The sequence below is a fragment of the Canis lupus genome, chromosome 15 (genome assembly GCF_011100685.1).
Source record: "Canis lupus familiaris isolate Mischka breed German Shepherd chromosome 15, alternate assembly UU_Cfam_GSD_1.0, whole genome shotgun sequence".
Taxonomy (NCBI): Eukaryota; Metazoa; Chordata; class Mammalia; order Carnivora; family Canidae; genus Canis; species Canis lupus.
In genome coordinates, this window is record NC_049236.1 from 61,064,968 (window position 1) to 61,137,056 (window position 72,089).

The window sequence follows — 72,089 nt, forward strand, 5'->3', positions numbered from 1 at the left end:
ACAGCATTTGGTCAAGCTAAGAATGACTAGAAATGTTTGGGAAATTCTGTGCAGTTTCCATATTCTCCTTGGTTTAATTCATTTGGTACATTAAATAGCTAACCTTTATCTGTAGCAGGATTAATTTTTTTTTCCTATTGAGAAGAGAAAGAGAGCAATGACAAGAGCATTTGCAATTTCACATGAGCTAGTATCTTGGCCCAGGCAAAGGGGAGATGGCTTAGAATGTGGGTCTTCTTGCAGTTGGCCTGACAGGTTTCACCACCAACCTACCAGTGCCTCTAAAATAAGGAACCAACTGCATGTCCTCCTTATCTCATACATGAGCCAGTATCCATCGTAACTCAACCTATATAAAACCCACTTAGATCTAGGAAAAAGCTAATTGACACTTTGCAGAAGGTATATGCAAAATAAAATCAAATTCCATTCTAACATTTTAAACATGAAAAATCCATTATTAAGATTCTGAGAGTTTAACAAATTGAATAAAATTATTCCCAGTGCAAAACCACTCTCAACTCTCATTAGGTCAGTTTCCACTTTAAGATAATTTGTGACTGAGGGAACATTTAAATCCAGGTGATACAAAAGGAAAAGTTTCCCAGTTGACACATTAGCATGGAAATGGAGGCTTACAGTTTTGATTGTTGTAGTGCCAACTAAGGATTTCATGAATTACATGAACCATAATAAAAATAAAAATGAAATTAGGAGTGAAAAAAGGCAGAAATATTTATTTTTTATTTATTATTTTTATTTTTATTATTTTTTTATTGGAGTTCAATTTGCCAACATATAGCATAACACCCAGTGCTCATCCCGCCAAGTGCCCCCCTCAGTGCCCATCACCCAGTCGCCCCAACCCTCTCCACCTCCCTTTCCACTACCCCTTGTTTGTTTCCCAGAGTTAGGTGTCTCTCATGTTTTGTCACCCTCACTGATATTTTCACTCATTTTCTCTCAAAAGGTAGAAATATTTCACTAAAATAAAAGGAATGAAAGTGTTTTGCTGGATTTACTTTCCTTCTTACTGCACCTATAATTTGCATCTCTCCATGTTTCCAATTCTCTCCAGGAGCAAGTTGAAACTCTTAGATATGCTGCTTTATGAAGAAATCTGATCAGTCAGATGAGAATGTTCTACTTGGTATTTTTTTCCCCAGTCCAATTCATTTTTAGTCCTTATTTCCCCAGGAGAACGACAATAGGAGTTTCTTCCTTTCATCCTTAGCTAGAATCTCACGGCTGGTGCTGCCAATATTTTTGCGATGAAGATTTGTAACAAAGATGAATTAACTCCAACCCTGCTCTCCTTGATTTTTTCTCTCATTATTTGCTTCTTTGCTAAGCCTGGAATCCTTCTGACCATTGATCTGAAAGAGAGTGCATGATTCACAAAGTGCTGTGTATTTGCCTTTAGTATACATAATGAGACTTAGTTTCTAGAACAGCTGGTGGCAGGATGAAAACTCTCTGGTTCATCTGATCCGTTTAATACATAGTCACTGAAGCAATGAAGTCACGTAAGCAATGACTGGAGTTGTATACCTAAGTGTACAGCAGACATGGCATCAGACATGGCAGGCATGTCAGGAGTTTGCATTCTGTCATTAACCAAAGTGGGGCCGGGCGGAGATGAAGTATAACTACGAAATGTTGATGAGGAAAAGGCTAAATACGTGTTCTTTCAGAGCCAAAATTCCACTGGCAGCCTACCACAGAAAAGAAGATTTCCCCCTGTTTTTGAATTAGATTTTCAATTTGTTATTACAACTGTTGTAATAAGGAAGGCGACTAAGTATTGTAAGGCGTATTTGTACTGAACATACGTGAATAGCATCCTTATATGAGATAAAAAGCAATGACATTTGCTATTGAGATACAATTGACATATAACATATTAGCTTTAGATGTACAATATAATGATTCAATATTTCTACGTATTGCAAAATGATCACCATGATAATGCTAGTTAACATGTGTCACTATATATAGACACACATTTTTTTTCCTTTTGATGAAAACTTTTAAGATCTACTCCCTTAGCACCTTTCAGGTATGCAATACAGTATTATTAACTATAGTCCTCATATGGGTAGGTTACATCCTCAACACTTACTTTATAACTGGAATTTTGCACCCTTTGACCTCCCTAACTCATTTCACGCCCCGCCCCTTCCTCCTGCCCCTGGCAACCACCAGCCTATTCTCTGCATCCATAAGCTTGGATTTTGGTTTCCATTTGGTTCCAAAAACCAAAGATCTCACCATAAGTGAAATCATATGGTATTTGTTTTTCCATGTCTGACTCATTTCACTTAGCATAATGCCCTCCAGTTCCATCCATGTTGTTGCAAATGGCAAGATTTCATTCTATTTTATGCCTGACTAATATCCCATTGTATGTATATGCCACATTTTCTTTAGGCATTCACCCAGGGCTGGATACTTAAGTTGTTTCATATCTTGGCCATTGTAAATAATGCTGTAGTGAACATGAAATGTGTTTACCTTTTCAAGTTAGTGTTTTCATTTTTCCTTCAGACAAATACCCAGAAATGAAATGGCTGAATCATATGGTAATATTATTTTTTGTTTTCCATAGAAGCTATACCAATATATGCTCCCAACAATGTACGAGGGTTTTCTTTTCTTCATATCCTTACCTTGCAAATGACATTTTATATTTGTTCTATATTTTTTCCTTTTTTGGAATATTTCACATATATTATTGCCAAGGCACACCTGACCTTATTTCCACTCTTTTTGAGATATGATAAGGTTTATGACTAAGAAGTTTCTGGGTAAAAAAATAGATGGCTAAGAAATCTTGGGCCTGACTTAACACACATTTTGAGTTTGCATTGGCATGTAGCCCAGAAAGTTGAGATTCAACATAAAAATTGTCCCCAGACTAATGATAACAAGGTACCTGACAGGAGCAAACCCTGAACCTCTTCAGAGGAATTTCTTCTTGTCACGAGGGATTAACACAGAAAAAATAAATCCTAACTAAAAATGAACATATAATAAACCCCAAACAAAATTGTGAGAGTCATCAAATAAACATTAATATTATAAAAACCTTGTGATAATGGAACATAATCTGAAAGAATATAAGCATGTTTAAAGATGTAAGAAATAAACACAATCTTATGAATAGGATAAGACTTTAATGGAACTTCAAAACAAAAATTTAATATTGATGGAATGATTTTCCAGCAAATTAAATATTCATTAGAAGGAACCAATAAACTGGAAAATAAATCTGAAAAAATTACCCAAAATGCTGCAGGTAGAAATAGAATTGGGAAGCCTGGATGGCTCAGCGATTGAGTGTGTCTACCTTCAGCTCAGGGCATGATCCTGGAGTCCCGGCATCAAATCCCATACTGGGTTCCTTGCACGGAGCCTGCTTCTCTCTCTGCCTGTGTCGCTGTGTCTCTCATGACACATGAGAGAATGTGTCTCATGAATAAATAAATAAAATCTTAAAAAAAAAAAAAAAGAAATAGAGTGTGGAAGGAAAGGGCCAACTCCTATGACTAATAGGCATTTTAAAAAAATAGAATAGAGAGAAATTCGACAAATATGGTATTGGCACAAAGACCAATAGACCAATGGAACAGTAAAGAAAGTCTTGAAAAACATCCATAAAAGGACACACTATTTAGGAAAAAAGGGGAATTACAAAACAGTGGTGAAAGTCCAGTCTTCTCAAGAAATTACACTGAAAAACTTGGGAATATTTATGAGAAGAAATAATGTCAGTTCTCTACCTTACATCATGTACACAAAAACAATTTCAAGTGGTTTATGGATATAATATCAAAGGTTTAGCAATAAATCAACTCAATAGCACAGGAGAATATCTTCAAAGTCTTGAAGATGAGCACATATTTTTAAGTGGGGCACACACAAAAAAACACTAACCATAAGGAAAACTTGTTATATTGGACTGCATTAAAATTAGGAACATCTTTTCATCGAAACATACTATTTAGAGAGTAAAAAGTCAAGAATATACTTGTAATGTGTTTAACTCACAAATAACTCATCCAGAAAGGTTAAAGAATTATTACCAATCAATAAGAAAAAGGTAGAGAAATCAAAAGAAAAATGTGCAAAAGACTTGAACAGGCACTACCAAAGAGAAAATACAAAAAGGTCAACAAATAATATGAAAAAGTATTCAAGATAATTAGCAATTAGGAAAATGAAAATCAAAATCACAGTAAGACCCCACTACTCATGTTCCAGGATAGATAACATTAAAAATTCTGGGTAATTCCAACAGAAGTATTATTTGTAATTGTCCCAAACTGGAAACAACCTAATCAGTCATCAGTATTGGAGCAAATAAACAATTGGTGACATATTCATACAAAGGATGGCCACACATCAATAAAAAGGAACAAAATGTGTAAAACAACACTGGTAAATTTTACAAACAAAATCTTGAAGAAATAGAAGCCAGATCAGAAGAACATAATTACATATAAAGTTAAAAAACAGTCAAAACCCAATATATGGAGACAGAAATCAAAATTGTGATTGCCTCTGAGGAGGAGGTAAGAGTAGAGACTGAGGAAAGATCAAGGGGGAGCTTCTCAGTTGCAGTATATTCTATTTCATTGAGTATTGGTTCCAAAGTATCACTTGAGATACTTCATGAAATTATACAGGTATTATTTGACACCTTTATATATTTATATCATACTTCAGTAAAGATTTACTTAAAATAAAATATAAATAAAATAAATTCTAATTAGGATTTGTTTTTTCAGAATGTGCTTTGTGAAGACCCTTCTTCTAAAGGAAATACTTCCTTTCTAAAGGAAATACTTTCCAGTTGCTCACTGATAACATTAAGAAAGAGTACAAAACTGGAATCAGAATACCAAGGTTCTAGCTCCACTCTGATATTAGTAGTTCTTTTACTAGAACAGTCATGTAACATCCCTGGTCTTTATTTCTTCTTTGGTAACATAAGTTATTTAAGCTAATTTTTAACATTCCTTTTAATTCTGAAAGTCTCATGCTTCCAATAATTTCTCCTAATCAGATGTGTACCAGTTGCTAAGCCATACGAGGCATATTCTTTCCTTCTAACCTAGTCCCAGTAAAATCCAGATTATAGAGAGGGAAATATTGTTAAGAGCTTATTACATGGTATGTTGGGCAAAGGGCTCATTTAAAAAGCACGTGATATGTCTGAGACACATGAAATACAAAGAGGAATTTTTTCTTCCTTTTCATATGACCTTTTAAAATCAGAAATATTATTTATAGGATGCCCCCCCAGGCTATTTATGTGCAACACATTCCTGACCTTTGCAAATGCAAGGTGTGGAATTCTGAATGTGACTTTTAAAAATCAATTAATTAATAAAGACGACAAAGATACCCATGTAGTTAAAAAGAAAAGTTTCTGGAAAAACTTTTTAAAGCAGCCAGATAAACAACCTAATAAATGAAAAAGGTCATGTTGACTATAGAACAGACTCCCTTTCTAATTATTCTAAATAATCATTGCAGTCTGGCTGTTGTCTGATAAGAGAGTTAATTACCCATATTTCATTTTTAAAAGCAACCTAAGATCTCAATTAAATGCTCAAGATGGGAAAAAAGTGCCATCTTTGTTGTTTTCATCCGTTTGCTTTGTGACATGATCATGACAATTTGGTGAAAGAAAAATACTTTGGCTCCTTGTTCCCTTCTGAAGTCCATGCTCCCCGCTGGGATGTTCCTCTGAGCTCGAACTCTTGCTGTAGCCCTCACACAGTTGGAGGAGAAAGCTAATTAATTTCACTACTGTCATAAGTTTTCACAAAGGGATTATTGTCTGCCACTGCAGTGTTCTGAAGACCAGGTTATTACTCCTCACACGTACAGTGACTTGTCCTTTCAAATCTTTGAGTTAGTTTCTTGAGACCCAGTAATGGGTGTGAAATGAATTTTACACTTTGCCAACTTACCTCACACATTTCCTTTTCAGCCTAATTCCTCTAGAAATAATAATAATAAAGAGATATTCAAAGAAGATTAGACTTTCAGCAACTGGCTTCCCTCTCTTTGAGACCATGGGACACAGGACATATTCCTATAGTTCTAAATTCAAGAGATGACAGACCTTTTGTTCCTTTCTCTTCATACAAATTCTTCATTTTTTGTTCCTCCTTCTTCTTCCTAATCCCGTTTCTCTTTGCCTCATCAGCATGTCCTGTCAGAAGTGTTTTCAGTCTAAATATTGTAAACGTGAACCTGGACAGGAAACGCTTCTGCCACAGTCACTCCAATTTTCCCTTAGTGGGGTCATTCCAACACGGAGAAGGCAGTTTTGGTCATTTCAACCAATGGTGCTGGTGGTGGAGGGGGCAGGGGTCAGAATTCCAATATTTAACACTGCAGTTTTCAAAGATACTTTTTTGGGAACCTGAATAAGGTTTGAAAACTGGTGTGAACAATGTTAAGCCAACAATAGGCAAATGAAATATCCAACGAGTGTCTGAGTAGGAGTTTCTCAGGGCTTTCTATCTTATTTCTATGGGAAAAAAGACTTAGTGACACTGAATTTAAAAGAAACACTTAATACATAGGTTTTTCAGAAGTTTTATTGAAGTTCATATTGCTAAACAATAGAGAAGTATTCTGGCCAGAAGTTTAGTGCTGCTTCTAAAATATAACTTATTTACACACTACTCAAGTGACTATATCCCTGTTTTGTTCTGAGGAGGCAAATTAATACTCAGAGACTGAATTTGTCTCTGCCAACAATTTATTTATTGCAGATTCCCTGCAAGAATTTCAAAAACTAATAGCATATGGGATGGCTTAATAAGCCAATAAAGAAATAACATATTTCAAATCAATGATAGATTAATCACACTATTGTCCCAGGCAAGACGAGAGAAAAGGAACAAAGTGCAAATTTAGTCGAGGTGCACCTCTACACTAGTTGGTACTAGGAGAGAAGGCTTAGCCAATGAAGAGCTCATGCCCCGCTGCCCGTGCATAAATAAAAATCCCCTGTTGCTAGAACATGTCGCTAAGGAACATGGGCAAAAGGGCCTGGGGGCCCATTGAATGGCTTTTGTCACTGCTGGTGAGAGTTACCTTGACTGTGGCAGGAGCTAATGCCCCAAGATCTTTAGAGAGCCGTTTTAGGTCAGCAAAGTGCTACCTGGCCCAGATAGAACACTCTGGATAGTCTTCACAAACTCACAGTATTATCATCTAAATGTCCTCCTGCCATAGTTGCTTCTTCATGTTTTTATTGATAAGCTCCAGGTGGGACACTTTAGGAGCTGGGCTACTAAGTCCTTACCAGTAAGAACAGATGATATGATGACACCCTGACACAACTTACTTCGTTATTATGTCAAAACAACTTTACTTCTAAAAACAACCTCATTTTTTTGTCTTTGTCATAAATAGGTAGATTAAAACAACCTTGCTTAAGTCACAAACAAGTGGGTTTGAAATCATATCAAGCCAATACACAGCAATCCCACTCTTAATTCTCATGCTCATGAGAAGGTAAAGCAGGCTTACTTGAAATCCACAGACATCCATGATTCCATAATCAATTGTATGAATAGAACATGTTAACAAAATATAACACGAAGATAGCTATTGTCGATGTAACCAGTTGTAATAAACTGGATTTTGATGTTTTAAAAAACAAGCCAGTTTTTTGTCAGTTATACTTTTGGCAAGGACTATGACATTTACAGAAAAACAAACTCTCAGGAAGAAATGGAAAACTACTGGTAGCCTAACCTTACACAGAACAGATCATTCAAGAGTGTAAACCAATCCTTCTTTCATTGAATCATTAAATGTGAGTAAAATCCAATCTTTTTATGCTCTTGAAGTCACTAACTATATTGGTTCCTAGGATATAGTGTATCTGACAGTTTTCTACTAAATTTGAAGTTGCTTTGAGATGCCAAGTCCTAGTAAGCAGATGTGGAATGAGAATAGGTAAGTGGATCTGCACACAGACCAGGATGGGACTAAAAGGTATGTGGAGACACATCCCAACAGTCAAAGATCAAGACAATTACTCAAGCATGCTTGATGGCCTGGCTGGCTGATGGATATCACTGGAGTAATGAGTACCAATCAACTATTTCAAGAATAAAATGATTTTAAGTAGCTGGCCAGCACTGTGTGGATTACGATGAAATCAAATAGTGAGTATAATTCTGTCATTAAGATCCCCACAGCCGACCCTATGGATTTTCTTTCATCCCTGAAGGTCTGTTTTATGTTACATAGGTACTGCCTGAGTTTGAGTTTCAGCTTCTTTTATTTCCATTGCCCACCCTCTGAGAGAGGCACTAATGAGCTATAAAAATAGCTAAGAGGCAGACAAAAAAAGGGTGAAAAAATGAAGGACAAGGGTAATCTACAAACTAAAATATTAGAATAGAAAGAATTCTTTAAGGTCTTTACCGGCCAAAATTCTCGTGGTTGGTTTTTTTTTTTTTTTTTTTTTTTTTTTTTTGGTATATTTTTTATTGGAGTTAGACTTGCCAACATATACTATAACATCCACTGCTCATCCCATCAAGAGCCCCTCTCAGTGCCTGTCGCCCAGTCATCCCAACCCCCTGCCCACCTCCCCTGCCACTATCCCTTGTTCATTTCCCAGAGTTAGGAGACTCTCGAGTTTTATATAACTTTGATTTTGGTTTCTCTTATGAAGGAAACTTCTCCATGAAAGAATAGCTAAGTTGAACTTGGCTATGGGATCTTGCATCGGTGGGCTATATTTTCAGACGGATCTAAATTGCCTAAGGATTAAGATGTATAAGATATTATGTACTAGACTGGACATAGTAGTACATAATACATTACAAAGAGCTTAACTAAAGGTCAATTGGAATAAAGGAAACCTGGATAGGAAGAGTAAAAATTAGACCAGAAAAGGAAAATTATTTTCAAGACTACACTGTCTACTTAGCCAATGTTGGGCACTGTCACGTATGTTATCTAATTCAGTCTTCCAAACAATCTAATGAGCCCACTGTTGTTGTGTTATCCTTATGCATTTGACAAAATGAAACTAATTGCTTAGCATCACAATGAATAAGTATTAGAAAGAGAGATCTCTTGGGCAGCCCGGGTGGCTTGGCGGTTTAACGCTGCATTCGGCCCAGGGCGTGATCCTGGAGACCTGGGATCGAGTCCCACATCGGGCTCCCTGCATGGAGCCTGCTTCTCCCTCTGCCTGTGTCTCTGCCTCTCTCTCTCTCTGTCTCTCATGAATAAATAAATAAATCTTAAAAAAAAAAAAGAAAGAGAGATCTCACAGCAGAGCTCCTACTCCTCTTCAGATTATTCTGTCAGAATTAAGAACAAATAAAGAAAGGGGGGACAGTTGGAGAGGAGGCAGATGGCAAAAGCAAAGTGAGTTTCCCTGTACATTTAAGTTATTTTGTCTCACAAAATAAATTAGAAAAATCATTTGCACAGTGAATTAGGTTTCATTAAAATTAATTTACAAAAACTAAAAACCAGATTTACAAAATGGACTGAGGAGTTGAATAAAGATTTCTTCAAAGAAGACACAGATACACGAAAAATGCTCGATATCACTAATTAGCAGGGAATTGCAAATCAAAACCATGATGCAACACCACACTGCTAGGACGGCTATTATCAAGAACACCAAAAGTATCGGTAAGGATATGGAGAAATTTGAAGGCTTGCGCACTGTTGGTGGGAAGGAAACTGGTATCGCTGCTATGAGAAACACTATGAAATTTCCTCAAAAAATTTTATAGAATTGGGGCACTTGGGTGGCTCAGTCAGTTGGGTGTCCAACTCTTGATTTCAGCAGAGGTCATAATCTCAGAGTCATGATCTTGGGGACATGAGATTGACCCCTGTGTCAGTCTCTACTCTGATTATGGAGCCTACCTGGGATTCTCTCTCCCTCTCCCTCTGCCCTTCCCCCCTTGCTCGTGAATGCTCTCTCTCTTTCTCCCAAAAAGAAAACACACACACACACACACACACACACACACACACAGTTACCATATGAACCAGTAATCCCACCTCAGGGTATTTATCTAAAAGAACTGAAATCAAGATCTCAAAGAGTTATTAGCATTCTTACCTCATTGCAGCATTATTTACAATAGCCAAGGTTGAGAAACATCTGGGCTACAATTGACAGATGAATAAGTAAAGAAAACTTGGCATGGTCATGTAATGGAATATATGCCACTGTATACCTTTTAGCTTTAAAAAAGGTAGTTAGCATTGGGGCACCTGGGTGGCTCAGCCTATTAAGCCTCTGCCTCTTGATTTTGGCTCAGGACATGATCTCTGGGTCATTGGTGCCCTGCTTCAGGATCCACTTTTAGCAGGGGATCTTCTCGAGATTCTCTCCCTCTCCCTCTGCTCCTCCCTGCCATTTGTGCTTTTTCTCTCTGTCTATAATAAACAAATAAATCTTTAAAAAAAAAAAAGAAAAGAGAAAAAGAGTACTTACCCTTAAAAAAGAAGAAAATTTTCCAATATGGGACAGCATGACAGAACCCTAGACCTTATCCCGAGTTCAGTTAGCCGCAGAAAGACAAATCCTGCAGGATTCCACTTACATGAGGTATGCCAATTAGTCAAATTCATAGATTCAGAGTGGAGTGGTGGTACCAGGTACGAGGAGCTAAGGGAAGGTGGAAATGGGGAGTTACTAATCAATAAACATAAAGTTTCAGTTAAATACATTGAACAAACTGCAGGAATCTGATGCATGTCATTGTTCCTATAGTTAACAATAAGGTGTTGTTACACTTAAAAACTTAAGAAAATACTTAAAATACTAGGTTCTTACCATAATAAAATAAAACATGCTTACATTTAGAAAAAAAAAAAAAACTTCCTGAAAGTGGAAATTATATTAAATCTTTATTACACATGAGGAAGATTTTGTCATTTGTGTGTATTATCATCATTATTATTATTAGACTGCCTTGTAAAGTATCTGCACAAAGTATTTGCTAATTAATGAGAAGACAGAAACTAGATAATGCCTGCAAGACAAGATCTTTCTTAAAATCCCCTGAGGAATTAGCCAAATTACTCCTTATGTCATGTACTCTGTCATGGTTAGGACTTCCACAGAATTCTGCTGACTTGCATTTTGGATAGGGCACGATAGTACTACTTTTCTTGTACTTCCAAAGCTCAAATTATCCTCATAAGAAAGGAGCTCAACATGCAAGCATATTCAGCAGGATTACATTCTGTTTAGAATGATTTTATATAAAAACAATATTTTATATCAATGAACTAGCACCCATAGGATTACCTATCTTGATACAGAAATGATTTTCATGTTGTCACCTGTTGCAATCCCACTCCATGTTTTAGTTATATAAAAAACACGCTGAAGTTAATTTTAGTGCCCATTTAATGTAATGTAAAAGGCCATTTAATTTGTATCATATAGGCCAAAGCCTAAATGATTCAATCATGTTTATTTGATGTTCATTTCATTTTAATTCATTTCAATTCACTTTCATTAATTAATTGATGGATTCATTTCATTTGAATCATGTTCATTTAAAAATCATATTCATTTGAATAGATTGTTGTCAACAATGAGCTCTGAAATCTTTTCCAATCATGCACTCCTGTCAATAAAAAATTTTGAACACATATAAATATAGTATATTTATAACATTCATATAAAAGATTCCTTTTCCAATGGCCTCCCAAATTGTTTAACTCCGTGACCTAAACAAAGAAATCAAAGCACAAAAATCTAGAAGTTTTTCTCTAAGTAAACAAAAATTAAATGAATATCCTGGCTTCTGGGCTCCTGATCTAGGCAACATGGTCCCAATATTGTCATCAGTGTTTACCAAACACCTTAAAGTGATGCATAGCCATCAAAAGACAAGCTCAATATGCTGGTCTCAAATCAACTTTTATTTTGTTTCAATCATACACAGGACAACCAGAAAATATTAAATGTTGAAGAAGCACCTCTGAATATAAAAGAGTAATTTTAAACTTAAAAAAAAAAAAAGACTCAAAGAGACAGGGACAATTCAGGGAACAGAAGAGAACTTAAAATTAATACCTCAGAGTCACTTAATAAGATACCGTCGACATAGAACAAGAACAGCATGCTTGTTCAGTGAATAAGAAAAAATTCTGAAATTAAAATGATGATTGCAGAGGCACCGGGGTAGCTCAGTCGGTTAAGTGTTTGCCTTTGGCTCACATCATGACCCCAGGGTCCTGGGATGGGGCCTGCACTGGGCTCCCTGCTCTGTGGGGAGCCTGCTTCTCCCTCTCCCTCTGCCTGCCGCTCCCCCTTGCTTGTGCTCTCTCTCTCTGTCAAATAAATAAAATCTTTAAATAAAATAAAATGATGATTGCTGAAATTAAAATAAATCCAATAGTAAAATTGAAGATAAAGAGGAAATACAAAATACTATGGCTATCTATTACTTGACTGATTAAATTTTAAAATATGAGGAAAGATAGAATATACACATAAATGAAATCATCTACCTTCTAAATCTAGAAAATCTAGAGAGCAAGAATAAAGAAAATTTGGAAAAGGAAAGCACAGAATAGATAACATAAGAGCATTTCCTAGAAGGAAAAGACCCCAGGCTTCATATTTAAAGACCTACAACTAACCAATATAATAACCAAACAAACATACAAACAAATACCAAGTAGAACACATAAAATTGTAAAATTTCAGAATACCGATAATAAAACGAAGGTTTGAAATGCTTCCAAAGAGGAAAGAAAAGAGTTTATTTACAAAGGAACAAAAACTAGACTGATACAAGATTTCTCATCAACGATAAATGTTTCTTTGTTCATTCCTTTGTTGGTGGGCATTTAGATTATTTCTGTATTTTTGGCTATTATGAATAATGCTGCAAAGAACACGGGAGTGCATATATCTCTTTTGAGATCCTGATCTCAATTATTTTGGATATATACTTCTGTGGGATTGTTGGATCTTATGTTAATTCAATTTTTAAGTTTTTCAGGAACCCAAACCCTTTTCCATAATGGCCCCACCATTTTACTTTTCCACAAAAAGTACACAAGAGTCCAATCTCTCCACATTGTTGACACTTATTCTCTTTGTTTTAATGATATAATGTGACTCTCCATTGAACATTTTATCATATTCCTGTTGACCCTTAGAGAAGTATCTATCCCCTTATCAGATGGATGTTTGCAAATATTTTCTCCTTATCTGTAGGTTACCTTTTAACTTTTGATTGATTCCTTTGCTGTGCAGTGTGCAAAGCTTTTTAATCTGATGTCGTCCCACTGGTTGTTTTTGTTTGTTTGTTTGTTTGTTTGTTTGTTGTATTTTTGCTTTTGTTGCTGGTGCTTTTGATGTAATGTTCAAGAAATCATTTCCAAAAGGAATGTCATGACGTTTTTCTTATGTTTTCTTCTAGTTTTGCAGTTCCTCATGTTTAAATCTCTGATCTATTCTGCGTTTATCTTTGTGTATGATGTAAGATAAGTTTCCAGGTTCATACTTTTCATACATGTGGATTTCCATTTTTCCCCCAAATCATTTGTTTAAAAGACTGTCTTTCCCCTATTGTGTATCTTTGACAGCTCTGTCCAAGATAAGTTGACCACACATGTGTGGGCTTATCTTTGGGCTCTCTACTTCATTCCATTGGGCTACATGTCTGTTTTTATGCCAGTACTATATGATTTTGATTATTGTAGCTATGTAATATATTTTAAATCAGGAAGCATGATGCTTCCAGCTTTGCTTTTTCTGCTCAAGATCAATTTGACTAGTGGGGTCTTTTTTTGTTTCCATGGGAATTCCATAGGATAGTCTTTCTATGTCTGTAAAGAATCTCATTGAGATTTTAATGCGGATTGCTTTGAATCTGTGTATCTCTTTTTGTAGTATGAACGTTCTAACAAATTTGGTTTTGAATTTTTTTATACTACTATTAAAAGCAGGAAAGTGTTAATACACATAATTTTTATGCAGGTCAATTTATTGTCCATTTCATCACATTTTAAATAACGACTTAGTTTCAAGTTGTGACTAGAATTTCATATTCTAGATTGAAAGAAAGGAAACTCATGGGAACTAACGTGCTTAGTGCCTACAATATGCTAGGCCCTCTATTGATTCTTTTACATGCATCCCTTATTTACTTCTTACAACCACTCTGAAAAGCTCATAATATTATCTATGTTGTATTAGTTTTATATTGTTACATTACAAGTGACTACGAACCTAGCCACTTAAAACAACACACATTTATTATTTTATAATTTCTGTGGGCCCAAATTCTGGGTACAGCTTAGCTGGGTCTTGGCTCTAAGCTCTTGCCGTACCGTATATTTATGTTCTGGCTACGGGTGTGATTGTCAATAGAGGCTCGACTACAGAAGAATCTGCCTCTAAGCTTCCTTGGATTGTTAGCAGAATTCAATTCCTTGTGTCTGCATGACAGAGATGTTTCAGCTTATTGCTGGTGACAGCCCTTAACTCCTAGAGGCTACTCAGTTCCTTGCTACATGGGTTTTTCCAACACGGGCACTTACTCATGGCAGCTTGCTTCTTCAGAGCCAGTTAGGGGCAGCTTCTCTAATATGTCTTCCAGCAAGACAAAGCCTTGTATGTATTATAACGTAATCACAGTAATGACATTCCATTACCTTTGCCACATTCCATTGTTAGAAGCAAGGAACAGGTTCCATCCATACACAAAGGAAGGGATTATACAAATAATTAATATATACTCTACCAAAATGTAAGCAGTTTGTGGGATGAACACATATCTCTATTATCTTTTCTGTTTCACAAATAGCATTTGTTATGAGCTAAATTGTGTCTGCAAAAAAAAAAAAAAAAAAGTTGAAATTCTAACCTCTGTTAGAATTCATCATTTGTGAATGTTACCTTATTTGGAAAGAAGGTATTTGCAGATGTAATAAATTAAGATGAGGTCATTAGGGCAGGCCCTATCCAATATGAGTGGTGTCCTTATAAGTGAGATAAAGACCATGCAAAGATCCAGATTCAGGAGACATCTGCAACATGGGCAGAAACAGAATTGATGCAGCTGCAAGCCAAGAATGCCAAGGATTGACAGCACCACAAAGAGATAGGAAGAGGCAAGGAAGGACTGTCCCCTACAGGCTCCAGAGGGAGCATGGCCCTGCTAACACTTTGAATTTGAGCTTCTAGCCTCCAGAGCTGAAGAGCAATAGAGTTCTCTCGTTTTAAGCTACCAACTTTGTAGTACTTTTGTGGCAGCCCTAGGAAACCAATTCAGCATTTAATTCTTCTATTGTCTCACACAGGGGAAGCAGTGAAGTAATATATTTTGAAGAAATTAAAATCCATTGCACTTAATGGTCAAACTCAAAATACTTTCTCTTTTGTCTCAGTGAATCTAAAATGACACTGATTGCACGATACATCATTATTTTATGTACTGCTTATTAAAAGAACTAACTAAATACTAATTGCTCTATGATAAAATACTTTCTTTTCATGTAGATACGTTTTTCACATCATACTTTTTGAAATAACCTCTCTCATCCCATCAATCTCTACTTTGAAATTTTAAAAAGTCCAATCTGAGGATTTTAACAATTTATCTTGCCTTCACAGTGAAAGATGCAATCATTCTGAAAATAGTTTGGTAACAAAATATAACACAACTTAATCTTCTTGTGAGTCTCTCTTCTTGTGAGCTTCCACAAAGCACTTGTATTTACTTTTGAAGAAAATAATACAATTGTGATTATTATGACAATGACAAATATTTGTGTCATTAATACCAAAATTAGTCTTCACTGTTTTGTTTCCTTCGCTTTTCTTTATAGATTTCAGAAAAGGCCAAACCATAGATTAACATATTTTAGACATCTCAAATCACAATTAAACTCAAAATATTTAGTATCAGCAATGCACATAAATCCAATGACAATATGTACAGTTATGACTAAATTCATAGGGCACCTGGGTGGCTCAGTCAATTGAGCAACCGACTGGTGATTTCAGCTTGGGTCATGTTCTCAGGGAGGTGAGATTGAGCCCAGAGTCACGGGGGCTCCTTGCTTAGCAGGGAGTCTGCTTGAGATTCACTCTCTCTCTCTCTCTGCCCCTCCTCCCTCTAAAATAAATACATAAATATTTTTTAAAAATACATCCACGTACACACAATGACAGCCACTCTATGATAACCGGAGCATCTCTATGACAGTAACTACTAGGCTCTACAGATTGTAAAATACATCCCAGTGTCAGAGATGTCGAAATGTAAAAAAAAAAAAAAGTCTTAAATAAAGTTGTAGGGGTAAAATGTAATGTAATAATTGCCATAGTCCTCTTCAGTAGGGGAATAAAAAGAGTTCTCTATGGAAAGAATAAAGAAATTCTTAACTCAAACATTATCTTAACTCAAACTTTGTTTATCTGCTCATTTAAGTTTGTTGTATCTTTCCTAAAGACTATATATTCCCATTTTATAGTCTCTCCCAAAAAAATATTGTGAGAGAGGAAAAATAATTTTCCTCTATCCTTCTAGGTTCTTGGCTAAGATTGACCTGTAATAAAAAGACAGATTAACAGGAGAAAAGTAAACTGAATAATATATATACCTCCTGTATTACATGAGAGATACCCAGGAAAACCGAGTAACTCCCTGAAATGGCCTAAGCCCACCACCCTAAATATCATCTCCAGCTAAAATCAAAAGAAAGTGTTGTAGGGTGGGGTTGGGGGGGGGGCGGTTGGTGGGTAGAGACCAGTTATGGGAAGCTACCAGGAAAAACACAATAGACCAGGGTAAGGTTGCTAAGCCTTAAGTCATCACCTTCTTCACTGATGAGAGTTTCTTGAGATTTAGAGGCATCCCCCTCTTTCCCACATAGAGAGAAAGACAGTCTTTGCAAACGGAGATTTCCCTTGTAATGTGATTTATAACAGAGTAATATCTACATTTCCTGTGTCTTCTGTTTCTTAAAAATAATCAGCCTAAAATAATCCTTTCGCCAAAGAGGCAGATTTGAAGTGATACATTCTGTTCCCCTTCAACAATGAACCAATTTCATATGGCTCAGTTTAATATAAAGCACATTAGAAAATTGTTATAAAAGGATGCAGCAATTAAGGGGATACTGCTTTGAAAAAGAGAAGGAAGGAAAGAAAGAAAGAAGGAAGGATAGAGAAAGAGAAAGAGAGAGGGAGCCAGGAGATTAGAAATATTAAATAATACTAGGCAGTGGGTACATTATCATCTCCATTTTCCAAGTGGGGAAAGGAAGCAATGAGAGTTATGCAGCTTGTCCAGAGATGAATGACTTGGGAGGCACGGAGCTGAGATTTACACCCAGACAGCCTGGCTTCAGAATTCAGACTCTTGGATCTCTGTCTTTCACTAGAAGAGGAGAGAGGAAGGTGGTGATTGTATATTAATATCTAAGAAATGGTTCTTGCAAAAATTCTATCTACATTTATCTAAATAATAACAAGTTAGGGGATCCCTGGGTGGCTCAGAGGTTTAGCGCCTGCCTTTGGCCCAGGGCGCGATCCTGGAGACCCGGGATCGAGTCCCATGTTGGGCTCCCTGCATGAGCCTGCTTCTCCCTCCTCCTGTGTCTCTGCCTCTCTCTCTCTCTCTCTCTCCCTATGTCTATCATAAATAAATAAATAAATAAATAAATAAATAAATAAATAAATCTTTAAAAAAATAACAAGTTATTCCCATACTATTTTTTACCAATAATTATTTTTTTATTAAAAGATTTTATTTATTTATTCATGAGAGACAGACAGAGGCAGAGACATAGGCAGAGGGAGAAACAGGCTCCACGCAGGGAGCCAGATGTGGGACTTCATCCCAGGACCCTGGGATCCCTACCTAAACCAAAGGCAGATCCTCAACCACTGAGCCACCCAGGTGCTCCAATAATTATTATTCTGATATGAGTAGCAAACAGCAATTTCAACCATTACCAAAATTAGGCCTCACTGCTCTGTTCCTTTGCTTTTCTCCATAACCTTTAATTGTAATATCAACTCATAATTAGGCTTTTTGAGTATGTGATTATGATTAATGCCCAATCATAGTAACAATGCTTATAATAATTGAAACTGTGGTTTTAATTTTTTTATACTGGGCAACTAGACAGTTATTAAGGCCCCTTTTTTCCTTATCTAAAAATGAATTGAGTGATTTTTGCCATTTTTATTCTGTTGAATCTTAAAAATTGTTTTCGTTCATTCACTCATTCTACCAACATTTACTGAAACTCTCCCATGTGCCAGACATTGTGCCAAATGATAAGCAAATAACAGGAAACAACATACCAGAATATCTACTTCCATATAGCTTATAATCTCATTTAGTAGTGAAGACAGGCTTAAAACCCCATAAGTAAGGTACTCATGAAGACAATGATTTTAAACATTACCTTTGCAGAGATTTAGACTCATAAAAGTAACATCAAAAAAGCTAAAGAATAAAGTTTCTCAATGAAGCATTAAACAGATGGCTGTAACAAGTGCCATATCTTAGTTTTGATCTTATGGCAACTGCAAAGATATTGAATAACATCTGCAAGTGATTTCAAAGTAATAAAAACTGTTCTTGTTTAAAGATCTTCCATAAATAGCTAAACTGCCTCCCCACATTGACAATACCAAAAACTCTCTGTCGGATTACATTATTTTGTTATTGAATTTTATGAAAGGATAAGATCTCTAAAAAAAGAAATTTATTAATTAGAGCCAAATCATTTTTGTAATAGCTGTCACTAATACTCTTAGACTAATTGCATCTTAAGAATCTGATCCTTTTAATGAGGGAAACTCCCTAGAGGAATTTTGGTGCTCTTGCTTCTGCAGGAGAGGAGACCAGAAAAGAGCAGTGACAAAGACACATACTTGAATGTAGAGAAAATGTTTTATTTTTTAAAAAAATTTTAAAAGATTTATTTATTTATTTGAGAGAGAGAGAGAATGGAGGGGAGGAAGAGAGGCAGAGGGAGAGGGAGAAACAGACTCCTCATTGAACAGGGAGCCCTGTGAGGCTGATCCCAGGACCCTGAGATCATGACCTGAGCCAAAGGCAGATGCCCCACCAACTAAGCCACCCAAGTGCCCCTAGAGAAACCATTTTAGAATGAAGAGGAGAATTTGCCCCCTAAAATATGTCTCTTTGGCAAAAGGATTATTTTAGGTTGATTATCTTTAAGAAATAGGAAATATTTTGACAACTAAATAGAAGTTACCCTTTTGTAAGAGACATTTACATTTATAAGAGAAATCTCCATTTGGAAGGGTGACTGCCTCTCTGTCCCAGGAAGAGGAGGATGCCTCTAAATCTCAAGAAACTTATTGGCAATGACTTAATGCATAGCAACCTTACCCTGGTTGATTGTGCTTTTCCTGGTAGCCTCCCATAACCGGTCTCTGCCCACCAACCCCCACCCCCACTCTCACCCCCAACATCTCTTTTGTTTTTAGCTAGAGATGGTGTTTAAGGTGGCGGCTTGGGCCTTTTCAGGGAGTTACTCAGTTTTCCTGGTTACCTCCCATGTATACCGGAGGCGTACATGTTATTCAGTATGTTTGCTTTTCTCCTGTTAATCTTTTTATTACACGTCAATCTTAGCCAAGAACCTAGAAGGATAGAGGGAAAATTATTTTTCCCTCCCTGCAAGAACAAAGATGTCACATATTTAAGTTTTTATATGCTACAAACAAAAGCTTTTTTAATTTCCCAAACTTTTATTAATTTTTCTGTATAGTCAGAGACTTGATGTGATGTGTATATGTGTGTATGATTGAGTGCATGTAATTGTTGGGGAGGAAAGATTTTATTCTACCTTTCAAAGATTCTAATGGCTAATCTAAAAGTTAAATTGACATGAGACAGATTAACAGAAGAAAATCTACTTTTGTATATATATAGGAAAACCACAAACACGAGAGGTTCAAAGACAGAAAGGTAAAATGAGGATATGTGACATCCTACGTTCAGCAATGGGATAGGAACCTGGGGCTTCAAAGGATGGAGGGCTAGTCACAGGGCAATAAGAAGAGCCGATGTTTGGTAATTAGATGTTTGTCCTGCCATGCGGGTGGGTCATCACATAAAATCTATCTTTGGTAATAACTCTAATACTAGAAAAGAACTCTCACTTAGTTTTTTCTGGAATTTGTTAAAGGAGGAAACAAGTTTCTCTTAAGGCCACTGGGTCTTGATTGCCTTCAGCTCAAAATAGTCTACAAAATGTCCCTAAAGTGGCAAATTTTGGGGAAACTTTTTCTAAATCCTTTTAAAATAAAAAAAAAAGGGTCTGAATTTCATGTTTAGATTGACTCCAGGAGAAATAAAAGAAGTAATATTATCCATAAAATGAAAAGCAAGACTTCAATGGAGTTAAAATCCCTGAGCATCAGATGCCAGAGTAATGTAACTGCACCACACAAACACCTCTTCCTCTCATCCTCCCTCCCTTCATCCTTCTCTCTGCCCTTTGTCTCTCTCAACCTCCACTCCCAGAAACTTACAGAAATTAAACACTGACCTTTTTCAAAGAAATGGATTCAAATCAAACTTATCTGGATCCATTCTAGCTCTTAAGGATTTAAGTTACACAAGGAATGGTTCAAGAAAATTAAAAATAGTAGTTAAAAAAAGTTGAGAGTATGGGTTGTTATTTAAGTCTCAGAGACGTACAAGGTTAGTTGCTTCTTAGCTATTTGATAGGCAATGAAACTAAGATGTAGAAAGGTTCAACAATGCCACAAAATTAGGTAGAGGCAAAGAGGAGTCTTATCTCAGCTGGGCTCCAAAATCTGTGTGTATAACTCGGCTTAGCCTAAGCAAGAAAAGATTGAGAAGAGCAAAATAGTTTTCTTAAAGCTGTTATGACTTTTTTATTTCATAAAATGACATCAGTAAACAAAAGAAACAAATCTTCTCTCCTAATTCGAGGCAGATCCAGTAACAATTAGTGAGTATTTTAAGGAGGAGTCGCATCTCCATATAAGTGATTTCAGCAACTAAAAGTGTCCAACAGTAAAACTGCTGGAATATCAGGGCATATGAATGATCATATGACAAAAACACCATGGAAAATAGGAGAGATGGTCTTTTAATGGGGTGGTGTGGCGGGGGCTGAATGATGTCTAGGCTCCGTTAAAGTGTAAGATTCTGTGAACTAAAAATCTCCATACAGAGTAAATTTTCCTTGTCTTTTTTCCCCTAGTTTTCTGAAAACAAGACTAGAGTTCTTACACTATTAAAAATTTGGTGGTAACCCAAATTTCAACTTCTGATTTTCTCCAAGTTGCAAATGGTTTTATCGAAATTCTATTTTATTATTTTAACTCCAGCAGGAAACAATTTTTGATGAAACTGTTTTTTACATAAACTGTTGCAAAGAAAGATCACCTGATTCCTGAATGTGCTCAATTTTGCATTTGTCCCTAGAATTTCAAAAAACACTCCTTATGATTTTTGGAAAAGAATCAAATGCCTAAATATCCAATAGAAATTTTATCTGTCCCTTATGGTATAGGAATTCTTCTTAAGTAACTACGATCTGTGTAGTTGAAGGTGGCCTTAAAATTAACGAAGCACAGGATAGCTCCTGGAAGAAATCCCAGTCTCTCTTGGATTGTTGTAGAGGAACATAAAATTTTGCTCAACCATAAAATGATTATGCATAGATCCAATCTACTCAGATTTCCTTCTCAACAACAACAACAAAAAACATTAAGAGAAAATTTCAGGATCATTAGAAGTATCAAGAAGGAGGGTAAGGCCATGACTTACTTTAAAATATATATCTTCATCATTTTCAGCCTTTTTTGAATCAAGACACACATTGAAGGTCCTTCTGCATATCTTTCTGGCAAAGCAACAATCAAAATATATCCATGTTCGTGTATGTGTGCATATGTGCATGCATATGTATATTCCTTGTAAAGTTTTTACTGTGGATTCTATTAGCATTTAATGTATTTTCTGCTTTTTGCCTTTTATAAGCAGATCATAAATCTCATTGATGGATATGGAATTAAGGTCACTCTTGCTGCTCTGTGTAGCAAAGTCAACCATACCCTTAGGGTCAGCTAATGCTGTTCTTCATGGCTTGTTCAGGAGAACTTTGAAAGAAGACATCCATCTTTCTGGAATGCCAGCATTTTAGGCATAAAGGCTTACTATTTCATCACTGGCAAGGATAAAGCCCTGGGAATGTTATATTTTTTGCTAAGTACAGTAAACTCTTCACGGTCTACTGCATTTTTATGTGGCATCTTCTCCTAATAATATTTCTGTGGGTCATCCATTCACTGCCTTCTGTAAATATTCAGAAAATAGCTGTCAGCAATCAACTGAGTCAATTGAAGTTTCTGATTAATGGGAAAAGTTGAGTCATCCATAACTGGTCTATTCATCTTTTACTGTTGTGTTAACAGAAAAGAAAAATAGCTTTAATACTGGATTACTTTTTTGCTAAAATTATTGCAGAATCCTTTGGTTTATAGTATTCCTTGTGGACTTCAAAATGTCTGGTGTTGATTTAACTGTATATCTAACATTTGAAATATGTTAATCATTTTAATAAGTATTTGTTAATATTTTTGATTAATAAACATATACATGCAACATTTATTGAGCACATACTATAAGCTAGTAAATAGTCTAAGGAGTTAAAATAGCTTATGGGATTTACCCCTCATTACACTTCAGGAAAAATATGAATTACTTGAACCTACTTTATAAATAAGAAAAATGAAGCATAGTTAACAGTTAATTCTGAACTTACTCAAAGTCACAAAACTAGAAAATTACAGAATACTTATAGCCATATATGAGTATTTTCCTACTACTTTTCCTAGTAAGTTGTGAATTTTAAAACCAACTTCTTACTTATGGTAAGAAAAAAAAATCAGCTATTGACAGGCATGAATAATGATATACATACTTGCAGTTTTTGACAAGGCTAATGATAAAGACCACATAGTCACAAGAAAAACATTCACATCAATGTCAATTTTTTAAGCGTGGGATTTAAAAGGGTATTTGCAATGCAAATATATGCAAATATAACTGCAAATTAGGTATTCATATAGATAATAACTGGAAGAGAATATTAATAAGTAAAACTATATGCGTAACATTATTTTGATTATTTTATTTTTTTGAAATTTTCCTTAATATTTTTACTGCATTATTCATACAATGAAAATTATTCATGTAAAATTAGTCAAATGCATCCCTCAAAATAAAATACTTAGGTACAAATAAAACAAAATATGTATAGGATCTATATGAAGAAAATTACATAACTCTGATGAAAGAAATCATAGAAGAACTAAATAAATGAAAGATATTCCATGTTCATTGATAGAAAAATTTAATAGTCAAATAAATGTCTGTTCTTCCCAATCTGAAATACAAAATCAAAGCAGTCCCAATCAAATCTCAGCAGGTTATCTTGGGGATATTAACAAACTGATACTAAAGTTTATATGGAGAGGCAAAATACTCAAAACAGTCAACACAATATTGAAAGAACAGAGTTGGGGGACTAACACGACTTGACTTCAAGACGAATGATAAAACAGTAATCCAGAGAATGTCGTATTGGTGAAATAATACAATGGGAGAGAACAAAGGCTCAAAAATAGCTCCATATAAATATAGCCAACTGATCTTGAACAAAGGCAAAGGCAATACCATGGATAAAAGAATCTTTTCAACAAGTAGAGCTAGAACTGGACATGAACATGCAAAAAAAAACCCAAAAATCTAGACACAGACTTTATACCCCTCAAAAAATAACTCAAAATTGATCACAGACCTAAATGCAAGGTGCAAAACTATATAATTCCTAGAAGATAACATAAGAGAAAAACCTAAATGATCTTGGGTGTAGCAAAGACACCAAAGGCATGATCCATGAAAGGAAAAATGATTAGCTAGACTTCATTAAAAGCAAAAATTTCTGTTCTGTGAAAGATACTATTAAGCAGATGACAAGACAAAAAACACACTGGGAGAAAATGTTTGCAAAAGATATATATGATAAAGAACTGTTATCCATAAACTAAAAAACAAACAACAAAAACTCCTAAACCTCAACAATAAGAATACGAACAACCTAATATAAAAATGAGGGAAATTCCTGAACAGACACTGCGACAAAGAAGATATAGAGATGGCAAATAAGACTATGAAAAGATGTTCCACATCAAATGTCATCAGGGAAATTCAAATTAAAACAAAACATACCTATTAGAATGGCCAAAATCCAGAACACTGACAACACCAAATGCTGGTGAGGATGTTGAGCAACAGGAATATTCATTCACTGCTGGTAGGAATGTAAAATAGTACAGCCACTTTGGAAGATAGTTTGGCAGTATAAACAAATTGTTACCATACAAAATCCAGCAATTTCCCTCCTTTGTATTTGTCCAAAGAAATTAATCACTTATGTTGACACAAAATCCTGCACATAGATGTTTATATTAGCTTTATTTATAATTGCCAAAACTGGAAGCAACCAAGATGTCCTTCAGTAAGTGAATGAATAAACTGTGGTACATCCAGACAATGGAATATTGTTCAGAGCTTAAAAAGGTATGAGCCATCAAGATATGAAAAGACATGGAAGAAACTTAAATGCACATTATTAAGTGAAAAAAAGCCAAGGTGAAAAGATGACATACCGTGTAATTCCAACTGCGTAACATTCTGGAAGCAAAATTCTGGGGAGAGTTAGAAGATCAGTAGGTGTTAGGGAAGAAGGAGGGATGAATAAATGAAACATGGAATTTTCAGAGCAGATGAACTACTTTGTATGATATCATCGTGGCAGATACACGTAATTCTGTTTGTCCAAACCTGTAGAATGTATAAGACCAAGAGTGAATCCCTTTAAACTAGGGACTCTGGGAGATGATTATGTGTCAGTGTGTACATTGATTGTAATAAATGTGCCACTCTGAAAGGAGATGTTGATAGCGGGTAGGTAATGCTCGTGAAGGGGCAGGGGATATATGAGAAGTCTCTATACTGCCACTCAATTTTTCTGTGAACCTACAAGTGCTTTAAAAAAATAAATTCTATTTTGGGACACCTGGCTGGCTCAGCCGTTAAGCGCCTGCCTTCGACTCAAGGCATGATCCCAGTCCGGAGATCGAGTCTCACATCAGGCTCCCTACAAGGAGTTTGCTTTTCCCTCTATGTCTCTGCCTCTTTCTCTGTGTCTCTTGTGAATAAATAAATAAAATCTTTAAAATAAATAAATAAATAAATAAATAAATAAATCTATTTTTAAAAATTACAATGCTTTACCATCAGTATGATATGATTCAAATTGTTAAATATAGTCAAATGTTTTATATATACACATATAACATTATATATATTTCATATATTTACATATATGTGTGTGTGTATATACCTATCATCCTATGGACTGAATTGTGTCCCCTCCCTCCAGATTTGTATGTTAAGTCCTAACCTAAGGGGATGACATTTTGAGATGAGACCTTTGGAAGGTAGTATAAGATGAGATCATGAGTGTGGTCCCTCATAATATGGTATCAGTGGCTTTATAAGAAGAGTAAGAAAGAGAGAGATCCCTCTCTCCACCATTCAGGATGCAGTAAGAAGGCAGCCACCTACAAGCCAGGAAGAGAGTTTTCACCAGGAACTGAAATGACTGGCAACTTCATCTTATACTTCCCAGCCTCCAGAACTGTGGTAAATAAAAGCCTTAAATGTCTGTTGTTTAATACACTCAGTCTATGGTATTTTGTTACAGCAAATACTGAACAAATACTGAACATACACATGTACACGTTCTGAAAGGATACACAACAAACTTTAAGAGTGGTTACTTCAAGGAGTGTTAATGGGAATTTTGGAGAGAAGAGATCTTCACTTTTCATTTATGTCAATCTTACGTAGTGTTTGAAATTTTAATGAAGCGAGTGTGTTAAATTTTATTTTAAAACCCAAAGAAAATCAAATGTATTAATGAGGGAATAATGGCTATCTTGTTTCCTTTTCTTGGGTAGTTATGTTGTATTTTCAACAATTAAAAAGTTTTGACACATAGTAGGCATTCAAAAAATATTTCTGGACTGAACATAAATATGTTGTTTTGAACAGAAATATGTTTTGATGTAGTGACTTATACCTATATAGGATTTCTGATGATTTTTTAGTTAAGGCCCTATACATTATATGCCATATTCCCGTTGGCAAAACACATCTCAGGAAACATCCTGTCACTCCCTCGTTTAATAAAATCAGATTACCTTTGCAGAAGAATACCACAGTAAGATAAATGAGCTCCAGGATACAGAAAGATACTTATAAGAAAGGTAGCCCTGCTGGAAAAAAAAGTTGGCTCAAGTTATGCCATGAAAAGCTTTCCTCATATAATTTCACATATATAGCCACACATGACTCCATACAAATAGTATTTCTTAACTAAAAAGAAAAAGAAAAAAGAAGAGAAGAAAAGAAGGAATTCAAGAATATATGAGCAAGAATATGTTATACCAAAACCAAGAAGTCCTCAATAATACATGCAACTGTATATATTTCAAATTCAGAGGTACATGGTCACTTAGCAAATGAATCTCGCAAAAAGATTTATGTCTCGTTGCACGCTCTATGATGGCCAAATCTCAAATGCACAGAAATTGATTGACTTGAGTCACAGTCACTATGCCCTTCCAAGCTGTCCAAGCTGTTTGTGGTTGAAATGACGATATTGTGATAATAATACATTTGCCTCATTTTCCTTGCAAAATACCTAATAACTTTTTTCAAAATCAATACATTCTGTTTTCTAGATTTGATAATACAAAACAACAACTACTACTACTTGATACCAGCATAGACCTTGTTAAGCTTACAAAGTGTTTTCATGTATACCTTCCCATTTGGTGATTACAACAGCCTCCTGAAGAAGTTTGTTATAGACCAAAACACCAAATTTAAAGGGAGTTAAACGACGCCATTTTTACACAAAAGGCGGGTAGCAGGGCTGTGATAGAAATGTAGACATGTTGATAAGGCCTTTTAAAATTGTTAAGATAAGGCCTTTTAAAAATGTTATGTTGAAAATTCCGTAATGGTTTGAGAAAACTAGAGAATAAAAAGACTCCAGGAAGAGGAGTATTTTCTGGGTCTTTTGCTGTTACCTTCTTTAATTTCTCAACAGCCAGCCAACTGAAGCTGTAAAGAGCTTTTATCTTATCCTATGAAAGCAGAATTTCATCTCTTTTTCCTCTACACACTGTATGGACTTGGCAATTAGAAACTTCATATTTTAGCCAATTAACCCAATAAAAACCATCTCAGCATTAGTTTAAAGTTTAGAAACCATAGGATAGGGTACTAACATCATTTTTGCATGTTTAAAGGTTCATACAATTGACTTTAAATAACCCAAATGAATTTCCTAGCACATAGAGATCTGGGAAAGCTCATTAGAGCAGACACGTATAACAGTTACTGAAGCAACATTTTTTAAATAGCTGAAGCTTATATGATTACCAGTCACTTTCTTTTTATTAAAATGACCAATTAGAAGGCAGTAGTCTATTTTATCAAGCTGGAAAGATAGGCTGGATTTTTCCTTTTTAATGAAAAAGATAAGATGGTGCTTAAATTTGAGCTTAACGTTCTGCAGATGGCCATCTTCATTCCGTAGCACTAAAATTGAGGCCAGGAAAGGACAGGTATATTTGTAAACACTGGTTTCACTCTCTTCATGCAACTAGAAGGCCCAGGGAGGATGAACAATAATAGCAGTTATCCAAAAAAAGACTGAATTATGTTACATTTTCTCTTTAATTCTTTTAAAGAATCATTTAATTTATTTATTTGAGGCTGGAAGCAGAGGCAGAAGGAAGAGCAGACTCCCCGCTGAGCAGGGAGCCCACCTAAGGGTTTGGTCCCAGGACCCCGAGATCATGACCTGAGCTGAAGAGACACCTAACCAACTGAGCCACCCAGGCACCCAAGATTTTCTCTTTAATTCTTACATTTCTAGGGAGAAATTGGAGATTAAAAGGAAAGCCAAAAGCTTAAGGTGAACCTTAAAACTCTACAATTGCAACTGGGTTCTGACTTTAGGAAACAAATGCTGAGACAGAGTTCAGAGTACAGAAAGTTTTCTGGGGGGTGACATCTGTGAAAGCAGAAAAGAAGAGGTGGGATCAGGCTGGACGACCTGTGGGCAGCCATGCAGATCTAACAGCATTTGCCTACCCCAGGGGGAGCACAGGAGCAGAGATGATCTGTTAGAGGAATCGCATTTGGGTAGAAATGGCTATGCCTTTGTTCTGCTATCTTGCTTCACCACTGACTGCCTCACCTCAAGAAGAGTATGACCTTGACTCACAAACTAAGGTGGGCCCAAAGGGGTTAACAAGAGGAGGCTACAGCTAACAAACATACCTTCTCGAAGGGGTATCTGCGTGGCAAATCATGTTTGCCACATGTGGTTTACATCTATATTGGTTACACGGATGTACAGGATATATTATGTTTGATATTGGTTAGATGTTTCTTATGCAGCATATACAAGGGCAAAACTCCCCATGCATTCAAGAAAGACAAGTGTCCATTCAGTTCATCATAAGAAATCATTTAATTTTCTTATAATCATATAAGATCATAAACATACAGTAGCATATTCTAAATACGACAAACTGCTTAAAAATGAAAACATCATTGAGAAAAAGAATTAGAATGTGTATATTTAGTACTATGTCCAAATACACTTGGTAAGGTATAGACAAAGTTAGAATTAAGCCTACATAAAGAATCACACAGTTAAAAGACTTGCTGGATAGGAAAGCTGACCCTTCTGAAAGCCCCACTGCAGTGAATGGCATTTAACCTGTTTACACACTGTGTAGATGACCCTGTTCCATGAACAGGAACCTCCACAAACTCTCCTCTGACATAAATATTTTCCTGGTGTTGGTCATTGTCAATTGCAAAGGACTCCATAGAAGTCATTTCTCAGATGCTTCAGTATAGCTCGTGTGTACAATACAAATTATTAAATGTGTCAAATAACAATCCTTAACCCTTGGTGGCTATCTAATGAACTAACTTGAAAAGGAATTTTAGTAAGTGATATTTCAAGATGAGAACTCTTTGGATTCCTACTGGAAAGGTGAAAAAAATGTTTTTAAAGCTAAGCCTTAATCAACAGAGAATTAAAGAGGGCAGAAAAAACAAAAGTAAATGACTCTCAGGGAAACTGAGGAGCAAGAGAAACATTGTTTGGGTTTAGGATAAGTAGACATATCTAAGTAGAGTCAAAGATGCGACTGATAGCACTGACCCCTGGAATTCAGCTGAACACAGAGTTTAAGTGCAATAAAACCTTGAAATCAACATAATCCATGCTTCCTTTTTTTTTTCCTTCATGTTACCCCTTCTTCTGACCATCTGACCCCCCCCAGACATTTAGTGTCTCTAAGCTACACACTGCAACACCCTAATTACTCAAATCGGAATCGTCCACCTCTCCCTTACCAAAATCCTCTCCCATTGCTTCCATGACTTGACACACCAACTGCATGCAGTGTACCAACACACCAAGGGAACGACTAGCTGTTTGATTGCTCAAGAGCCTGTTCAAGGGGCCCCTTCGATCATAATTACAGAGAAGTACCTAGACTGAGGATATCATATGACAGTTGCAGGCAATATTCTTTCCAGATAAATCTCTAGACAAATATCTGAAATCGACTTCTCACAGCTGGCCCTGACACCAAGGCAAGAGTGCTACTTCTATCTCAGAGCACAAAATGATTACACTTCCCTTCCTACTTCCCCCTTTTAGTTCTAACGTATTAACATTAGAATGTGTTAGATGGATCAAGTGTTTTAAACAAGAGGATGCAGTGAAATAAGATTAGCAATGTATTTGGGGTGCCTGGGTGGCTCAGTCAGTTGGGCGACCCACTCTTGATTTCAGCTCAGGTCATGATCTCAGGGATGTGGGATCAAGACCTTTGTCAGGCTAGGTGATGAGTGTGGAGTCAGCTTGTTCCTCTCCCTCCCCCTCTGCCTCTCTCCCAACTTGTGCAAGTGCTCATGCTCTTTCTATCTCTAATAAATAAATAAAATATTTTTTTAAAAAAATTAAAGATTAGCAATGTATTTGAAAAAAACTTTTTTGTTGTTGTTCCTGGATGGTTCGGTCAGTAAAGCAGGTAACTCTTGATCTCAGGGTTGTAAGTTCAAGCCCCACACTGGGTATAGAGTCTACTCAAAAAAAAAAAAAAAAAAAAAAAAAAACCAACAAAAGAAAAAGAAAAAAATTGTCTTGGTCCATTACTGTGCCTAGAGTTAGGCACACTGGAATGAATTTAAGCAGATGTATCTCTATGACACTTGAAAGAGTAAAAGATACCAATCCACAGTACCCCAAAACAAAACTATTATCTTTATAATCTTCAAGTATAATAGACTAATATCCAAATATCCAGCATTATCAAGAAATATAAGTATGTATATATGTTTGTATATATGTAGGAAAATATGTTAAAAGTTCAAAAATAAAAGAGAAATAAAATAATCTTGTACAGTCAGTATAAGATATTTAAAAATACACAGTGGTTTTACTGAATCTTCATTTTTTAATTTTTATTTATTTATTTATGATAGTCAGAGATAGAGAGAGAGAGAGAGAGAGGCAGAGACACAGGCAGAGGGAGAAGCAGGCTCCATGCACCGGAAGCCCGATGTGGGATTCGATCCCGGGTCTCCAGGATCGCGCCCTGGGCCAAAGGCAGGCGCTAAACCGCTGCGCCACTCAGGGACCCCTGAATCTTCTATTTTAATCCATATACTTAGCTTATGTAGCTCCATCCACAATCTGACAATTTTAAAAAATAATTTATGATTTTTATGAAGTTTTAATTTAATTCCAGTTAGTTAACACACAATGTAGTATTAGTTTCAGGTATATAATCTAGTGAGTGATTCAGTACTTCCATTTACCCAGTGCTCATCAGGACAAGTGCACTCCTTAATCTCCATCCCCTCTTTCACCCATCCCCTTTCCCAACTCTCCTCTAGTAATCATCAGTTTGTTCTCTATAATTAAGAATCAGCTTCGGGACACCTGGGTGGCTCAGTGGTTGAGCATCTGCCTTCAGCTCAGGGCGTGATCCCGGGGTGCTGGAATTGAGTCCCACATTGGGCTCTGGCAGGGATCCTGCTTCTCCCTCTGCTGGTGTCTCTCCCTCTTTCTCTGTGTCTCTCATAAATAAATAATTTTTTTTTTTTTTAAGAATCTGCGTCTTGGTTTGTCTCTCTTTTTTTTCTTTTTGTTTTGCTCATTTGTTTTGTTTCTTAAATTCCATATATGACTATTTATAAGTTTTAAAGGATAAATGGGTATTAAAGGTATATCAAAAATGTACAAGTGTTCAAAATGGGGCTCAAAATTATAATCAACTTAAATATTTATAGAGTTTACTTCTTTAAAGTGGCAAAGCATCATAGTAAGACTAACACAGCTCTGGTCCCAGCTCCTCTCCTGTCTACCTATAGTAACTCAGGGAAGTTATGAAATGGAGATATGAATGTTTCTAATGCATAAAGTTATTGTGAGAATTAGGTTAACAGATGTAAAGCACTTAGTACAATGGATCATTATTCAGGAAAACTACACAATCTAGTTATAGGAAATGACCCATGTATTGATACATATTGATTTAAAAAAATAGGATTAATCATCCCTAGTTAATAGAGACTGGGAATTTTATAATGTATTTATTCAAAACTTCTCTGGCATCAATTTTCTAAAAGTACCTCGGTAATTTGATTTGTTGATAGGAATAGCCTCCATCCTCTTTCAGTACATAATTTGTATACTTTAATACACATGGAGGTAATTATTTTGTTATGAAGAAAGAGGTCGTAGCTTGGTTAGGTCAAGGTTCCCTAGGGAGAAAAGGAAAAAGGATAATTAAGTAAATTTATTATATCTATTACCCTTTAAACTCCCTTAAACCAGCTTGAATCACATTGATTAGAAAAGTAAAGGCTAGAAGCTGATGGAACTATTTTTAATAAAATATTTGAGAGATTCTGTGTGAAGAATGAATGCCAGAAATTGACCTATTTTAAGAGTGACTTTGGGAGAAATTCCAAGCATATTCTCTATAGAAACCAACACTATGCTATTACTCTAAGAATCATGAGATGATGCTCTTGGCAAAGGCTGTGATATTTTCACCATGAGTGCCATCAGCCATATCAGCAGAGTGACTTCATGCAGTGACTTTATATATAGTGAATGTCAAAAATGGTGGATGCTATATGATGAACCGCAGGTGATTCATTGATATAAGACTGGTTTATAGGCATTATGAGACATGCCTTTGGGGATTTCCAGAAATAGCTGAGAAATGCTTTAAGACACTGCTTGAACATGAAGGGTATTGTTGAGAATCTTCAGAATTGGGATATAAAAATAAATGTGATTTCACTTGTGACCCAAAGCTAGTGTTTCCTAGAGAACTTTAGAATTATACATGGTTACACACAATTAATTGATCCAGGCTTCTTGTTTAGGGAAGATTACTAAATATTGTTAACCAAATCACAAATCAATAGCTTTAGTGGTTTAGTATATAAAGAATATGATTAGTACCTAAAGCAAAACTTCCTAATAATAATACAATTAATTAAAAAGTTTTTAAGTAATGGAATTTTTTTAAATATTACATATATGAAGCAGGAAAAAATAACATTACCTTCAATTCTTCAATTAATAACAAATATTCTTATGCTTAAACATAATATTACGGTTACTTAATGAGGCAAATAATCACCAATTATAATCTTCCTAACAATTCGCTTAAGGTATGAAAGTCAAGAATTGATGTATTTGGAAAACATACTAAAACTGATTTTACTTTTATGGGATATTGCACTACAGTAAAACTTTACCTCATATCCTGGATATAAAATTATACCACAAGAAAATCTCCTCCCATATCCCATCAAAACCCCTCCCCTAGAATTCCTACTTTTATTCATTAAGGAGTAACCAGGACTAAAAGATTAGACCAACTATATGAACTTTACCTCATATCCTGGATATAAAATTATACCACAAGAAAATCTCCCATATCCCATCAAAACCCCTCCCCTAGAATTCCTTTTATTCATTAAGGAGTAACCAGGACTAAAAGATTAGACCAACTATATGAACCAATAGGCAGAATTGAGAGAGAAAAAGGAAACAAAGAGGGATCTAAAAATGCCCCAACTTACTGCCAGGAGAGAGTTTTCAGGTTGCAATGCAGGGAGGCAGAACCCAAATAGAACCCAGTGGTTCTCTTGAGTTGAGAAAACAGAGTTCAGAGTTCAGGAAGGTCAAGGTAGCTGGAATTGTTAAGATAGGGAACTGAATCAAGAAAGAGAAATACAGAGAATCCAGATGCAGGAAATTGAATTCAAGAGAAGAATTAAAGGGCAAGTGGAAAGAAACCTATATACCAATAAATTGGACAACAAATAAGACATGATAAATTCCTAGATATATGCAACCTATTAAGACAGAATCATTAAGAAATAAGTTTTAACAGACCAATAATGAGTAAAGAAATTGAATTAGCAATCCAAAACCTCCCAACAAAGAAAACTCCATAACTAGCCCATGGTTTCCCTGGTAAATTCTACCAGATATTTAAAGAAGAATTAGCCCAATTCTACTCAAAATTCTCCCAAAAATTAAAGAGGAAAAAAACACTCCCAAACTCATTTTACAAGGCCAGCATTACCCTGATACTAAAGCCAGATAAGGATAGTACAAAGAAAGAAAACCTCAAGCCAATATCCCTGATGAAGATAGATGCAACAACTCTCAGCAAAATACTAATCATTTGAATTTAGCAGAATATTAAGAGGATCCATGATCCATCACCAAGCCAGATTTATCCCTGGGATACAAGAATGTTTTAACATATGTAAATCAATGAATGTGATACACCACATTAACCAAATTAAACCAATAAAAATCATATGATCCTCAGAATAGATGCCAAAAAAGCATTTGACGAGATTCAACACCCTTGCATGATAAAAATGTTAACAAACTGGCTATAGGAGGAATGTATCTCAACATAATAAAGGCCATATATGGGGTGCTTGGGTGGCACAGCTGGTTCTGATTCTTGGTTTCAGCTCGGGTCTAGATCTCAGGGTTGTGATCTCAGGGTTGTAAAATTGAGCCCCATGTCATGCTTCGTGCTTAGTGCAGAGTCATCTTAAGACTCTCTCTCCCTCTGCCTCTGCCCCTCCACCACACACTTTCTCTCTTTCTCTCTCTTTCAAATAAATAAATACATCTTTAAAAATATAAAATAAAATAAAGGCCATATTTGACAGCTAACGTCATACTCAATGGTGAAAAGCTGAGTGCTTTTTCTCTAAGACTAGGAGCAAAACAAGGATGCCCATTCTTGTCACTTCTATTCAGTGATGTACTGGAAGTTTTAGCCAGACTAATATGTCAAGAAAAATAAATAAAATGCATCTAGCTCAGAAAGGAAGTAGTAAAATTGTCTCTGCAGATAACATGATCTTATATATAGAAAATCCTGAAGACTCCACCAAAAAACTGTTAGAACTAATAAATGAATCTAGTAAAGTTGTAGGAAACAAAACCAACATGCAAAAGTCCGTCGCATTTTTAACACTAAATATGAATAATCCAAAAAAATTAAGAAAACAACTCTGTTGATAATGCATACAATAAAATAAAATAAATAAAATACTAGGAATAGATTTAATCAGTAAGGTGAAAGGTCTGCATGTTGAGAACTATAAAACACTGATTAAAGTAATTAAAGAAGACATAAATAAATGCAAAGATATCTCATGTCAGTAAATACTTAATAATGTTAAATGTTCCTACTTCTCAAAGCAATCTGCAGATTCAGTGCAATCCCTATCAATATTCCAATGACATTTTTCAAAGAAATAGAAAAAAACAATCTTAAAACTCCTATGGAACCAAAAAAAAAAACTGTCAATAGCCAAAATGACCTTGAACAGCAACAAAGAAGTTAAAGAAGTTGAGGACATCACAGTATTGATTTCAAAATATACCACAAAGCTATAGTAATCAAACAGCATGCTACCAGCATAAAAATAAACATAGAGACCAATGAAATAGAATAAAGAGCCCAGAAGTAAATCCATGCATTTATGGTCAATTGATCCTCAACAAAGATGCCAAGGATACACAATGGCACAAAGGCAATCTCTTCAATAATATTTCTTAGAAAACTGGTTTCCCACGTGAGGAAGAATGAAATTAGAACCTTATCTCACTTTATAAACAAAAATCAACTCAAAATGGATTAAACACTTAAAGACCTGAAGCCATAAAAATAGAAAACAGGAAAAAACTTGACATTGGCCTGGAAATGATTTTTTGAATATGATCCCAAAAGCTCTACAAAGAAAACAGAGTTAAGAGAAAACCTATGGTCTGGGAGAAAATATTTGCAAGCTATACATTTGATAAGGAGTTAACATTCATAATACATAAGAACTCAAACAACTCAATGGTAGAAAACAAATAATCTAATTTAAAATTGGGCAAAGGCCCTGAGTAGACATTTCTCAAAAGAAGACATACAAATGGCCAAGAGGAATATGGGGAAAAATGCTTAATATCACTAATCATCAAGAAAATGTAAATCAGATATCACCTCACATTTGTTGGAATGGCTATCATCCGAAAGACAGAAGATAACAAATGTTGACAAGGATGTCAAGAAAAGGGAACCTCTGTACACCGTTGGTGGGAATGTAAACTATGGAAAATAGCATAAACATCCTTCAAAACATTAAAAATAGAATTGCCATATGATCCAGCAATCCCACTTCTGGGGATATATATAAAAGAAATGAAATCAGTATCTTGAAAAAATATCTACACTCCCATTTCACTGTAGCATTATTTACACTAGCCAAGATATGGGAAAAAACCTCAAGTGTCTGTCAACAGAGGAGTAAATGAAGAAAGTGTCTCTCTCTCTATATATATATAATGAAATATTATTCAAACACAAGAAAAAAGGAAATCCTGCCATTTGTGACAATATGAACCTAGAGGACATGAGGCTAAGTGAAACAAGCTAGACAGAGGAAGACAAATACTGTAGGATCTTTCTTATACATGGAATGTATTTTAATAAAGTCAAACTCACAGAAGCAGAGAGATAACAGAGGCTGTTTGTGGGGGTGGGAATGGGAGGTTTTGGTCAAAGGGTACAAAGTCGCAGTTCTGTAGGGTGAATAAGTCCAGAGATCTATGTACAACAGGAGACTGACTATATGCAATAATGCTGTACTGAATACTGGAATAGCTGAGTGAGTGGATTTCAGACGCTCTTACCACACACACACACACAAAATGGTGCCTGGGTAAGGAGATATGTTAATTAGCCTGACTATAGCAATCATTTCACTATTATATGTATATTAAATCATCATGTTATACACCTTAAATATATATCTTAAAAATAAATGAGCCACCCACAAGAGAGCAAATCAGATGTTAAAATGCTTTTTATGATCTAGCCTCAAAAGTCATATTTCTTATACATTCCATAGGTCACACAAGTCCGTATTTATTCACTGTGGTAGGCAACTACACAAAGGGACTGAATATCAGAATGCAGGAACACTGAGGCTATCCTGTAGGTTGGCCATCACATTTTTGCCTTTTCTAGAATCAAAAAATGATTAAATCAAGTGTTACATATGCCTGGTTATCATATTCATATTTTAGCATAAATTTTCTATTAATTTTCTACTCTTCATTGAACCTATAACAAACTTATTTATCAAGCATATTGGTTCTATTATTTTCATCATGCCCTATAACTTCATTCTTGGTCCTAACACCTCCTCAGCCCTTATCAGTCTACAATTCATGTAAGTTATAAAAACACAAGTACAGCGTATCTAGAAACAATACTCTCATAGCTTCTGCTCCCTAAGCAGAGACTAAAAACCAAATGGAATATCTTGAAAGTACACAGGAAATACGTTGAACTTTTCCTATATTTGATTTTTTTTTAATTTGGCAGACTGTCTGGTTTTCCTCAAGCAACTTATTGGCCAATGCTTATTTATTTACCCAGTGGTATTATAAATTCTTAACAGCAATTCAGATGATAAAACATATGCCTCAAAAATAGGAATTATCTTTAGTTTTTTTTTTTTTTCAAGATCTAAGAGGTCAATTACAATGGCAAATTACTCTTTCATTGGCCAAAATATAAATGAGAGTATCAATAACTAGAGAAGTTCTCACAACACAAGCCAATTCTTAAATTAATGGGCTGGATAATTCATTCTGTTTAGTAGACTTCCAGGCTGCAGTGATCTAAATTGATTACTTCTATCTTTTGGCATTGACAAATCAGTTACATTTATTTTGTAATCTCTGCAAGTGTTAGTCTTATACTCCCTCATAATCTGTTAAATGAAGAGAATAATGGTTGATTTTTTTCTTTTGCTTCCCACCAACTAACCTCAGTATATATTCACATATCCTATGAATGGAGATAAAGTTACAAAGAACTGTTTTTGCAAAACTCATGCCACGGAATCATTCTCCCAGGAGTTTAGCGAAGAGACTTTCAAAGCTTAGGGAATTTTTTTTTTTTTTTTTTTTTTTTAGGAAGAGTTTTCTCACTCTAGATATGTTACTATAACTACAGCTCATCGGCCAAATCCAGCCTACATCTTGGTTTTGTGCGAAAAGTTGTACTGGAATACAGTGGTGCTCATTAATTTATCTACTTCATGTGGCTACTTTTGCAATCCAATAGCAGAGTTGAGTGATTGTGACAGAGACCACATGACCCGTAAGCCTTAGCCATTTACTATCTTGTCCTTTATAGTAAAAGTTCGCCAACCTCTACGTATCACAAATAGGGGTAAGATATGGGCACCTAGTTTTAAGATCTGGCTGTATTCTCATTGTGTTATGCCAGGTGACAACATCAAAGTGACAAAATTGAGAGGAAAATGTCCCACCAAACCTTACTCATTAAAACTTTTTTCTAGATTTAAAAACCACAAAAATATTATCTTAGCCTTCATGCTTCTAACTGTGATCAGAATCATATTAAAGAGTTAAGTATGGATTCATATTATGGGCTATGCAAGTCCCTAAAAATGCCAAGTTGTAGTAAGACAGCAGCTGAGATCCGCAGCCTGACCTGAGGATGTCAAGGCCAAATTCTGGTCCCCAACAAGCAGTTCCTTTAAGAACTTCTCTTTATCAACATGAGAGACTCCTAACTCTGGGAAATGAACAAAAGGTAATGGAAGGGGAAGTGGGCGGGGGGATGGGGTGACTGGGGATGGGCATTGAGGGGGCACTTGACGGGATGAGCACTGGGTGTTATACTATATGTTGGCAAATCGAACTCCAATAAAAAAAATACCAAAAAAATAAATAAGTAAATAAATAAATAAATAAAGCAGTTTTATAACAAATTAAAAAAAAAAGAACTTCTCTTTATTGAGAAGGCAAAGTTCAGTTCAGTATGATTTCTTGCTCACTAACCTTTATATGCTAGATTTGTCTCAGTCTATCTGACAAGGCAAGTTTGAATTCGAGTTCTATCAAATAATGGCTTTGGGATTTCAGGGAAAATACTGGCTGGAACCCTTGACATTAGCACTTACCACTAAGCTCCAAGTGACCATGGGCTATTCCCTAATGTTGGTGTGCACTTGCAAACCCTTTTAAGAATATTTAAAATCCACTGGCATCAGCATTGTTATTGAAACAATTCACTGCAAAGACTCTGAATTCTAACCAGATGCATTTCTTGCTTCATTTTAAACATGCTAACCTCAATAAAAGATGTTTAAATCACTGCTCAATCTTCTTGGGGTCTCTATCAGCGCAGTTATCTGTGGGAAAGCGAAAGATGACAAACTATGGAAATTAGTAACCAATCACATCCAAGTCACAATTCTGGCTCTAATTCAGCTCATCATTTCCTTAATAAAACTTTTTAAACCACTTTCTGTTGTATTTTTTTAATGGAGATACTGACAGCTTGGGTACCGTTGTTGGCACTTATAGTGGAAGCAGGAAAAATTTATAAAGAATGAAAACGTTTTCATTTATTTAAAAGCAGCAGGTGTTAACGTAAGCTTCCAAAATCATTTGGAAAACGTGTCCTGTGGAAGTCCACAAAGAGTCCCAAAAATCACAGTATAACACTTTTATATTTACTTCCTACAATTAAAACGAATTCTGGTGCTTCAGTGGCGTGCTGTGAGTGCACTGAACTAAGTACCAGGAAATCTTCCACTTTAGTCTTGGCTCCAATACTATGTGTCTTCATGACTTGAGGCAAACCACTTTATATCTCTAGGTCTCAGATCTATCATTCGTTGATCGGTAAAGTACATTTCAACTATAAAATGTCGTATCTGCATTTGTATATGCACAAAGGGAGTGTGAGATTTGAAAAATACAAATCTGATGTCATGTCTGTTCCTCTTCCACAGAGCAAAACAAGGCAGAGGCAGCAGAGTCTGTGACTATCTCACCCTCCACGACAAATGCGGCGTGACAAGTCACATGACAGTATCTGGCCAATGAAAAAGAATAGGAGATTTTCTAGTCATGTATTTGAAACTTCGCCATTTTAATTGTCAATTTCTTTTTTTATTTACATTTAATTCGCCAACATAGAGTAAGAGTCTCTCATGGTTTGTCTTCCTCTCTGATTTTTCCCCAGTTTCCCTTCTTTCCCTTATAGTCCCTTTCACTATTTCTTATATTCCACATATGAGTGAAACCATATGATAATTGTCTTTCTCCAATTGACTTATTTCACTCAGCATAATAGCTTCCAGTTCCATCTATGTAGTTGCAGATGGCAAGATTTCTTTTTTTTTTTGATGGCCGAGTAGTACTCCATTGTATGTATGTGTGTGTCTATATATATAGACACCACATCTTCCTTATCCATTCATCTGTCGATGGACATCTCAGCTCCTTCCATGGTTTGGCTATTGTGGACATTGCTGTTATAAACATTGGGATGCAGGTGCCCCTTTGTTTCCCCACATCTGTATCTTTGGGGTAAATACCTCATCGTGCAATTGCTGGGTCATAGGGTAGTCCTATTTTCAACTTTTGAAGATCCTCCATACTGTCTTCCAGAGTGGCTACACCAGCTTGCATTCCCACCAACAATGTAAGAGGGTTCCCCTTTCTCCACATCCTTGCCAACACCTGTCATTTCCTAACTTGTTAATATAGCCATAGAATTAAGTTTAATTTGACATTGAAAGATGGATTTTTCTCAAACCTAGCAAATTTTTTCTTGAATTGTTTTCTAGAATTATATCTAATTTTTAATTCTCTTTTCCACTTTATGAAACTACTGCTCCCAGAGCGTTATATTTAGGCTATGAATCGATCTAAAATAGCAAGTAGATGAACTATCAGTAAATACATTTGATGAGTTAACTTACCACTGTAAGCCATACACTCTGTTATCTCCAGGCAGACCAAGCTAACCACAGTTAAGTGTTTCCAATTTTTCTTACTCTTTCTGCCCATTTCATTTACCTTCTTGATGCTTTTTTTATCTCACATCAATGTAGAAACCTACAAGGCAAAGATTGTAGATAGATATTTTTAAACTAGCCTGTCAGATTTACTTTTGAAGAAGAGCTTAAAAACAGCTAAGCTTTATTGATATGCAACCATGTCAAACTGAGTGGTTTTGATTTTTTTTCTTACACTATGAATACTAACAAAGCATCTAGTGCTATTAGTAACATATTATGCTGCCCATAACTTGTAATTAGAAGAATATTAGCATTTTCACTCCTAGCTTCTAACAAAAATCATTGTTTCTTTAGTTATTAGTATAGTAATATTGAAAATTGGGGAATACAATGGCACATTTGCTTTTTTCAAACCTTCCTACTTCTCATATTCCCTAAAGTTTTCCATATAATTTGCCATAATTCACACATCTGGCTTCATGTAATGTTTCTTTTGTGGGCAGATGCAGAATTTAAAATGGCTGTTTTTTCCTTTAGAAAGTTATAAATTTAAGCCCTATTGAGATTGAATGATAATTAGAAATCTAGTTCATATAATTCTTTCTTATTATGATACAAATGACTATGGCAAAATAGTAATTCTAACCACTGTTTCAAGTTTCACATTTTAACTCTTTTAAGTTGAACCAAAAAATGCATTTTTTATTCCACATCTATTTGAATTATATTTAGGATCTTCAGTGTAAGATTGGTTTAAACTATAGCTGCAATCATTTGAGAATTTTTCCAAGAGAGAATTTAACAGCTTGAATTAAAAAGCTTTAATGTCACCACAATAATGAATAAAATAGTGCCTCGTGAGGACACAAGTAGTCTCACAGAGAAAAGAAGTATGAGAAGAACATTCCAGACAAAAAGTAGAAATAAAATAGTTATTCCCTTTCTTAGGTAACTATCTACCGTTCGCATTGTAGCAACCCCCCTGCGAGGCTCTACTTACCCAGAACGTGGGTGTTGGATACCTCAGGTTCCTGAATCCACACTCCTCTCCCCAGCCTCTTGATGATCATGGACATTTTGAAGGAGTTGGAGAAAACAGTCTTCAACAGCACACAGTTCTTTACCTAGGGAGAGAAGACATAAAATCCACTTTGGGATACTTTTCCTACAGAGACTAACAGGAGAGGAATTCATGGCATTCAGGCTACACACAAGGCCAATCCAAATTAATAGTCTCCTCAATTTCCAGAAGCCTTTTCTCTTCATTTTTAGATTTTAAGTGAAGATAACCCAGAGTCATGTTCTCAGACATACACCAATGTTATGTAACAATATTTCTGTAGGTCAGAACATTCTAGTTACTAGCTCCTCCTAGCCCCATTCTGTGTCCCCTCCACCCTTCCACAAGTAAGATATCCCCAGAAAATCCCTGAAGAGATTGTAACCAGTAGTTCCATTGGGCCTCGAGAGACGGTGGCAGGCAGCCTGGCCCTGCGGATGGGAGGCTTGTGCTCCTGGGGCCCGTTCACCAGGGCACTCGAAGAGGAAGCGCTTCCCACGCCACAATGGAGACTTGGATCTACAGGGTCTAAAGGCAGTGTTTTGAGTCCAATTGCATCAGACTATTGTAGCTAAGATTCCAGATACTTGAAAACAGAACTGCCTTTTTAGAAGCATGACTCGAACCACAGTGTCTGTAGAAGAATGTGATCATTTAAGCAATGATATGAAAAGTCTGGTGACATGCTAAGCATGAGTACCAGAGGGAATGCTGTGAGACTCTTTGTTGACTTAGTGCCCAGGCACGATCTGGACAGAAGGGGAGGAGCCCATAGCCTCTTACACAGGCCAGCCTGAAAGGAGTTTTTGCTAGCTTGCCCAGTCTCCTTTCAGCTTCTCGCGTTTTGCCGAGACCCAAAGATTCCGCCAACTTCAAAGGAAATTTCGAGACAAAAATAGCAGGGGGAAAGAGGGGTGAATCTTGAATTGAACCCCTGAGAATAAAATCTTTTCAGCAAGATACAAGATAATGGATTTTTTTTTCATTCGAGAGGATTGATATTTTTCCTTTGTTTATTCTCACCAACATAAAGCACAATCTCTGTTCCTACGGTGAAGACTCTTGAATATGCCTCTTTTCCAAATAAGCACAGCAAAAGGTTGTGGTTTCCCTAGCAACAGATGACTTCTTTCTATTTTTCTTTTTTGGGGAAAAAAATGTACTTTGGCTTTATAAAGAGCCTTTCATCATGGGTATCAAAAGCATTCTATGGCCAAATTGTCACCCTGCCCCTGCAAAGTAGATAAATAATATCCTCCCCACTTACATGGGGGAGAAAAATGGCAGCTGGAACCTGCAGCTGCAGCAGGAACTTTCTCTCTTGTGCTCCGGGCTATGCCTTCCTAACCTTCCCCAGCAGCCTTGTGAGAATTCTGGTAAGGGAGTGTAGCAGAAACATCCTCATGTGACCCCAGTAAGATCCTCCCCACAGGATCCCCTCCACTTGAGTGTGGGTCAGACTTGTGACTTGCTTCTAATCAATGGAGTATGGACAAGGTGTGGGATATGACTCCTCTAATTATGGTAAATTTATAAGACTCCATTCATAGCACACTGCAGAGAGAGTCTCCTGCTGCTCTTCAAGAAGTGACAGCCGTATTTTGCCCATGGAAGTTGGAGAGGTCTTTAGGAGATGAGGGTGACCCCCAGTCAACAGCCAATAAAACCAGAGCTGTCAGCCATATAGCTGCAAAGAAATGAATCTTGCCAACAGCTGAAAGAAGACGCCAAGCTTCAAAACGTTATGAAGCCCAGCTGAGACCTTGCTTACGCTTTGTGAGACCTTGAGCAAAGAAGCCAGCTAAGTCACGGCCAGCCTTCTGACCAATGGAATCGGAGACGATAAATGTGTGTTGTTTTAAGCCATTAAGCTTGCTATGCAGCAAGAGATAACTAACACGGGGGGACCCTGCAAATGACAGTGGCTAGGCTGAGATGAGGGGTTGGATGACAGTAAAAAAAGAGACAATGAAATACAGGCTCGAAAGTCAGACACTAATCAAATTTGTCACTTAATGTCTCACCTTCACCCTTCTCAATCACAACTTCATTTGCAGAATGGAGATAACACTTACCCCTGCATGAGCAATAAGGATTAAAAATAATGACTAGGAGTATCTGGCACAGTGTAGATGTGCACATAGTAGGTGCAATAAGAGATAGTTAGCAAACCATATAGTCAGCATAGAAAAAGAGTTTTGACCCTGGTCCCAGAGCTTTAGGAATTGCAACATGGAGAGGGGGGCATCCTGTAAGCTAGCATCCCCCTAGTGAGAAACCTGGTCGATGGGATGAGGTCAATGGAAAGGTTCAAGAAATCAGCTCACCTTCCATCCCACTGGGGTGTCACAGAACTTGGAGCAAAGGTAGTAGAATCTCAGAGCTTAATCTATTTGGAACTCGGCAGTGATTGTTTGGTGGCTTCCCTTGTGTTCTACTTGTCTTATTCTATTGTAAGGGATACATGAAGGACATTGTCAAAGACATTACGAGACAACAGTATGACTGAAAAACGAGTCAGGGCAGGGACAACCCTGGAAGATGCCCAAGTGAGTTAGCCATCTGCAGAAGCTCCTATGAGGAGGTAGGAAAGAGGGGAAAGTAAAGGAGAAGCAGAGAATCAAACCACGTGAACCCAAACACCAAGGTGAAGTGAGAAGGCCCGGAAGTAGATCAGGGATGGGGTGGCAAGTCCTCTAATTAGAGCAAAACCATAGGAGATGCAGAATGAGAACAAGGGAGGTGTTAACTTTATGGGCAGAAAGCGTGCCTTACATGGATGGATCTAGCTGCTTTCAGTGTGAGATGTGAAGCTACACAGACAAGACTCTGGGCTCTAGAACACTGAAGAGATACGGCCCATCTACTAGGAGGATGACCTACGTTTGCACAGCTGCATGGTCAGTCCTGAGCTGCTGCCATGGAAGGTTAAATAAACTCTTCTGGTTTTCCCTGTGTTTGAGATAGATTTTCTTTTTCTTTTAAGATTTTTATTTATTTGAGAGAGAGAGAGAGAGAGCATGAGTAGGTGGGGCAGAAAGAGAGAGAGAGAATCTCAAGCAGATTCCCCAGAGCCTGACTCAGGGCTTGACCCTGAGATCACAACCTGAGCCAAAACCAAGCATTGGAGGCTTAACTGGCTGTGCCACCCAGGCACCCCAAGAGAGATTTCTAAACAGGATGTCCAGCAAAATAAGCTCGGGGTTTTGACAGGAAGTGGTCTGACCTCCTCTAATATGCAGAAAATACCAGAGCCTCTTATACCTCCCTGGAGCAGGATTAGCTCCTAGAGTGGCCACATGCAAAACCCCTGCAGTAGGCATCACCACCTAGAAACTCACCAAAGCTCTTCTTTTGGAAGATTCATTTATAGTTATGAGAATTGCACATCGTTAAATTTGTGAATTCTAAAATTTATATAGGGCAGCCCCGGTGGTACAGCGGTTTAGTGCCGCCTGCAGCCCAGGGTGTGATCCTGGGGACCCAGGATCGAGTCCCACATCAGGCTCCTTCTCCACATCAGTGAGCCTGCTTCTCCCTCTGCCTGTGTCTCTGCCTCTCTCTCTCTCTCTCTGTCTCTCATGAATAAATAAATAAAATCTTTTAAAAAATGAATAAAATAAAATAAAATTTATATATATTTTTCCTTTAATGAATCCACAGAGGCATGCAGTTTTGAGTGACTGAAAAACAAAGTCTGTGAGAGATCTCCTTCCTGCCTGCCAATGTTTGATTAAGACATATAGAGTAACTAAGCACTCAAGAGATTAGACGTCCTGCCACGTGTAATTCAAAATGTAAGCAATACAAAACCCTTTTAAAAACCCAAAATTCTGGGACCCCTGGGTGGCGCAGCGGTTTGGCGCCTGCCTTTGGCCCAGGGCGCGATCCTGGAGACCCGGGATCGAATCCCACGTCAGGCTCCCGGTGCATGGAGCCTGCTTCTCCCTCTGCCTGTGTCTCTGCCTCTCTCTCTCTCTCTGTGACTATCATAAATTAAAAAAAAATAATAAAATAAATAAAAAGCCAAAATTCTGATTTTCTCCTTGATGCTTCAGAGCTATTTTTTTTTAAATTTTAAATACCAGATTTTTTTCTGCAAAATATGCCCCCTCCTCTCTTTCAGGTCCCATGCTTTGCTGGTTCCCAAAGCTCAGAGCCTTCAGTCAAGTCCCCTAGAAGCAAGAGCCTAAGGGTGCGTTCTTGTGCAACTGATTTTGAGGCAGTACTCTCAGGATAACTCTAGAAGGAAGTGCAGGAAACAGAACAGGGAAAGGCATTGTCCTAGGCAAGGATGTGAGTTAGCTGAAACCAGCTTCGGGCTCTGAGTTTATTTATGAGAAAGTCAGGAGCCTGAATTGTAACCCTCCGTAGCTCGAGCTGTAGGTGAGGTGGCTGGGATTGTGTACTGTGTCCCAGGTCAGCACTGGCCGAGGCGGTGGGCTGACCCAGAGGTGGGACAACTGCCCAGGAATTTTCAAGGTAGGAGGCTTCGATTGGTGAGTGGGAATTCTTTTGAGGCTGTGAATGATCAGCAGCTAATACTGTCAGCAACTGGGGGATGAATAGACCAGCACGGCCGGGCAGTCGGAATGGGGAACCAGGAGTTTGTATTATATTTTGTACACTTATCGGGAAGCAGCGCGATCTACTGCATCGTGAGGCCTCCCTTAGAGACTCTCAGACAAATAGAGTATGAAACCACCTATATAATGTGGTTGGAAGGACATGCTGTCCACCCAACCCAGGAGCCTGGGTTCAACTCTTGCTTCTTTGGGTTGAACATTGCTCTCCTCGGATGGTATTCGTGTAAAAGGGAAATAAGAAGTAACATTCGTGTCACCACACCCCAGCGGACTCTAAGCCAAAAGAACTGGAGACAGGGATGGAGACATAGGTGTATTGGGGGAAGTTACAGACAGGGAGTTGAGGAGTGGCCAGCTGGACAAAGTGTCTGCTATGGCCATCTACCTGCAGCAAGTTTTTATATCATAGCAACTTAACCCAGCGACTATCGGTGGCCCTTGACCTCCTGCACCGCCAGTGTTCGCAAGGCTATCAAGGCTTGCCACCCGGACATTTTTCCTTCCAAGGGAGATGCTCCTACTTGGCCATCCCCAGAGCCGCTGACCTTAAAGGCTGAACAGACATTCTTCTGCATACTCTGCTGGATGGGAACACAGAGGGAGGATGGGATCTCTAGGGTCTCAAGAGAGTGATTAACAGGCATTCAGGGTGGGCTTGCACAAGCTAGCTAACCAGCGCGTACTGGGCACCATGAGGTCCTTAACTCCCACGTAAAAATTAGCTTCTCGGAGACAGAAGGATCTTCAAGCAGAGGAGGAGCACTGGCTGGAGGAACGGAAAGGGAGGAGCACAGCTTCAAGAGTTGGAGGGGCGGGGGGACCCAAGAGGAGGGGCAAAGGGCACCATAACACCGTTGCCTGATTTCCTCAATTCACCCAGTCGAGCAGCCACTCCACCTGCCCCTCCTCACCCTGGCCGGCTGCGTTACACCAACACCCACCTAGGGACGACTGCAGTTGCAAAGCGAGCAGAGGCCTTTGTAAGATTAACTATTAATAAGGCTGAGAAACAAAGAGCTTGGGACAAAAGGAAAGCAGCAGAATAACGCTTTTTCATACCCAAAGCTTCAAAGTGATCGACACGTGGGATGAACTCCCAGATGCCAGAGAGGGGAAAGCAAGCAATTCAATGTCCATGGGCGGTGGGGGGGGGGGGGGGGGAGACCAAGGGTGTTTATAATATAAGATGGTAATTTCAAACCATCTTGAAATAAATGGAAAGTCAGAAAATTGTTTGAGCAAAGAGATGGCTTATTAAGGAATCTGAGTAGAGAGTTCCCGACAAAGTATAATTAAAAAAAAAAAAAAAAAAGCTTTGAGGGAATTCCCAATTAATGAAGAAAGGGAGGGCACATCACCGCCAGCGAGCACCTGCTCATCTCTGAGCTCTGGGCGAAGGGGTCAGGTCCGCAGGCGGGCAGCCGAGCAGGCAGCAAAGGATCCCCAGGACCAGGCGACAGGGGGCGGGCAGGGTGGCCCCAGGTACGTTCTCGAATGATCTATGGGGCAGAAAGCCAAGTCCTCCTGGGACCTGTGGATCTTTCAGGACTTCTCTGGTTGTCACGAACTTCTTCATTTGAACTAAGTGTGAATAATGTAGCTCTGCCGCGGCCTAAGACTTTACGAGCTGGGCCTTAATTTTACACTGATTTCCCAGCAGTAGCAAAACAGAGAGAGAAAGACGAGGAACAGATTTGAGCTTTAAATGGAAGCAAGCTACTTTTCCTGATCCGATCTGAGGAACTGGGCTTTTTCTAGCCACGGGGAAAGAAAGAGTTGTATCTCTAAAAGTGCCAAGGAAAGCTCTGTAAAAGAAATTTTTTTTTCCAGTCTATTTGCTTTGGGATAGATACCTAAATGTATTTCTCTTGACAAAGGTTCAATTTGAATGCGAACATCCGACAATTTACTAGGAAGCTCTTATCTACATCACGTTTGCTATTTTTCATGATCACTTAAAATGTCTCATATCCTCCTTATACGAGCTATAAAACAGCATTTTTTTTTTCCAATGCCACGCTGAGTAACTGCTTGAATAGTAACAACCACAAAATAATAGGATTTAGTAGTCAATGAGTGTGAGGTGCCCTGTCCTAAGTGTTTCCCGCGTATTAAATCATTTAATTCTCGGAACATGCTTTTGAGATGGTACAATGGGCAACTTTGCACGTCAGCCTGACTGGGCCATGGCACCCAGGTGTTTGATCAAACGTTATTCTGGATGTTGCTGTGAAAGGGTTTTTTTTTTCTTTTCTTTTTTTTTTTTTTGATGAGATCAATATTTTAATCAGCGAGTAAAGCAGATCGCCCTCTGCAGTGTGGCCGGGCCTGGTCCAACGGCCGAGGCCTGCACAGAAACAAACTGGGCCCCGGCAGCGAGAAGGCTGGTGCCCGCCGACTGCCCTGGGCCCAGGCTGCAGCGCTTTGGGCCGCGCATCCTGTTGGTTCTGCTCCTCGGAGCGCGCGGACTAAGGCGGGGGCGCGGCTGCTCAGCCTCGGAGCAGGAAACTGAGGACTTTGACGAGCGATGGGCTTGGATGGGGGCCCCGCGGCTCAGGGTTGAGCATCTGCCTGGGCTCAGGACGCGGCCCGCGGGGAGCCTGCCTCTCCCTCCGCCTGTGTCTCGTGAACAAATCAATAAAATCTTTAAAAATCAAAAAAAAAAAAAAAAAAAAAAGACCAGCTGTATTAATGGATTTTTAAGGCACAGTCCCTCCCGCCTGCCTTAGGGACGCGAAGGAACCCGACACCCCTTGACCTCCGCAGCGGCCCTTCCAGGAGACGCAGCCTGCGCTGCTGAGGCCACTTGTCAAGAGGACGGCGGCGGCCCCGGGCCCAAGTGGGGTGACCGGGCCTCGGGGCGCCCCGCCGGGGTTAGCGGGGGCCGGGATGCGCGTGGGGCCCTCCGGCGCCCTGGGGGTCGGGAGCGCGGTCCCCCGCCCGGGGATGCGGCCCGAGGCTGCCGGCGTTAGGCAGCGGACCCCAGGGCGTCCGTCCGGCTGTCGCCACCCTTGTGCGACCTGGGCCCTCCCCGTGGCTCCCCGAGCTCCCGGCCGCGCACCTGGCCGCGGAGCCCTGCGGCCCGCGCCCCCCCGTCGCCCCCGCAGTGACCCCTGCAACCCTCCGGGCTCTGCGCGGGGAGATGCCGCCGCCGCCGCCGCCGCCGCCGCCGCGCTGGGGAGGGACCAGCCGCTGACCCGGGTCGGTGCCGCCCGGAGCCCCGCAGCTCCCCGCGCGCCCGCGCCGCGCCCGCCCTCCTCGGCCTCCTCCCCTCCTCGGCCTCCTCCCCTCCGCGGCGCCATTCCTCCTCGCCTCTCCTCCCCCTCCTCGCCCCTCCTCACCACCTCCTCACCCCTCCTCCCTCCTCCTCCCTCCTCCTCCCTCCTCGCCCTCCTCCTCCCCTCGCCCCTCCTCGCCCTCCCTCCTCCGCCCCTCTCGCCCCTCCTCGCCCCCCTCCCCCTCTTCACCCCTCCTCGACCCTCCTCACCCCCCCTCGCCCCCCTCGCCCCTCCTCCCCCTACTCGCCCTCCATTGCCCTCCTCCCCCTCCTCGCCTAGCCTCGGCCCCCCTCGCCCCTCCTCCCCCCTCCTCGCCCCCCTCGCCCCTCCTCGCCCCCTCACCCCTCCTCGCCCCCCTCGCCCCTCCTCCCCCTCCTCCGCCTCCTCGACCCTCCTCCGCCCCCCTCGCCCCTCCTCCCCCTCTTCCGCCCCCCTCGCCCCTCCTCCCCCTACTCGCCCTCCTTGCCCTCCTCCCCCTCCTCGCCCAGCCTCGGCCCCCCTCGCCCCTCCTCGCCCCTACATTCCTTGAGTCATGAGCTTATTGCTGAAAATCCCTTTCCCTGAACATGCTGGCCAGCAGAAATTAATGTAACTGACAGGCATATTGATTCTTACATTTTTTTTCATGAGTTGCATTTTTAAATGACCAAACCTGTGGGGCAGGGGATGCCCAGAGGAGTGGTAATACTAAAGCGCTGGTTCAGGTTGCCTATTCACAGGCATCTGCGTGCCATCTGACTGTCTCACTTCTAAGCCAGAGCAGTAGCAACCCGCACCATCGTCCTTCAGGGACCTCCCAGCTGGCACCCTGCTCGCCCTCCTCGCCCTCCTCTTGGGGATCCCGCCCGCCCGCACTGGGCTGCACGGGCCCGCTGTTCTGCAAAGACGTCACTGTTCTTTTTTTTTTTTTCTTTTTAAAGATTTTATTTATTTATTGAGACACAGAGAGAGCGAGAGGCAGAGACCCAGGCAGAGGGAGAAGCAGGCTCCATGCAGGGAGCCTGATGCAGGACTCGATCCCAGGACCCGGGGTCACGCCCTGGGCCCAAGGCAGAGGCTCACCCGCTGAGCGCGGGCCGCCCTCCTCCCTACTTCCGCACACGTTGTGCTTTCTTCTTTGGGGTGTTCTCATTCAGGTCCACCCCCTCCCCTGCGCGCGCGCACACACACACACACACACACACACACACGTCCCCGTGAAAATCAGTCGGCGGCTCCTTTTTCAGGAATCTACGCTGACCTCTCTGGTCCCCTCGTTAGTATTAGTGCTGACCCTTTAAAAAAATTTTTTTTATATTAAAGCACATATCCCAGTTTATCGCAGCTCTTTCCAGACACATTTATTCTTCTATTGCTCGGTGGTTGCTTGTGGGCAATGGCGGTGCCTTCTTTATCTTTATCTTTAAATTCCCATTCAACCAATGCTTGTCATTTGGAAGAACCCACAGAAAGTGCCTGAGAGCGAGCTCAGAGTCCATAAACGCTGGTTTGTATCCCCATCCTGCGAGAAGGAAGGTAGGATGGAAGAATGAAAGGTTTGCCATTAGGAAAGATTCAGGACACCTGAGCCCCGAGTCCTGCTCTAACTGTTAGTGAGCTGTGGCTTTTCCCTTGGGTTTCTCCCTTTCTGTGCCTTCGCTTCTTTAGCTGCAATCCAAAGAGAGTCGATCCCCTCTTTAAGGTCCTCCACTAAATGCTTAACTAGATTCATGCAGAATTGGCTTCTGGCTGCTTGGATGGTTCTCCGCAATGCCAAATGTATGAAAGAAAAATAAAAGCTCAATTGCCCAGATGCTCTGATACGTGGTTCCGGACAATTGCAATGAGGCAATGATACCGTGTAACACGTAAAGGTCTTATTTTTGTATAGTTCATAAAATGTATAGTTTTTAACATACTGTCAAAGACATTACTTCATTTTGATTATCATAATATTCTTGAATTATTATTTTCTTCTTATATATGAGGAATCTGAGGTTCGGCGGTGTTAAGCGACTTGCCCAAGATCACACAGGCAGCAGGGCGCTCGTTCAAAAGGATGCATGCACCCCCATGTCTGTAGCAGCAGTATTTATAACAGCCGAGATAGAAGCGGCCCAAATGTTCATTACTTGATGAATGGATAAAAATGGCTAAAGAAGGTGTGAGATACACACACATACACACACTGGAATATTATTCAGCCACAGAAAAGAATGAAATCTTGCTATTTATAATGACATGGATGGAGCTAGAGAGTCAAAGAAAGGTAAATATATGATTTCATTCATATGTGGAATTTAAGAAACAAAATAAGCAAAGGGAAAAAATGAGAGAGAGAAACAGATAAAGCAAGAAATGGACTTTAAATTATCGAGAACAATCTGATGGTTACTAGAGGGGAGATGGGTCGGGGGGAGAGAGTAAAATAGGGGATGGGGATTAAGGAGGGCACTTGTCATGATGAGCACAGGGTGTTGTATCAAACTGTTGAATTACTATATTGTACACCAGAAACTCATACAACACTATGTTAACTAAGCTGGAATTAAAATAAAACTTAAATTAAAAAAAAGGATTACACAGGTAGCAAGGAACAGCTAGAATGAAAATTCTAAAAAGATGATGATTCTACTTTCAAAGATACCAACTGTAATCAAGATATTTAAGCCGAAGATGGACTTTTTCACTTTTTAGGGGTAATACGGAATCAAAATAATAAGTTCTATAGTGTTCATTAGAGTCATCTTTATCAAGATTTTATTTTTGATTTTAGAAATAAAAGAAGAAGGGAGGAGGTGGAGAGAAAAGCAAGATATTTAAAATTGTTAGGTAAAACACAGTTGACAATATATTTTAGAAAATACTTTTTAGGATATTAAAAATGTTATTTTTTTTTCCAAAATCCACTCTAGGCAGTCTGTTCTAAACTTAAATGTCAAGAATTTTCTTATTCATACATAAATTGTTCATGCCAAAGTTCTCCTACATTATTATTCAGTCCATTGGCAATTGCTCCTCTTCCAGGTTGTCAAGTTCATTTATTTTTGGTTATTACAATCTGTTCATATTTTTCTAATTCATCCTTTTATTAAATGAGAAAAGCTATCAAATAAATCTATTTAGGAAATGAGCAGCTAGTCCAAAAGAAGCATCTGTAATGCTTCATAATACTGTTCCTGTTCAAAAGTGTTTTTATGTCCTGCTGTTCATTCAAAGCGCTATATCAATTTACAAATTTGAACATAAGACAATACGTCATTTTTTTAAATCAATTTTAAAACATGTACTTTCAGAACTCAAACATTTTTCTGATTAGTTCTAGAGAAGAAAATATCACCTTATGGGGAAAAAAGTAGAGCGAAGACAACCCAAAATGACTATCAAATGAATAATTCTTTGCAAACTCATACCTTTAAGTATCTTCCCTTCAGTTCCCTCTTAACACTTGGCATACATGTAATCCTGTTTTCCTTTCCTGCTTTCTGCTTATGAATCTATTTTTGCAACTGTTCTCTGTAGGTATTTTAGAGAACAATACTATATAAAACCTTTCTAAGGGAGCCAATAAAATCTTTCTACACTTAAAAACCTAGAGTATAAATCACAATACTTGAAGACATATAGCTGTTATAGGAAAAGTTAGCATTTTCACAGGTTCTCTGATCTCATTTGATGCTTGTAACAACATTGGAAACTAGTGTGTATTGCCTCCATCTTACAGATAAGAGAACAGACACGGAGAAAGTGAGAAAGTCAGAGAGAAGAGGCTGAGGATACAGTAGAAGGGAGAAAGTGCTCGGGATATGCCTAAGGGTGCAGCACTGAGCTCCTGAAAAAGGGGACCTGTCCTCTGAGCCTGGAGAGGAAAAGGAACAGACACCGGGATGTCCTCCTAGGGACGCGTCATCCCACCCGATGTCCTCCTAGGGACAGGTGACCAAACAAGAATGAGAAACCAAGATGGAAAGAAATCAGGGAAACGGTGGGAAGATGTGAGATGGGCGCTGTTGGGAGTAGGATGGAGTTGCCAAGTAAATGGCCAATAAAAATACTTAGAGGCCTATTGACTTTAGCAGGACTTGATCTCTATTTTTAAAATACAATGAGAGATTCTGCTACTGGGTTTTCTTCATTAGGGAGGCAGGCCAGAGAAAACTGCCCACTAGCAGAAGTGAAGAAAGAAGCATTTTTAGAGTGACCTGCGGCATGATACATCCAATATTTTAACTTATGCTCTGAAGTTTCTCATTTTTATGCCTAAATTGTATCTTCATTTTGTTTTATAAAATATTTCATATGGAAAAACTATAGAATAATATACTTAACACAAGCTTTGTCAACCTTAATATCACGCTATATTTGCCTTAGAGGATTTTTTTTTAAGGAAATTAGACATTTCAAATACAGTTAAAGCCTACTGTATCTCTTTGCTGTTTTCCATCTCCTTCTTCTTTTCCACATGTAACTTCCATCCTGAATTTGGTATTATCATTTTTGTGCATAATTTTACAATTTTGCTCTATGCATATGTATCCATAAAAATATTTTATATTGTTCCTATACATATTTTTAAACTCCTATTAAACTGTACCTATTACTTCTCAACTCCCATTTATGATTCTCTGTGTCCCGCATAGCACTGTCAGTGTTGATACGTACAGTGCTATTCATTCATGTTTAACTGCTGACTAGTTTTCTACTATATGAAAATACCCCAATAAAAAATAAATTTATTAAAAAAAAATACCCCGACTAATGCATCTGCTATCCAACTGGTTGATATTTAAGTTGTTTCCAGTTTTTTCCTCTCTTAAAAACAATGCTTCATTGAAGGTTCTTGCCATATATTTCCTTACGCATATGTACCCAGAAGTGAAATTTCTGGGTTGAAAGCCAGAGCATCCTGTAAAGACAAGCAAGTAATTTTCCAACATGGTCGCACTGAGTTACACCCTTCCCTTCGTAATACGTATGAGAGTTCCTGTTCCTCCACTTCTTCAATGATATTTAATATCTTCAGATTTTAAAAAAAAAATTCTAATCTGATGATCATAAAATATTTCTTCCACATCTTCACTTATATTCCCCTGGCTAATAATGATGCCATTTCATATTTGTATTGATCAGTTTGGGCTCACTCACCTATGAATTGTGATGCTGTCTTCTTTCTTATTGCTTTGCAGTCCTTTAAACATTCTGGATGCTAATCCTTTGTTGAAAACATTTTTTTTTCTTAAGATATGACTTTGATTATTGTGTCTCTTGAAATGTGGAAATTTATAATTTTGATGTAAACCAAATGATCAATTCTTTTAACTTTTGGTTTGTGCTTTTTTGCATCTTATTTAAGAAAGCCTCCTCTATGCTGAGACAATATTTTCTCCAATATTTTTGCTAAGTATTTGGAAGTGTTGCTTTTTTACATTTAGGCCTTTAATCTGTCTGAGATTAATTTATGCATATTGTGAGATAAGAATTTAATTTTACTGTCTCAAATTGTCCTAGCACCATGTATTGAACAGACCATCTGTCCTTCCTGGAATTGTAATGACACTTCTGTAATCTACAAAGTGGCTTCACACAATTGAGTCTCATTCTTAGCTCCTGGTTGCATTACCTTAGTCTGGTATTCAAACTTTGCATTGGTTTGTCACTTTTTAAATTTCTACAGCTTCATCATAAATCTTCGTATCTGCTAAAGTGAATCCATACTGTCTGCCCTCCTCAAATTTGTGGGTTATTCTTAATCCTTAACTTATAGATGAGAATTTTTGAATTGGCCTTTAAATTTTCATATAAAAATCACAAAAACCCTATTGGAATTTTAAATGGGATTGTAGTAAAAATAAAATCAATCAGGAGTTAAGTGACTTATTTGTTCTTTTGAATTCTCCAAGCCGTAAACTTTTTTTATTCAGGTATATCTTTCCATGGAGTTTTATATTTTTGTCTGTAAAAATCTAAAACTTCATTAGATTTTTACCTAAGTACTTATACTTCCTCTATCTTTGAAAAACTACATTTTCAATTAAAAAAAAAACCGCTGATGTATAAAGTTGTAATTCACTTTTGTATATTTACTGTATAATCACAGTGTGCTGACTTCTCTTATGTAGTTTTAATAATTAGCCTGAAGATTCTCTTGAATTTTCCTGGTAGACTATCTCTTTTTGTAAAGAGTAAAAGCTAGATTTTATTTCATATTCCCACCTACTGAGCTGATTAAAGCTCTTAGTACAATCCGATTAGTACCAGAGATAGGGGGCACCTTTTCATTGTTCTTGACATGAATTGGAATGCTCTTAATGATAAATATGAAGTTTAGTTTTGATAATTGGTAGATAAATACGATGTTCAGTCTTGATATTTGGTAGGAAGATAGGTTACCCCTATTTTTCTTTTTTATTTATTTGACACAGAGAGAGAGAGAGCACACAAGCAGGGACAGCAAGAGGCAGAGGGAGAGGGAGAAGCAGGCTGCTTGCTGAGCAAAGTGCCCGATGCGGGGATTGATCCCAGGACCCAGGATCATGACCTGAACTGAAGGCAACCACTTAACCGACTGAGCCACCCAGGTGCCCCTACTTTTCTATTTCCAGTTTTCTGTGAATTTTTCTCTTTTCTTTTATTCTTTCTTCTTGTTTTTTTGTTTGTTGTTTTGTTTTGCTTTGTTTGAGAGACAATATACACACACAGGGTTGGGGGGTGCATTGCAGAGGAAGAGGGAGACAGAGAATCTTAAGCAAGTCCCATGCCCAGCTCAGAGCACGACCTGGGCTCAATTTCACAACCCTGAGATCATGATGTGAGCCAAAACCCAGGGTCAGATGCTTAACTGACTGAGCCACCCAGGTACCCTATCTGTGGATTTTTCTCTTAACTAGATATGGTGAATTTAATCAGATGCCTCTTCTATTTGATATAACTATATATTTGTGTGTGTGTGTGTGTGTCTTTGATTAATTACATTGACCGATTTCCTAAAGGTTAAGAAAATCCTTATATTCCTGGTATAAAATTCAACTTGCTCAAGATGTTTATTTTTAAATATTTTAATATAAATAATATAAATACTCTAATATAAATAAATTGCTTGAGATATGGTTTCCTAATATCAGTGAAAAAAGTGAAATGCATTTTCAAAAATATTTTTTCTGACTTTTTAATCAAAATTATATTCCCTCATCAGATGAATGGGAATTATTCTCTCACTTTTTATTGTCAGGGAGAGTTTACTTAAGATTGTGTTTTTTAAATGCTATCTACGAAAACATCTAGATCTATGCTATAGAATTTTTGTGTGCCCCCCAAATTTATATATTGAAACTGAATCTCCAATATGATAGTATTTGAAGATGAGACCTTGGAGAGGTGATTAGGTCATGAGAGTGGAGTACTAATGAATGAGATTGGTGCTCTTATAAAAGAGACCCCAGAGAACTTTCTTGACCCTTCTACTAAGTGAGGACTTTACAGAAAGAAATGGATTGTTATGAATCAGGAAGCAGGATCTCACCAGACACCAAATCGGCTGGCATCTTGACCTTGGATTTCCCAGCCTGCAGAACTGTGAGAACTGAATTTCTGTTGTTAGAACCAGTATGGCATAATAGTCTAGCATATTCTGTTATAGGAGTCTGAACAGACTTAGACAGTCTGACTTCTGCTTAAAGAACATTTAAAGATGTATATATGCTTCTACTTCTTCCCCAAACAGAGGCATTTATAAAGCTGAAAAAGAGATGGTAAGTGATAACTGTCATAAAAGAATGGAGTAGGCTTAATCCTAAACTGGGTGCAGAGAAAGCCTAGAAGAGACACAGTTGCCACCAGAGATGGCAAAACTCATCAGGAATTGACACTAACAGGTACATCTAGAAATCTAGAAGTAAGGATGAAGGTAGGACTGAAAGTAGGCATAAACATGGAACTAAAATTAGACGTAGAATTTTAAAAGTTGATTAAGAAGATTTAAGTTGCCAAAAGGCCTTTGCCCCAGCAGAAGACTGGAAGTTTATTCTCCTGAGGGATCAAATAGATAGTGATTGTAAAAACTGAGGCTTTCATTGAAATCTTATATAAGAAACATGGTAGCTCCAGTCTTCTGTTTGACACTAACTCTAGGAATGCTTACGGCAAAAATTCTGTGCCCCTAGAAAGACTCCTAATTATAGAGAACAAACTGGTGGTTACCAGAGGGGAGGTGGGGGGGAAGATGGATTAATAGGTGATGGGGATGAGGGAGGGCACTTGTTGGGATGAGCCCTGGGTGATGTATGAAAATGTCAAATCACTATATTGTACACCTGAAACTAATATAACACTGTATGTTAACCATATTGGAATTTAACTAAAAACTTAATAAAAAATAAAAATAATAAATTGACAGATGTAAAAAAAATTCTATACACCAAGCAGGAGATTATAAGGAGCTTGTCTATATGGTTGCCAGATAAAACATAGGATGCTCAATTAAATTGGATTTTCAGATAGAGAAACGAATACTTTGTCAATGTAAGTGATAATTGGGCCACATTTATGCTACAAAATTACTCTTTGCTTAAATGAAATAAAGTCTAGTGGAGCACCATATATTTTTATTTGCTAAAAATTACAACCTACTTGTTTGAAGAATCTGACCAGCCCTTGAGAAAAAAATCTAAAGATACTGACATTCAGGGTCCCCCTAACAGTCAAAATTTTAAAAGTCCTGTCCAAGTGCAAAAAGCTGCCAATCTGCTTTTTAGTGTCCCACTTTCTAAAAAAAGAATCTAATAAATGAAAGACCCCTTTATTCATGAACAGCAACTGTTAATACTTTGAGTCCATATGACCCCAACTATACTTGCTGGAGAGTGTATACCTTAGACAGCAAATTTCTTTTTTTTTTTTTTTTTTTTTTTTTTTTTTTTTGTTTTTTTTGTTTTTTTTGTTTTTTTTTTTTTTAAATTTATTTTTTTATTGGTGTTCAATTTACTAACATACAGAATAACACCCAGTGCCCGTCACCCATTCACTCCCACCCCCCGCCCTCCTCCCCTTCTACCACCCCTAGTTCGTTTCCCAGAGTTAGCAGTCTTTATGTTCTGTCTCCCTTTCTGATATTTCCCACACATTTCTTCTCCCTTCCCTTATTTTCCCTTTCACTATTATTTATATTCCCCAAATGAATGAGAACATATAATGTTTGTCCTTCTCTGACTGACTTACTTCACTCAGCATAATACCCTCCAGTTCCATCCACGTTGAAGCAAATGGTGGGTATTTGTCATTTCTAATAGCTGAGTAATATTCCATTGTATACATAAACCACATCTTCTTTATCCATTCATCTTTCGTTGGACACCGAGGCTCCTTCCACAGTTTGGCTATCGTGGCCATTGCTGCTAGAAACATCGGGGTGCAGGTGTCCCGGCGTTTCATTGCATTTGTATCTTTGGGGTAAATCCCCAACAGTGCAATTGCTGGGTCGTAGGGCAGGTATATTTTTAACTGTTTGAGGAACTTCCACACAGTTTTCCAGAGTGGCTGCACCAGTTCACATTCCCACCAACAGTGTAAGAGGGTTCCCTTTTCTCCGCATCCTCTCCAACATTTGTTGTTTCCTGCCTTGTTAATTTTCCCCATTCTCACTGGTGTGAGGTGGTATCTCATTGTAGTTTTCATTTGTATTTCCCTGATGGCAAGTGATGCAGAGCATTTTCTCATATGCATGTTGGCCATGTCTATGTCTTCCTCTGTGAGATTTCTGTTCATGTCTTTTGCCCATTTCATGATTGGATTGTTTGTTTCTTTGGTGTTGAGTTTAATAAGTTCTTTATAGATCTTGGAAACTAGCCCTTTATCTGATATGTCATTTGCAAATATCTTCTCCCATTCTGTAGGTTGTCTTTGAGTTTTGTTGACTGTATCCTTTGCTGTGCAAAAGCTTCTTATCTTGATGAAGTCCCAATAGTTCATTTTTGCTTTTGTTTCTTTTGCCTTCGTGGATGTATCTTGCAAGAAGTTACTATGGCCGAGTTCAAAAAGGGTGTTGCCTGTGTTCTTCTCTAGGATTTTGATGGAATCTTGTCTCACATTTAGATCTTTCATCCATTTTGAGTTTATCTTTGTGTATGGTGAAAGAGAGTGGTCTAGTTTCATTCTTCTGCATGTGGATGTCCAATTTTCCCAGCACCATTTATTGAAGAGACTGTCTTTCTTCCAATGGATAGTCTTTCCTCCTTTATCGAATATTAGTTGCCCATAAAGTTCAGGGTCCACTTCTGGATTCTCTATTCTGTTCCACTGATCTATGTGTCTGTTTTTGTGCCAGTACCACACTGTCTTGATGACCACAGCTTTGTAGTACAACCTGAAATCTGGCATTGTGATGCCCCCAGATATGGTTTTCTTTTTTAAAATTCCCCTGGCTATTCGGGGTCTTTTCTGATTCCACACAAATCTTAAAATAATTTGTTCTAACTCTCTGAAGAAAGTCCATGGTATTTTGATAGGGATTGCATTAAACGTGTATATTGCCCTGGGTAACATTGACATTTTCACAATATTAATTCTGCCAATCCATGAGCATGGAATATTTTTCCATCTCTTTGTGTCTTCCTCAATTTCTTTCAGAAGTGTTCTATAGTTTTGAGGGTATAGATCCTTTACATCTTTGGTGAGGTTTATTCCTAGGTATCTTATGCTTTTGGGTGCAATTGTAAATGGGATTGACTCCTTAATTTCTCTTTCTTCAGTCTCATTGTTAGTGTATAGAAATGCCACTGACTTCTGGGCATTGATTTTGTATCCTGCCACGCTACCGAATTGCTGTATGAGTTCTAGCAATCTTGGGGTGGAGACTTTTGGGTTTTCTATGTAGAGTATCATGTCATCGGCGAAGAGAGAGAGTTTGACTTCTTCTTTGCCAATTTGAATGCCTTTAATGTCTTTTTGTTGTCTGATTGCTGAGGCTAGGACTTCCAGTACTATGTTGAATAGCAGTGGTGAGAGTGGACATCCCTGTCTTGTTCCTGATCTTAGGGGAAAGGCTCCCAGTGCTTCCCCATTGAGAATGATATTTGCTGTGGGCTTTTCATAGATGGCTTTTAAGATGTCGAGGAATGTTCCCTCTATCCCTACACTCTGAAGAGTTTTAATCAGGAATGGATGCTGTATTTTGTCAAATGCTTTCTCTGCATCCAATGAGAGGATCATATGGTTCTTGGTTTTTCTCTTGCTGATATGATGAATCACATTGATTGTTTTACGGGTGTTGAACCAGCCTTGTGTCCCAGGGATAAATCCTACTTGGTCATGGTGAATAATTTTCTTAATGTACTGTTGGATCCTATTGGCCAGTATCTTGTTGAGAATTTTTGCATCCATGTTCATCAGGGATATTGGTCTGTAATTCTCCTTTTTGGCGGGGTCTTTGTCTGGCTTTGGAATTAAGGTGATGCTGGCTTCATAGAACGAATTTGGAAGTACTCCATCTCTTTCTATCTTTCCAAACAGCTTTAGGAGAATAGGTATGATTTCTTCTTTAAACGTTTGATAAAATTCCCCTGGGAAGCCATCTGGCCCTGGACTCTTGTGTCTTGGGAGGTTTTTGATGACTGCTTCAATTTCCTCCCTGGTTATTGGCCTGTTCAGGTTTTCTATTTCTTCCTGTTCCAGTTTTGGTAGTTTGTGGCTTTCCAGGAATGCGTCCATTTCTTCTAGATTGCCTAATTTATTGGCGTATAGCTGTTCATAATATGTTTTTAAAATCGTTTGTATTTCCTTGGTGTTGGTAGTGATCTCTCCTTTCTCATTCATGATTTTATTAATTTGAGTCTTCTCTCTCTTCTTTTTAATAAGGCTGGCTAATGGTTTATCTATCTTATTAATTCTTTCAAAGAACCAACTCCTGGTTCTGTTGATCTGTTCCACAGTTCTTCTGGTCTCGATTTCGTTGAGTTCTGCTCGAATCTTTATTAACTCCCTTCTTCTCTTGGGTGTAGGATCTATTTGCTGTTTTTTCTCTAGCTCCTTTATGTGTAAGGTTAGCTTTTGTATTTGAGTTCTTTCCAGTTTTTGAATGGATGCTTGTATTGCGATGTATTTCCCCCTTAGGACTGCTTTTGCTGCATCCCAAAGATTTTGAACGGTTGTATCTTCATTCTCATTAGTTTCCATGAATCTTTTTAATTCTTCCTTAATTTCCTGGTTGACCCTTTTATCTTTTAGCAGGATGGTCCTTAACCTCCATGTGTTTGAGGTCCTTCCAAACTTCTTGTTGTGATTTAGTTCTAATTTCAAGGCATTATGGTCCGAGAATATGCAGGGGACAATCCCAATCTTTTGGTATCGGTTCAGACCCGATTTGTGACCCAATATGTGGTCTATTCTGGAGAAAGTTCCATGTGCGCTTGAGAAGAATGTGTATTCAGTTGAGTTTGGATGTAAAGTTCTGTAGATATCTGTGAAATCCATCTGGTCCAGTGTATCATTTAAAGCTCTCGTTTCTTTGGAGATGTTTTGCTTAGAAGACCTATCGAGTATAGAAAGAGCTAGATTGAAGTCACCAAGTATAAGTGTATTATTATCTAAGTATTTCTTCACTTTGGTTAATAATTGATTTATATATTTGGCAGCTCCCACATTCGGAGCATATATATTGAGGATTGTTAAGTCCTCTTGTTGAATAGATCCTTTAAGTATGATATAGTGTCCCTCTTCATCTCTCACTACAGTCTTTGGGGTAAATTTTAGTTTATCTGATATAAGGATGGCTACCCCTGCTTTCTTTTGAGGACCATTCGAATGGTAAATGGTTCTCCAACCTTTTATTTTCAGGCTGTAGGTGTCCTTCTGTCTAAAATGAGTCTCTTGTAGACAGCAAATAGATGGGTCCTGCTTTTTTATCCAGTCTGAAACCCTGCGCCTTTTGATGGGGTCATTAAGCCCGTTCACATTCAGAGTTACTATTGAGAGATATGAGTTTAGTGTCATCATGATATCTATTCAGTCTTTGTTTTTGTGGACTGTTCCACTGAACTTCTTCTTAAAGGGGAATTTTAAGAGTCCCCCTTAAAATTTCTTGCAGAGCTGGTTTGGAGGTCACATATTTTTTTAGTTGCTGCCTGTCTTGGAAGCTCTTTATCTCTCCTTCCATTTTGAATGAGAGCCTTGCTGGATAAAGTATTCTTGGTTGCATGTTCTTCTCCTTTAGGACCCTGAATATATCCTGCCAGCCCTTTCTGGCCTGCCAGGTCTCTGTGGAGAGGTCTGCTGTTACCCTAATACTCCTCCCCATAAAAGTCAGGGATTTCTTGTCTCTTGCTGCTTTAAGGATCTTCTCCTTATCTTTGGAATTTGCAAGCTTCACAATTAAATGTCGAGGTGTTGAACGGTTTTTATTGATTTTAGGGGGGGATCTCTCTATTTCCTGGATCTGAATGCCTGTTTCCCTTCCCAGATTAGGAAAGTTTTCAGCTAGAATTTGTTCAAATACATATTCTGGCCCTCTGTCCCTTTCGGCGCCCTCGGGAACCCCAATTAAACGTAGGTTTTTCTTCCTCAGGCTGTCGTTTATTTCCCTTAATCTATCTTCATGGTCTTTTAATTGTTTGTCTCTTTTTTCCTCAGTTTCCCTCTTTGCTATCAACTTGTCTTCTATGTCACTCACTCGTTCTTCCACCTCGTTAACCCTCGTCGTTAGGACTTCTAGTTTGGATTGCATCTCATTCAATTGATTTTTAATTTCTGCCTGATTAGCTCTAAATTCTGCAGTCATGAAGTCTCTTGAGTCCTTTATACTTTTTTCTAGAGCCACCAGTAGCTGTATAATAGTGCTTCTGAATTGGCTTTCTGACATTGAATTGTAATCCAGATTTTGTAACTCTGTGGGAGAGAGGACTGTTTCTGATTCTTTCTTTTGAGGTGAGGTTTTCCTTCTAGTCATTTTGCTCAGTGCAGAGTGGCCAAAAGCAAGTTGTATTGGGAAAAGAGAAAAAGAGAGGAGAGAAAGAAGGAAAGAAAAGAGAAAGAGAAAAAAAAAGGGAAGAAAAGAAAAAAAAACGTGAAAAAAAAAAAAAAAAGAAGAAAAAGAGAAAGAAAAAGAAAGGAGAAAAAAAGGGGGTGGGGGAAGGAAACAAATCAAAAAGCAAAACAAAACAAAAACAAAAACAAAAACAAAAAAAAAAAAAAAAAAAAAAAAGAACCACCGGGGAGTATCTTCTGATTCTGTGTTCTTTAAGTCCCTTGGCTTCTCCTGGAAGTTGTCCGTCTAGCTGATCTTCTGGGGGAGGGGCCTGCTGTGCTGATTTTCAGGTGTTAGCAGTTGGGGGAGCTGCTGTGCCCCTGCCTGGTGCAGGGCTCAGTGGGGGTTGTTTACCCCGTGAGGCCGCAGGAGGAACAGCCCCAGTGGCGGGGCAGCTCTGGAAACCTGGATTCAGCTCCGGCAGGAACTCCGTCTGCAGGGCCTGGAGGCTCCGGGCGGGGCCGCTGATCTGCTCAGCTGGGGCAGGAGCGTCCTTGCTGTCCTGGGCCCTCCCGGCCTCTGCCTGTCCCGGGGGAGGCGGGATCCTGGGCTGTGTCCCGGCGCCCTGTGCTCCGGAGCCTGCGCTGGTGGATTCGCGCTCCCGGGCCGCGCAGCCCCCTCCGCGGAGCCGCCGCCCGAGCCCCCGCGAGCTGCTCCTGGAACCGCGCAGCCCCCTCCGCACGGAGCCTCTTCCTCTGCCCGAGCCCCTCCGAGCTGCTCCCGGGGCCGCGCAGCCCCCTCCGCGGAGCCGCCGCCCGAGCCCCTCCAGCTGCTCCGGGTCCCGCCGGGCCCCGCCGTGCGCGCTGCAGCCCTTAGGGAGCTCGGCGCACTCTCCTGGGCGCGCAGTTGCTGTTACTGTCCCAGGGAGCCGGAGGGCATCCCCGCCCTCCTGGGTCCTGCTCCCACTCCCCGCGAGCCCCTTTCCCCCGGGAAGGTCGGTGCAGCTCCTGCTCCTCCGGGACGGGGCTCTCCTGTCCTGGGGACACTCGCCCCGGCCTCAGCCCGGCTCCTCGCGGGGCCCCTCCCCCTTGGAGGCCTTTGTTCCTTTATTTCTTTTTCCCCGTCTTCCTACCTTGATAGATGCGCGAGCTCTTCTCACTGTTGCATTCCAGCTGGTCTCTCTTTAAATCTCAGGCCGAATTCATAGATTTTCAGGATAATTTGAAGGTTTTCTAGGTAGTTTGGTGGAGACAGGTGATTTGAAGACCCTACTCTTCCGCCATCTTGCTCCTCCCTAGACAGCAAATTTCTAAATATCAGTTCTCTGTGCTCTTATTTCCCTACCATACAAAATCCAATTATTTCTCACCATAGAATTTTTTTTCCCTGGAAATCTAAGGAAACAGACTGTTACGGAAGAATGTGGAGTGATGTCATGCTACCCTATTGACTTTATTATTAGTGTGCTAATCCTGCTGCTAATTGCCTTTTTTTTTTAATGAAATTCACATGAAAATAAAATTAACTGTGTTAAAGTGAACAACTCAATGGCAGTTAGTGTATTCACAGTGTGTGCAACCTTTATCTAATTCTAACTTTGGCTTATAACAAAATACTGCTTTGTTAATTTATTTTCTTGCTCTCATTGTTCCAGCGTTGGCCACTGGGAGCTTTTTCAGTTGGCTTGAGTTTTTTGTTGTTGCACCCTTTGACATAACGGATCAATGTAGGTGTTTTCACCAATTCTACTTTGACTGACATTTGAGTTGTTCTTGATTATTGTTATAACAAATTATGCTTCTTAGGACATTTTTTGTACATCTCTGGTGTAGAAGTCTATCTAGAAAATAGTAAAAATAGTAAATCTACGTGTAAATGCTCATACATGCATGCTCTCTCTAAAATAAATAAAATTTAAAAAAAATAATCAAGATCATGAGAGACAAAGACTGAAACTATCCCATTAAAGGACACTAAAAAGACATGACATAATGTAATGCATGATTCTAGATAGACTCTGAATTATTATTTTTCTTTGCTTTAATTTGTGGGACAGTTGTCAATATTAATAAGGTCCATAGAATTTAGTACTGTTATGGTTTTCTACTATAATTTTCCTGATTCTGATTACTGTGGTTATATAAGAAAATGCCCATCTTTGGGAAATTTACACTAAAACATTCAGAGTAAAATATCATAGTCTACAACTTATTCTCAAACGTCTCAGAAAAATAATAATAATGGCAACAAAACCCCTAACCACTTTTGAAAGCTAGCAGAAGCAAGACTAGAATTCAATGCATGGCGGAGTGTTCTGGCACATAAAATAGCTTTTCAGTTTTGTGTCTTTCTATAAAATCCTTTCATTGTTTCTACTCAGATGTTGAAAAGGTTTTTCTAGGTCATTGTAATGATCGATGTTATGTGTCAACCTGGCTACGCTACTCAGTGATTCAACTGAGTACTAATCTAGTTGTTGCTATGAAGGTATTTTGTAGATGTGACTAAAGTCAACAATCAATTGACTTTTAAGTAAGGGAGACTATGCTAGATAATCTGGATGAGCCAGAGTCAATCAGTTTCAAATGGTTTAAGAGCCGGGCTGAGCTTCCCTGACGAACAAATCCCACCTGTGGACTGCCACTTCAGGCCACGCGAACAGCTTCCAGCCTGCCTTTCCTGAAGGCCTGTGCTATGAATCTCAGACTTGCCCAGCTGGCCCGCACAATCATACGTCAATTCCTTGAAATACATCTCTGCAATATGTATCTCCTACTGTCTCTGCTTTTCTGGTTAAGCACTGACTGGTACAGTCATCATCCGTATGAGTAAATCTCAGCCACTGACCTTGCATTAGCTTTAAAAAGTCATTATTCTAAAAGCCACCGAATTGTAGACTTTAGATGAGTTCTAGCACCAACTTGGAGCCTGCGGAGGCTCCTAAAACCACAAATATATCTGGAAGGGTATGGCCCAAGGCTATTTTTGCTGGCTATAATTGGGGTCTCTGAAACCAGAGGGAGCACCCAGCTCTTCTTAAAATTGAAGGTAAACACCTTCAGGATACTCACGATGAGACTGAATTCTATCTAGGCAAGAGACGTGCTTCTACTAGGTGTTTATCCAAAGTACACAACCAGTGATTCAAAGGGGCACTTGCACCCCAATGTTTATAGCAGCAGTGTGCACAATAGCCAAAATATGGAAAGAGCCCAGTTGTGCATTGACAGTTGAATAAAGAAGATGTGGTACATATATACAATGGACTACTACTCAGCCACCCGAAAAAAAAAAAAAAAAGAAATCTTGCCATTTGCAACAACGTGGTTGGAACTGGAGGGTATTATGCAAAGTTAAATACGTCAGTCAGAGAAAGACAAATATCATATGATTTTTGATGAACATAGGGGAAGGGAAGGAAAAGTAAAATAAGTTGGAAACAGAGAAGGAGACAAACCGTAAGAGACTCTTAACTATAGAAAACAAATTGAGGGTTGCTGGAGGGGAGGTGGATGGGAGGATGGGGTAACTGGGTGATGGGCATTAGGGAGGGCACTTGAAGTAATGAGCACTGGGTGTTCCATGCAACTGATGAATCATTAAAGTCTACCTCTGAAACTAATAATACAGTATATGTTAATTAAATTGAATTTAAATATAAAACTAAAAGAGATGTGCTTATGTGGACAAAGCAGAATAACACAGTGACTCCTGGTGGCAAACTGAATAAAACCAGAGTAATCTGGGGAAAAGTAACTTGTGCTCTTGGAAACAGTGGCATGGGTCAGGTCAAATTCTGAAGCAACCTTCTTGCTAAGTCCACTGGCCACAGCATCAGCTGATGCCACATCCTGCAAGGATTTAAACTTACCAAAAAGTAAATAAATAAAGGTATAGACTTTTTCTCTTGTTTTAAAGAAAGATGATCAGATTTCATAGTAAATGAATTATATCTCAATAAAATTGTTACCAAAAAGACAGGAAGGAAGGGTGGGGGGGGGGGGAGAAAGAAAAGAAGAAGAAAAAGGCAATGGCTTGTGTTGACATTTGGCAGATAAAGATGGTCTTTGCTTCCAAACCCCGGCCTCCATTTGGCAGCTTTAACAGCCACTCCTCACCACCAGCTGGCCAACTGGAGGATCCATAAGTTGCATCCATATAAAATTGCTGGGTTTTGACATTTTAGACTAACAAAAACAGCAGTTTTACGAGTCATCTAAGGTTTTCATCCTTTTCTTGCCTTCGTGATCTGCAGAAGTTTTTGTTGTGTTAAAACAAGGAAATATAAGTAAAACAAAACTTTTCAAACTTCCAAGCAATAGCTAACTCTATATATACATATACACCCTTCAGAAGCAACCTTCATTGTTTTATTTTGATTAAGAAAAAGAGTAATTCACAGTATTAGAGGTAAAAAAATATATATTAACAGTAGCTTTCTTTTTTTTTTTTTTTTTTTTTTTTTTTTTTAACAGTAGCTTTCTTTGAGATCTCATAAAGACTAATGCTTAGATAGTAAGAAGATAATGATGATAGGATTCCTGAAATCTTTATCCTAAGTTTAAAATTACTAAATAAATAAAGCTGCATCTATATGAATCAGAGAAAGACAACCAGCACAATCTTTTAAAATGTGGGTAGACAGGGATGCCTGGGTGGCTCAGTGGTTTAGTGTCTGCCTTCAGCCCAGGGCATGATCCCGGAGTCCTGGGATCGAGTCCCGCGTTGGGCTCCCTGCATGGAGTCTGCTTCTCCCTCTGCCTGTGTCTCTGGCCTCTCTCTCTCTCTCTCTCTGTATCTCTCATGAATAAATAAATAAAATCTTTAAAAACAATGTGGGTAGACATATTTGGTTTCCAATCCAGTACATTTAAGGAACAACATTGAAGTATTGAAAGTTCTCTCATTCTCCTTCATGTGTTCCCAGATACCACACCATAGAGCCAATTGCCATGAAGTAGTGTGATAATTATAGGTTATTTTAAAAAGTCCTTAACAAAAAAAGTTTTAGATACTACCAATAATAACTTAGAAGACAGAAGTATAAGCATCTATAATCTTTTAAGTTGAAATTTTTGCTCTATGTCCTGTTGAATATAAATTCTGTACATTTTGATAAGAAACACAATGTTCTATATCCCAAATAAGTGTATAAATATATGACAAAATAGGGCATAAGGCTCTATGATGAGCTCTATAATATCTAATAAAACAGATACCATACTCAATGTGGTCCTGTCTTTAAAGTATTTTGTCCACTTTTAATTAGCCAATTCTTGCTATTCTTTGTTCATTACATTACATAAAGTCACCATGAACATTGAATCGTTAGATTCTTCTAAGAAGCCTCTAGTCACAGCATTTCCATCAACTAACCATTACATGACATTGTTTTGTATGTGTTTCTGTTTTAAATATGTATATTTAATATATATTGTTGATTCATTAACACTGAAATCACAGCCAACAGCACTAAAGCTCACGCCTGAAGGAAGCCTATGTAATACACATATTTTCTCCAGAAGGCACATCATAGCCTTCTTGAGCTCATGAACACCAGACAGCACCTCAGCTCTATGCTTGGGAGCCATTTAAAATCGGTAAATCACCAACAAAAAGCATAAGTGGAAAATGTGACACTAAACACCAAGACCGTGAAAAGTACATTTGTTTACAGTATGGACACGAAAACAAGAAGGTAAAGCATTGCCTTGCTCCACCTCAGCTGGAAGCATGCACAGGCACTGCAAATTTTTGCCACTCTGAACATGTCTGCAAACGACCACAAAAGCTAATTTTAGCAAATAAATGAATTTGCAAATATGAAATCCACAAATAATGAAAATTAACCATGCTTGATTAATGTCTATGCTCCCTCATAAAATTATAAGACTAATAAAAACAGTGAATTACATCCTCTGTATCCTTAACACTTAGCAAAGATAGTAGGCTCTTAATATGAATTTGTTAAACAAATGAATTGGAGAAATACCCTGGAATAATTCCTATGCAAGAGAGCCTGGAACATTTTTTTTTTAAGATTTTATTTATTTATTCATGAGACACACACACACACACAGAGGGAGAGGGGCAGAGACACAGGCAGAGGGAGAAGCAGGCTCCACGCAGGGAGCCCGACATGGGACTCAATCCCGGGACCCCAGGATCATGTCCTGGGCAGAAGGCAGGCGCTAAACTGCTGCATCACCCAGGGATTCCCCGAGCCTGGAACATTTAAATAGTAAATCCTAAATCAGGTTATCAATTGAGTCGTTTATTTACAAAAAAAAAAAAAAGTATCAAAATTCATTTTGTAGCTGGTTTCATTTTTAAATTAGAGCTGTTGGGCACTTTTTGTAACAAAATTCTTTAATTGGAAGTAGGAAAAACAGTAGTAATAAGGTATTAAATCCTAATAGTGAATAAAATTGTGGGGTCATCTTATTTTTTTATTTTAAAAAATTCTTTACTTAAATTCAATTTAGTTAACCTATACTGTATTATTAATCTCAGAGGTAGAATTTAGTGATTCATCAGTTGCATATAACACCCAGTGCTCATGAGATCAAGTGCCCTCCTTAATGCCCATCACCCAGTTACCTCATCCCCCCACCCACCTCCCCTCCAGCGACCTTTAATTTGTTTTGTTTTCTATAGTTAAGAGTCTCTTATGGTTTGTCTCCCTCTCTGTTTCTGCCTTATTTTACTTTTCCTACCCGTCCCCTATGCTCATCTATTTTTTTCTTAAATTCCACATATGAGTGAAATCATATGATATTTGCATAGGTGGCTGACTGACTTAGTTTGCATAGGTGGGGTTATCCATTTAAAAAAGCCATGCTTAATAGTGAAAAGTTTCAATTTATACCAATTAACTGAAGAAAGTCTTTAAGCTCCTCTAACACATTCTCATTTTAATATAATCCACCTTTTTCCACCAAATTACTACTATTCCCAACAAAATTTTTTCAAACTCTAATACTTTACCACCTATTCAGCATAACCCAGCTGTTACTCTTTAAGAATTCCTTAAAATGAATTTGAAATTTAAATTTTTGCTTTGAACCTACTTGATCAAAGGGCACAGTACAACACTACCATGTGAGATGAAACAAAGAACGGAATAAAAAACAAAAGTGATATCTATATAGTCAGCAAATTAGCTGACAAGACATCTTAAACATGTCACATTTCTACTTAGCACAAGTAAGAATAAATTGCTTCCAAGGGACCACAATATGTGGCATTTTTACTGCAAGCTTTAAATTACAGTGTTAGTCTTCTCCTTCTGCCCTGCTCACACTCTCTCTCTCTCTCAAAAAAAATTAATTAAATGAAATAAAAGAAAGAGTCAATTATTACTAATATTTCAAGGCTAAAATCAGAAAAACAGAAGTACTTACCCATAATATTGTTTGGCTTTGAGAAAGCAAAAATGATTCTATTCCAACAAATTACCAATAATGATAAAAGATACGATGAATTTACTGTATCTCATTTAAGACAAAGCACATTTTTCACCTCAGAGGGGACAGGTATGACTTTTTCATAATTTTCTTCATCCCGAACAGGATCCTGTTGTGAACTGTTTTTTGAATAATCTATATTTTTCTCCATACATTATTCTCATTTTGGTATATAAACTGCAAAATGGCAAATGCCTAAAGCAGTCATAAAGAATCTGTAACGTAAAAAAATGCTAATGTACGATGACTGTCCACAGACCCAATCCAACCTCTACTCCTACACCTAAAAGTCACTGCAATACTGAAGTTAGAACTAATGTGATATTTCTGTATTGTTGGACTTCATTTACTAAATAATACTTTCATAAAATCCAAAGATGAAATATTAGTGGGTCCTTCCAGAGCTTCATAATTTGGCAAATGATTTTGTTCTGGTTGCAGAGCTTGTCTGTCCTTCAACTCTGTTTTGATTGTTTAGCTTTTGCAGTATTTACTCCATGTTTGTGTTTCTTCCTTTGCTGTTGTTCTCTGGCCTCTGTCTTCCGGGCCAGTGTCCATAACAGTTCACACTTGCTAGGCACAGAGAGGGAGGGGCTGACTCAACTTCTGTAGGAAGCCCTATGGGTCTTTCCCAGCCCATTCCATAACATACTCAGCAAAACTTTCCACCAAACATCTCTGCAGCCATATTAGGAAAATTTAGGCTTGAGTAGGTCCTGATTTTGTCCTGGGATTATTAGACAGCCATTCACAAATTCAGATGGCTGTTGGTTGTCTTTTTCCTTCTAAAAGGGGCTGGGGGCTAGATCTCTGGCCCAAACCCACGCAGTGCCTGTAGCTATAGCTGGTTGCACTTTGCCACCATTGGCACTTCTTTGTGTTTTCCTCCCTTGCTCACTCTTCATTTCTTACCCCAATGGGGCCACTAGCCCAGGAAAGCTATGTTCATCTCTGACTCCAGGGCTTGGCAAGCACACACTCTTGCTCTTTGTCCTGCCCTGGCCCTGTGTGGCTGGCAAAACAGAGGGTCCCCAGGAAGCTCAGGTGGCCCTGCCACACCTTACACGGCCTGCAGGTGGCTGCTTCCATGAGGCATTGGGCAAAACCACCATGGTGGCCA

The 72,089-nt window shown here is 38.4% G+C and overlaps 1 long non-coding RNA gene across 3 annotated transcripts; it reads right to left on the reverse strand.

Annotated features, from left to right (window-relative positions):
• Nucleotides 1-885: 885 nt before the first annotated feature.
• Nucleotides 886-44,092, reverse strand: LOC102152071. Of its 3 annotated transcripts, XR_005370955.1 has the most exons (8): nucleotides 44,037-44,092; nucleotides 41,650-41,773; nucleotides 40,611-40,746; nucleotides 38,969-39,029; nucleotides 31,884-32,015; nucleotides 17,285-17,432; nucleotides 10,511-10,684; nucleotides 886-1,376 (listed from the first exon to the last, which is right to left on the reverse strand). It is a non-coding gene; the product is annotated as an uncharacterized LOC102152071 (long non-coding RNA). The 3 variants fall into 3 exon arrangements; XR_005370954.1 differs by lacking the exon at nucleotides 38,969-39,029 and having other exon boundaries at nucleotides 44,037-44,088; XR_005370956.1 differs by lacking the exons at nucleotides 17,285-17,432; nucleotides 31,884-32,015; nucleotides 38,969-39,029; ... (1 more) ...; nucleotides 41,650-41,773; nucleotides 44,037-44,092 and adding an exon at nucleotides 14,587-14,691.
• Between the last annotated feature and the right edge of the window lie 27,997 nt (nucleotides 44,093-72,089).